Source organism: Alnus glutinosa, chromosome 3 (assembly GCF_958979055.1).
Source record: "Alnus glutinosa chromosome 3, dhAlnGlut1.1, whole genome shotgun sequence".
Classification (NCBI taxonomy): domain Eukaryota; kingdom Viridiplantae; phylum Streptophyta; class Magnoliopsida; order Fagales; family Betulaceae; genus Alnus; species Alnus glutinosa.
Window position 1 is genome coordinate 1,653,222 of NC_084888.1, and position 70,815 is coordinate 1,724,036.

General features: G+C 37.2%; 7 protein-coding genes and 1 non-coding gene across 9 annotated transcripts; 4 read left to right on the forward strand and 4 right to left on the reverse strand.

The window, feature by feature from the left end:
• Positions 1-563: 563 nt before the first annotated feature.
• Positions 564-3,093, reverse strand: LOC133863661 (BES1/BZR1 homolog protein 2). The gene is made up of 2 exons (XM_062299699.1): positions 2,704-3,093; positions 564-1,861 (listed from the first exon to the last, which is right to left on the reverse strand). The coding sequence occupies exons 1-2, from the start codon at positions 2,926-2,928 to the stop codon at positions 1,133-1,135; spliced, it is 954 nt and encodes a 317-aa protein (XP_062155683.1). The 5' UTR covers positions 2,929-3,093; the 3' UTR covers positions 564-1,132.
• Positions 3,094-16,707: 13,614 nt separating this feature from the next.
• On the forward strand, positions 16,708-20,442 carry LOC133864802 (uncharacterized). Its single transcript, XM_062301218.1, has 4 exons — positions 16,708-16,941; positions 18,354-18,977; positions 19,163-19,341; positions 19,683-20,442. Exons 1-4 carry the CDS (start codon positions 16,859-16,861, stop codon positions 20,279-20,281), a joined length of 1,485 nt encoding a protein of 494 aa, XP_062157202.1. The 5' UTR covers positions 16,708-16,858; the 3' UTR covers positions 20,282-20,442.
• A 2,302-nt stretch (positions 20,443-22,744) lies between these two features.
• LOC133864693 (NEDD8-conjugating enzyme Ubc12) lies at positions 22,745-27,368 on the reverse strand. Of its 2 annotated transcripts, none has more exons than XM_062301096.1 (6): positions 27,152-27,368; positions 25,904-26,016; positions 23,539-23,647; positions 23,314-23,392; positions 23,078-23,194; positions 22,745-22,988 (listed from the first exon to the last, which is right to left on the reverse strand). In XM_062301096.1, coding segments are annotated over exons 1-6 (558 nt in total). In that variant the 5' UTR covers positions 27,154-27,368; the 3' UTR covers positions 22,745-22,850. The 2 variants fall into 2 exon arrangements, with proteins under 2 accessions (XP_062157080.1, XP_062157081.1); XM_062301097.1 differs by having other exon boundaries at positions 27,163-27,364.
• Positions 27,369-28,550: 1,182 nt separating this feature from the next.
• LOC133862913 (uncharacterized) lies at positions 28,551-33,912 on the reverse strand. Its single transcript, XM_062298834.1, has 5 exons — positions 33,760-33,912; positions 31,711-32,564; positions 30,554-30,709; positions 29,020-29,289; positions 28,551-28,813 (listed from the first exon to the last, which is right to left on the reverse strand). Exons 2-5 carry the CDS (start codon positions 32,557-32,559, stop codon positions 28,796-28,798), a joined length of 1,293 nt encoding a protein of 430 aa, XP_062154818.1. The 5' UTR covers positions 32,560-32,564; positions 33,760-33,912; the 3' UTR covers positions 28,551-28,795.
• Positions 33,913-43,618: 9,706 nt separating this feature from the next.
• LOC133863450 (geranylgeranyl pyrophosphate synthase, chloroplastic) lies at positions 43,619-45,243 on the forward strand. The gene has a single exon (XM_062299380.1). The coding sequence runs from the start codon at positions 43,942-43,944 to the stop codon at positions 45,079-45,081; it is 1,140 nt and encodes a 379-aa protein (XP_062155364.1). The 5' UTR covers positions 43,619-43,941; the 3' UTR covers positions 45,082-45,243.
• A 9,012-nt stretch (positions 45,244-54,255) lies between these two features.
• Positions 54,256-61,040, forward strand: LOC133864015 (UPF0496 protein At2g18630-like). The gene is made up of 3 exons (XM_062300197.1): positions 54,256-54,399; positions 54,617-54,749; positions 59,844-61,040. The coding sequence occupies exon 3, from the start codon at positions 59,846-59,848 to the stop codon at positions 60,938-60,940; it is 1,095 nt and encodes a 364-aa protein (XP_062156181.1). The 5' UTR covers positions 54,256-54,399; positions 54,617-54,749; positions 59,844-59,845; the 3' UTR covers positions 60,941-61,040.
• A 6,426-nt stretch (positions 61,041-67,466) lies between these two features.
• On the forward strand, positions 67,467-67,538 carry TRNAD-GUC (transfer RNA aspartic acid (anticodon GUC)). The gene has a single exon. It is a non-coding gene; the product is annotated as a tRNA-Asp (tRNA).
• Positions 67,539-67,735: 197 nt separating this feature from the next.
• On the reverse strand, positions 67,736-70,071 carry LOC133865015 (UPF0496 protein At2g18630-like). Its single transcript, XM_062301479.1, has 2 exons — positions 69,786-70,071; positions 67,736-69,381 (listed from the first exon to the last, which is right to left on the reverse strand). The coding sequence occupies exon 2, from the start codon at positions 69,377-69,379 to the stop codon at positions 68,285-68,287; it is 1,095 nt and encodes a 364-aa protein (XP_062157463.1). The 5' UTR covers positions 69,380-69,381; positions 69,786-70,071; the 3' UTR covers positions 67,736-68,284.
• Positions 70,072-70,815: the final 744 nt, after the last annotated feature.

Consider the following 70,815-nt stretch of genomic DNA (forward strand, 5'->3'; position numbering starts at 1 on the left):
GCGGTAACCGAACCGAACACTCATAACCGAACCGATCGAACCAATACCCACCCCTATTTAAGAGAGAAGAATTGCAGGCCCACCTACTCTCACCTCCTAAACTGCTCGGGGCAAGTTGGATTGGTTGGTGAACTACAATGCCAGGCATGAAATTGGTCACGACTCACATGCTCCCAGTAAAACACATACCACATGGGAAAGGCCGAAGGGGCCCTCTACTTCTATTTTCGTTGTTAAGATGCTTATTTTGACGCACAAAAAGGCAACAAACTGCAGAAAGCGCGACGTGACATGTCGCGAGTGGATGCAGAAATGACCATACCAGAGAAAATTACTTCCAGCTTTGTATCAGTTTTCTCCACTTTCCCATCTTTATGCTTCCAAGTCTAAAGACGAGCTATTGCCGGAGAAATCCAGTCGGAGATGCTGATGACCGTAATGATGTCCAAAAACCATCCAAACTAAAGTGCATGTAAGACGAATTATCTAGTGACTGGGATTGAGCTTGAGACATGCAAAGAAAGATCATATAATGAAAAGTGGAGTGAAGTTGCTCCCATGAATTGCTAGTAAATCAACATTATATAGATTCGTTTGCCAATAAGATAATAGCTATCTTCAAACGGTTTTGCCCTTTCGGGTCATGTATTTTACTGTTTTTTAATCCCAAAGAGGAAAAAAAGACACAACTGTCTGACAACCCCACTGACAATTCTAATAGGCTCCTACAACAAAAAGCTACTCCAAACATGATCGATCGGGAACAACACTTCCCGATTTCACCTGCTCCAGCCTTTCCCAACGCATCAAGAACTTATTAGGAAAGCTTTTCTTCAATGAAGCTCGTGAAAATTCGACCTTTTGATAAATGAATGCAATTGGTTTACGATCCTGTAATGCCTCCTGGCTCCTAGAGAAAGAGAACTGTACACATGAAGAAAAGACAGGATATGCGCCGCCATCAAATCAAAGCTTCCCAACAGTGGCAGAAGTCACAAGAGACCCCCAAGCAATGCCACAGCCGGCTAAGAAAACCAAATACCCATTGAGAATGCAAATCTAAATCCACATACAAGGTGATATCTTTCCCTCCTATTCTATACATTCTCAAGCACGATCATCAACCGGAAGCTTAACAACGGGTCTTCCCACTCCCTAGCGTAAGCTCCAAATCATCCACTCCTACCTCATGAATTCTCTCGCCCTCCCATGGCTTCACTATGCCACTCTCAAACTCAAACTCCGAGCCTCTCCCTTTCTCTGCCGCAGCACCCCAGTCTAGGGCTTCATGCCCATTGCCCCCATCTTGGAGAGAACCCTGTAGGGCCACCGGTTTCATTAAATTAAACGTAGGTGAAGGAGGAGCTGCTAGGTGTGCACCTGTCTGGAAACTGACCCAGCGACCTGAGTCAACCGTGGAAGCATCAGACTCATCACATTCTGGTATTGTGGCGGGCGTAATATGATGGCGCCGCGTAGGGCTTGCAGGGGCAGATGCAGCAAAGGGAGGGTGGCGGAAGGCGTTTAGGGAGGCATTGGATAAGGATTCCCAGTCAGGTTTTCTCTTTGAACCTCTAGAGGTTGGTGAAGAAAGAGGTGGCGTTACAGGAGCACTGTTAGATATTCTAAGGGGAGGGAGATTCGTAGGAATGGAGGCAATGTTGCGGAGGAACGGCAGGAGGTAACAGGAGGGGTTTGCATCGAAACGGGTAGGACTTGGGAAAGAGGACGAGGATGGGCTGGCATGATAGGATGGCACAGGACTTACAAAATTTGAGGATTGTGGGCTTGGTTGGAGAGAGGAACATGCACTGAGGTTCGCTGAAGTGCCTGCAATCTCTGTCTGGGGTGGCTTATATCCCTGTACGACAGGTATTAACAGAAATGTTAGAGAAAGGATGAGAAATATATGAAAAGACAATGTTAATTGATTGCGGAAGAAGCAAATATTGTTCAAGTTTCATGGGTTTTGTTCTTTTTTTCCCCCAATACCAGCTTGAGTTCAATAAATGAACCCCAGGACAATGACAATCTACACATACAAGAAAAATCAATGATCCGCCTACCAGTCTAAGCAGGAAATTAAGGACTATTGCAAAATAATAATTTATGGAAATATAACAGAGAATTAATGATTGAATTTCAACTTCTTCACTATAAGTTGCAAATATATGGAAAGGAACCTATGTATACTCTTAAACCAGGCTAATAAAGCAACCCCAGATCCTATCTCATCATTCATTTCTGATAGACAAACCAAACAATCAAATGAAGAACAAAGCCCCTTTACCTATTCTTATCCAGCGATTGACCAAAAACCCACAAAGGATATCAATCAAACATAACAAGCAAAACCACCACAACTCCGATAAATTATAATCAATATAACTTAAAAATTAAAATTCCAAAGCTCCGGATCTAAAAAAAATAAAGAACTAAAAACAAAACATATTCGAGCATCAATAAGATCCATTTCTTCTATGCGGATCGAACTAACGATCCAACCAGCGCATGCATGTGTATCTTTGAACACAAATGAAGAAACCCAGATAAAAACACCTCAATGTTTATTCCCCATAAATTGCAAAACCAATTTTACAAAACGAATAAACACAACGAACAATTGTGACTGATATCAAGAAACGAAACGCAAAGCAAAGCTTGGAGCGGTGAATAACACAAGAGAAACTGCGAAAGCCGAACCTTGCGATAGGTGGTGCCATCGTCTTCAACGACCCAACCGGCCTCGGTACAGAGGGCCTTCAAGACCTCGTTGTTGTCGCAGTGCTTGGGCAGCTTATAGTTCCCCTGAGCCCTGAGACCAGAGTATATCTTAGCGGCAATGGCTCTCCTCCTCCTCTCCCTCCTCTTGTTGTTCTCCCTCTCCTTCCACGTCGGCAGCCTCCCCGATGACCCCCCGCCCGTCATTACTCGCACACAAACAACCCTCTGTCTCTCTCTCTCTCTCTCTAGCTTCTTGCTTTCTCTCTCTAGACTTTTGCCTTTGTTACCGTGTGCTACTTGGGGGAGAGAAGGGGGTGTTTAGATTGGGCAGACTCTTCTGCCTCACGAGGATAGCGCTTACTTTAATCAAGTTTTTGTAGCAGAAAAAAAAGAAAGAAATACTGGTCCATTTCACACTGAAGTGGTTTTTCAACGGAGCATGAGAGAGAGAGAGGGGGGGACTAATTAATATTACTTATTACCCAACAAATAATCAATAAAGGGCCTCAACTTTTGGGAATTTTGCCTCTGTTTTCATGCATCTTAGGGTTATTTTTTCCTTCTAAAAAATATTTTGACTAAAAGTTTTTATTATTATATTTATTTGAAAGGCGAAAACAAAAGATATATATATATAAAAAAAAAAAAAAAAAAAATAGAGATGTAGTCAATTTAATATTTATCTGTGTTTTGGTTTATTGATTTCAAAACGAGGGTGGTTTAAATGGTAACAATTTCAAAATGTATTTGATTAAAATACAATTTGTTAAAACGCAGTTAAGCGTTAAATAAATTTATAATTCAATTTTTAAAATTATGTATTTTTTAAAAATGTACCCATACTTGCAATTTAAAAGCGTGATCTTTTATCGTTATATATTTGAATAAGGATAGGACATGCTAGATTCTATACAAATATTCCGCAAAGCTACGATGGCTAGAAGACATTGCAATATAGCTTTGTGAAATATTTGTAGTATGTTTGTATGATATGTACTAAATATCATTATTTTTTATATTTTGAAGAATAATATTAAAAATTATATGTTTATCTTAAAATTATCTATAATACAGAGATAATAATCTCAATCAATATGTATATATATATTTTTTACGATCACCGATTTAAAAAAAAAAAAAGGTTCTTTTAAAAAGGGATGCTTCTAATAATTTTATTTAAAAATGAGATTATAAGAGGACTCCGACTTCTGAGGATAGAAATGCCAATTTTAGAAGTTGGTCATGGCCTTTTGGGGAGTGGAATTAGGGAATAGTAAGGTAGGACCTACATGAGCCATTGATGAGTCCCCATTTACCAAAGGCACGTGGATCGGTTGGTTAGTCTGTGTACACAAAGTAGGCTTATCAGGGGTGGTGCAGTCCATATCTGGAGCAATGAGTGTGCCACATGGAGTTTTGTTCTTCTGTGCATACAAAATAAGCAAAGAAATAGGCCCCCCCATAACCCATAAAAATAGATGAATGCCAGTATCAGTACAAGTGAAAATCTTGTGAAATCATCTATTATAAAAAAAAAAAAAAAAATTAAAAAAAAAAACTATTTTTAGGTAAAAACATTATTTTTTTTATTTTAACTAATTACTTTAAAAAAAAAGTGCAACTCTTTATTTTAATTACTATATCTTTTATACATACTTTAACATGTTCTTTATTATATTCTCTACTTCCTTTTAAATATTATTTATCTTTTTTAATTATATTTTATTTCTCATATTTTTATTTGGAAGAGAGAGGTATGGTGAGATTTTATTTATTTATTATTTATTACGGTGAATATCAAGATGTACTTTATCTCACAATTAGCTAATCTGCTAGAAGCGAAAAGGGGATAATATTAGCTAAATTTAACTAATATTGACATTTTACCTAATCTGCTGGACATGCTCTCATCAAACTTTCTAAATCCTTATCTAATTTATTTAAATATTATTTTTTGTTATTTCTTTATTATTATGATAGTTAGAAGTTATTTATAAAGTAATGTTTCTTGCACAACTCTTACATAATTCTAACAATTTTTTTTTAAGATCAACTATTAAATATTTATGGCCCACATGTAAGGAAACAAATCTAATGATTAATAAATGAAAAATGTTATTTGCACTTCAGGTGCACAACAGGAGTACAACACCCCCTCACATGGGGGTGGGCCCCGCACATTGGGACCCACCCCCATGTGAGGGGGTGTTGTGCCCCTGTTGTGCACTTGAAGTGCAAATAACAAGCGAGAAATAATCTCTATACTCATTTGTCACAATAGCCTCACAACAAGCTGATGTGGTTAGTAATATTTTATTATTTTTTTACAAAAAAAAAAAAAACAAAAAAAAATAATAAAATATTACTAGCTACATCAGCTTGTTGTGGGGCTGTTGTGACAAATGAGTGTAGGGATCATTTCTCATAACAAGCCCCTTAATAAATTAAAAAAAAAAAAAAAAAAAGTAGTTAGAGTTGTGTAAAAGTTATGTAATAACCATCACTCATTAAAAATACATGTGAGAAGCACATACGATTAAAAAATATATATATATTTCTCACATGCAACTAATACATATCACTTTTAAAAATTAGTATGTAAAAATTTGTTTACGAACATGTAAGAAATTTATGTCCTTCATTCTAATGGTAATTCTTTTCTTCCTCATAGTAATTCGTTTTACTTTTAATTGGAGTGAATGTTAAATTTGAAATTATGATTGATTAAAATATTACTTGCGAATTATATAATTACATGATATGTTTCCATGAATTACATAATAATTCATCTTCTCTTCAAAAACAAGCAACTTTATACAAAAACACAATATTTTCACCGTTCATAACAAAGTCAATTCTTGAATCGCACCCGATAAATGTCTCAAAAAATGTATTATTATAAGGAATTCTTCAATCAGACTAATTGAGTAGCTCATCCAAAATATTTAAATATGCAAACAAATAGTTTCCTTTGTTTTCTCGACAACCAAACGTAAATGGAAACGAAAAAAAAAAAAAAAATCAAGCCAAAGAGATTTTTTACTCTGTGATGGGCCTGGTGGCAGAAAGACAAGACCCTCTAATGGCTTCATCACTATCGAATTTTCACTAAGGACCCTTTTAGTATACGAAATGGTTCTTCAATTAAGAAGAAAAAAATAAAAAAGTTATAATTGAGAAGAAGAGAATATATAATGAAATAGCTATTCTTTTTTTAACAAAAGAGAAAACTTGCCATCTTTTGATTCCTTTCAAATTAGCCGATCAAGGGGAAGTCGAAGACTAAGAGGAATATTAAGGATCGCATCAGCCTCTTCCTGAAAGAAATTCTCTCTAATAATGTCTTCCTTCCAGAAACTTTGATTATGGTCAATGAGCTCTCCTACCACATCAAGCTATTCTTATTATTTAGGTTTTTTGAAAAACACATACGCTTTCATTAGAATTGTATCAAAATTAATAAAATATCCAAGATATATATAAAAAAATAAACATCCCATTCCATTTTTCTATGTTTTCTCAAGATCCAAACAAAAAGTAAAAACATCAAACGTATATTCGTTTTACTTCGGCACTCACACTCTAACTCATTCCAAACCCAGATCGTTCAAACAATGAAGCTCGTGGAATTGAGCCAGACAACATCGTACATAGCCAAAGAATAATGAAAAAGATAAAAGATAAAAATTTAAATTTAATTTTTTTTTTTAAAAAAAAAAGACAGTAAATTGGGAAAAAATTGACGAGAGAGATATCTAAAAGAGAAATGAGAAATTCAATTTGTCCAAAAGCTCTTAATCATTTTTTCGACTTTTGTGAAATTTTGACAAACTCGTGCTTGAGTTCGATGTATTTGCATGTCGATGCTTAGTGTCGAATTTTATTTTGGTCTGTTTTGATATTGATTTTCAATAGCCAGGCTATTCGTTTTATTATTATTATTATTATTTTATAATTTTAGATTTGTAGAAAAAAATAAATAAATGATCTTTTTGGAAAACTTATTATATTCCTCTAGGAACAACTATTACTCTCTCTTTCTTTCTTTTTTTCTTTTTTTTTTTTTTAGAGAAATAGCTATTCATCTTCGCATAGAAAATAGTTCATAGGAATTGTGTACAACCAAACAAAATGATTATTTCAGTCATTTCATTTAATTCTAAAGATCTATTACGCAAACTAAACAGGCCTTAATGCTCAAAAAATCATAGAGCTTAAATAGATAGATGCAGGGGCATAACCGTGATTTTTTGTGTGGGTGTCAGACCCGTTCTAATAAATGAAGAGTAATGCTACATATCATCCATTTGTCATCCTTTTGTCCCTTCAAAATTGATGTGGCTCTTAAAATCATCATTGAATTTATGATAGATCATTATTGGATTTTGATCTAATGATGATTTTAAGAGCCACATCAATTTTGGGAGGACAAATGGATGATATGTAGTATAACTCATAATAAATACATAGATATAGTTCTTCTACGTGTGCTCGTGCACGTTATGTAAAATAAAAGTAAACAGGTTTTAAATTTAATTTTATATTAAGCCATTAGTCATAATTGTATACAAAAATTAAATGTCTAATCATCTTTAAAAATAACTTCACTTTTAAATACAAAAGTTCTATAGTTTTCTATAGATATGTACCAAAAAAAAAAAAAAAAACACCTTGACATTTCCTTCAAGTTATGCTCGACGACGATCTTTCATAGAATATAATTCGTCCATTATGCGGTTAGCTAAAATTTGTAGAGGGTATTCTATGCGATTAGCTAAAATTTGGCTTAGAACTATTTTACCTAGCTATTGTAAATGCTTTTACATAGGGAACTTAAAGAGTAGATCAACAAGTTCCCACTAGCATATTTAATTTGTACAAGTGTATATAATACTATATACTATACTCTTATTCTATTGGACTAATGTGACAATATCTATTAACCATTAAATTTTATTTATTTTTTAATAAATAAGGATTTATCAAAGAGTTGATAGGCACTGATACAACATAAAATATAGTATATTATATTACTCAATGTATATACCCCAATTCAAATCATATGCAATACCTATGATATTGCAATTACTCATTCTAAATAAACGATCCAAATTGTGTGTAAAGAATAAAAAATTAGAAAAAGAAAAGATACAAGAAGTGATTTTTGTTCGACCACCTCTAAAAAGGTGGTTCGGGGGTGGCTATCCAGTCGAATGTTGGATTAGTCGAACCACCTCATAGCCTTTAAGGTCGTTCAATCTCATTCTTTGGCCGAATTTGAAAGAGGGTCGAACCACCTCTAAAGTCGTGGGCGGCTCAAACATGCATTTTTAGGTGGCTGAACAACCTGAGTTAGATGGCTCCACTACTTCACACCTGCTAAAAAAAAATACCAACTAAAAAGATAAAAAGAAATTACAATCACTAGGTTGATTAATTATTTAAAATGAACAACCCACCAAAAAATAAAAATAAAAATAAATAAATAAATCCATAGAATCTATCCCTATTAATATACGCTAACGCTAGAGCATAACTCTGTGGGGGTGGGGGGGTGTTTTCACTCTTTTGGGAGTCCAATGTAGACAATTATTGGCTTATAGTTTCTACGATATTGGAAGCAAAAAAAAAAAGCTGTATTATTATATATTGGGCAGTAGGGTATGGTCCTAAAATATTAATGAAATACCCCTATCACCCGTCGTTCTGACATCTTTGTACCACACAGCCCTCACTGACATCTCCTTAATGAAATACCCCTATCGTTGAATACTTATATGCCGCAAGGAGGAGGGTCACTCTCAATCCACAACCGTTGGATCAGATTATTATTTGTAAACAAGAGATATGGGTTTGATCCAAGGATTGTGGTAAGGAAACTATGTTCTATGTAGATTGTAGTGTGAACACACACAAATTTCCATAGCGATGATTAAAAAGATGCCCTTCTCCGGTATTCGGGGTTCCTCTGACGTGATGTTCAGTTTGAACGGTCCAGATATGGACAAACCACGAGCTCGGAAACAGTGGGGCCCAAAGGCCCACCTTTCCCTCCCTCCACACCGCGCGTCCACATCATGTGACGCTTCAAGGTACTTTTGCAGGGTCAGTCGGCTCCACACGTGCGACACAGAAACCTATAACAATTAAGAAAAGCCCCGCCTGCCGGTGGGGACCACCTCCGACCTTGACGTGTTGAGCAGAGCGCACGGGACGTGAATGTGGTCCCTCAATCGCACGGCTCGGCTCGGCTCAGCCCCATCGATTCCTTCGTCTAGAATACAACGAGGGCTACACGCCACGGTTATTGGTTATTTGACCATTAACGCCACGTCGCCGCTGGTTTGTAATGTAAATGACAAGACTCTCCCCGTATGCTGATACTTTCCCTTTGACCACTGGCCTAATCAGCACAGCAGTCCACTTGTCTTAATATTTATTTATTTATTATATATTTTTTTTTAATTGATGAACTATTTGTCCCAACGAGTCTCTAGACAAATCACGTGGACTCTTTATCACAAACTCATCGAATAATAACCGTGATATACTGGAATTTAAAGATAATCCTATTATAAATGAAATTTACACCTCCAAACCTATATTATGTGATTGGGATTTTGTTCTTTATTCATTTACATAAACTTTATTATTTCATCATCCTTATTAACCTTATCAAAATAATTTTTAAATTATTTTAATAAGTTAATTTGATGAAATTGTCCAAAATGACTATTCAACAGCCTCACCAATTTAGTGAGTGAACAATGATCTCACTCACAAAATTTATACAAAACTATTAAAAATTTATCTCTCTTCTTTTTTTTTTAAAAAAATTATTATTATTATTTTATTTCTGTCTCATTTATCACTTACAATCTTTATTTTGAAAAATATTATTTAAATAGAATAGTGATAATAAATAGTTAAAAAAAGACTTGAGAGCATGGTTTTCGCCGGGAGGGGGTGGTTTTCTTGCCTCCCCCTCCCGGTGGTGATTTCCTCTGACCCCTCGTGAGTCAAAGAGTTTTTTTTGTTCCTCCTGAGTTGGTTCAGTGTGGTTAGTTTTTTTTCTAACCTTTAGGGTTGTAGAGCTTTTGTTCCTCCCGGCTAGATCCGGTGGAGGCTGGTCTTCCCCTAGCCTTTTTGGGCTATGGTGGCTTTTATGTGTCGTTATTTGTTTGTTTTCTCTTATTTTGGCAGGATTTCTCATCTCAAGTTGTCTTCCTTGGGAGATTGGCCGAGCGTTCGTGTCATCGGTGGGATGTTTTTTGGCCCGTTCTTTCACCATTTTTTCAGATTTTGGAAGCCAGATCTGCTCTTCCTCACCCACTTTTGACTGACACGCGCCCCCCAGCCGCATTCTCCGTCGCCTTCCGCCCCTGCCGCCGCTAGATCCGGCCCTGTCGGTCTCCTGTGACCGGCGCGTGGTGCCCACACGCCAGTGGGCTCTCTGCTGTTTGGTGCGCGTGTGGGCCACGCGCCGCTTTTTTCTGGCCGATCTCGGCGGTTTTCGGTCGTCCGGCGTCGGTTCTCTGTCTGGGTGGCGCCGGTGTCAGCGCGTGTCCCTCACGCGCCGCCGTCCTGCTTTTTGGCCCTTTTCCTCCACTGCCGGCAGCCTGTTTTTGGGGGGTCTCTGCTTCAGTGTCGTGTGTTTTTTTTCTCTTCTCTTGGGTCACAATTTGCTTGTGTTGGGTTCAATTTTTACGGGAATATTTGGTGGCTAATTGCTAGATCTGGTCTCTTTTCTTTAGAAAGTGAACATTAATGTAAAAGAGGCTCAATTGACTTTCTTGTAAAAGTTGTATTTCTGCTTAGGCAGCTGTTTTTTAAGCCAGATCCTTCTGGTTTAGAGAATGGAGGGTTTGTCTCTTATTTTCAAGTTGTAAGCCTTGGGCTATTCATCAATGAAAGATTCCGTTTCTGTTAAAAAAAATAAATAAATAAATAAATAAATAAATAGTTAAAATGGTGAAGATGCAACGAGTGGTTTAAAAAAGTAAACGGCTAAAATAAAGAAAAGTGATTTTAATTATTTTGACTAGTAAAATTTAATAAGACTATTAAAAATGCTCTTATCACATTAGATTAAATAAGGAAAAAGTACTTCATAGACATAAAAAATCTAAATTCAATTCCTCGAGGGAGTCACATTATATATCAATGTATCCTCTTTGCTTTGGCTATCAACTTTTCTTATTGTTTCCCTAGGCGTTTCTTCGATAGCCCATTCAATAGTTTGCAAAAACTGTAATTTTTATGGCTCATTTAATGGACGTTATGCTAACAAATTAGAGTAATGCTATTTGTACATCAATTTGGTGTACACTAAATGCATATGATGTGTGTCTCATGCATGCATGTAATGTGGCTCTTATGCATTCAAAATACACTGAATGTACTCCCAGTATGCATCTAGTTGATGTACAAATAGCTTTACTCAGCAAATTAATATGTTTGGACCATTTATTCAGCTTATTTTAAGATGTTATTAGTTTTTTTTTTTTTTTTGTCAATTTCACTTTGAAAAAGACTAAATATATATGAGTTGATTTAATGTCATATATATTCCATCTTTAATATTGGTTTCAAGAGTACCATGTCACCGAAGGATCCTTTGATCCTAGTCGGCAACGACCTTAATTTTGACTATCCGACTCCCGGCAACACATTCAACCCCAATAAAGGTCACGATTGCAGTACACAGCATGCATGTGGCCGAATGATTATAATCATATAAAAAGAAAAATGATATTTGTACACATATAATTTGTACATATATTATATACACAATCAAAATGAATGTGTAAATAATACAACTCTATAAGAAAACGTGATCCATCTTTTATTATTCTGCCAATTTAAGACTAGCTCAACAAGAATGGCGGGGCATGCACCTCACTAAAGGAAACCAACTTATGGTATAATCGCTGCCTTCCATATTAATCTCATATCCTCCACGAATCAAGCTCATATATTAGTCTTTTGCGTTCAATGATTGCCCAATTGTTCTCGCTTGCCTATCATAGAGAAGGACGGTAAAAACCTATAAAAGACAACATCTCCATCACAATTACGCTAATGAAACTCTGTACCTTATTTTTAATTAAAAATGATATTTGTATGCATATATCTTATATATACATTATATACACACTTTCAATAAATGTGTGTACAATATGAATGAAAACAAATAATATAACTATTTCCTTACGGCATTGTGTTCAATACATTATCTTCATCGCCCCCCTAAGTTTATTGTCTTATTGATACTCATTTATTGATGTATGAATAATTTTTTTTTTTTTTTTTTTTGTTGAAACACTATCCTAGAGTCATTGAAAAATGGAAATTATTCTCTTTTGCAACATTTAACGGTAACCGGCGTGACTCGGCTCTCTTAAAGCTCGGACGAATTTTCATTTAATGTTTTTTTTTTTTTTTAAAAAAATTTAAAAAAAGGGTCTTAGTCCAAAGACGGTTATATTCGTGCATTGGGCACGTGGGGATCCAGCTAAGCCAGAGAGGGACGAGACAGCTAGCTGGTGAAGCCATGAAGGCAACTAGACTTGACACACGTGCGGTGCCGCGTGGAGGGAAGACAGTGGTGCGTGCCCCCTCGTGCGGGGACCACTGGCCGTCTCCTCTTTTTCCAAGAAGGGACGCAGCTGTTCCTATTTGGTCGTCATCGGTCGAAGAGAGCACGTGGGTTCCATTATTCGAAAACATTACCTAATAATTTGCGTTTTATAGGTTTTTTTTTTTTTAGTGAATTTATGCACCGTCCTCCTTTGCAGGTGATGAGTCCCACCGTACAAGATAAGGACGTCAAAACAGAGCACTTTTTCACGTTGAAACAGGCGACTTCTAAGTTCTAAGTTACCAACAAGCATTTATAGGTGATGGAGAGAACTGACATTTCAATTTATTAATTTTTTTAATAGATTTTTAATTGACCTAATAAGTAACATATCAGTTTATATAGATAAATAAGTATTATGTAAATTATTACTTTAAGATTTATATTTTAGTGGCTAATAACACTAGTAGTAGTTTTTCTTAATTTTTTTTTTTTTAAAAAAATATATATATATTTAGAGAACCAAATTATTCTTTACTTATCTATTAAATAAATTTCTCAACAACTTTTTATATTCATTTTCTATACTATTTAAATTAAGTGCTATGAAAGAGAGGTAAAATATAAAACTTGTTTATAATAATCTTTTGTTCATTATAAGGACGAGTTATGAGATTAGCACCCATAAAATAAATTTAAAAAAAAAAGAAAAGAAAAAATTTAAGAGATTATTATTATTTTATAATGGCAAAAACCATCAAGCTATATTAATAATTAATATATTTAATGAAAAATATTCTGATGAAAGTACAAGAAACGCCAGATAACATTTGTTGAACAAGCAGTGTCATGATCCAACTTGCCATGATGGCGAGGATCTGTTTTAGGAATTGATAAATAAAATGCCATTTTCTTCCTACAATCCTAATCTTGGGGCCCATACACGACCTTGCGCGTGCATTAAGGAAAGTTAAACAATATATAATTCGCTTCCACTGTATAAAACGTGGATTACTTTTGTAACTAGAATCACTATTCCGACAACGACCTTGACCTAATTAGCCTCACGTGGATCCGACTTCTTTAATCCAAAATTCTATATATTATATGTTGAGATGCTATGACCATTTATCTCAATTTGCCTCATTGTTTATTTCCTGGTCACGGCCTGCCACAATCAGCCCCCAACCCTTGACATTATATATATATATATATATATCAACTTTTTTTAATTTTTTCTTTATGATCGAAGTCTACAATATCAAAGGAAAAATAAATGACTGGGTTAGCTTGTTTTCTATGATACGCAACATCTGAATTGAGATCCACTGCAACGACTCTCGCATCGAGACGGTCTGAATTTTACCAATATTCAAACAAGTATTCAAGCAATCGAGTCTTATCTGCTCGAGCTGTTTGGACAGCTGCCCGAACAAGATGAAGCTGTCCATTGCATAACGTGCAGATTATATTAGTGTGTACAGTGTACTGATGATGAAACGTGCTAATAGGGTTACGAACTACGCTTTGCAATTTGCATGATGTCCTAGGCTAAATTTTTGTCAATTAGGCTAGGCCTTGTTTTCTTGGGGCAGCCCAATGCTGAAGCTGATTCTGGTAAATCTAAGGACTAAAGAGAGGGCCTGCAAGAATTTATGGGCCGGTCATGCAACCATGTTCACCGTTTAAGGCCCACATGAGTCCCGATGATTGTCCTAGTGTCCTTTTTCCTGTGCTAAAGGGCTTGAAGTAGGAACTACTAGGAAGGTGATAACTACTTGAATTGGTAAAATCAACCAAAAAAAAAAAAAAAAAAAAAAGAAGATCAAATTATACGTTGACTTAAGTTGAAGGATCTATTGTGTAGGACCAGGGTTATTTCATTTTTGTAATCCAACACTTAGAAAATAAATAAATAAAAATACATTTTTCGAAGGGAATTGAGACCCAAAAAAAAAAAAAAAAAACAATTCTTGAGCTTTTAGTATATTCTTTTAAGATAAATGATTTTTTTATATCTCTTGTACGTTTCATATATTTCTTATTTAAATTAACCATTAGATTTATATGACCCACAAAAACTCACATGGGATCCTACAGATCCAATTATTGATTTAAAAAAATATATATATGAGAGATCTACAAAAAAATATACATGTAACATGTCTTATTAGTTAAATACTCAACAGCCAATTGAATTGTTTTTAATTGAGTTAGATTTCTCAATCATGTTCATCTGTCAAAAGGTTATCAATGTAAGATGCTTGTATTTGTGATTTGTTGTAGCATGTTTTATCGAACTAATGTTTTTTGTCTTCTTTCTTCTTTTTCCCCTAAAATTTGAAAAATGTTAGACTTACACCCACTTTTTACACCATAACATGGCAACACACATATCACACACACACACACATACACACACATTTTTAGAAATGAGGCACGGGCTTTAACGGAAGAAGGAAGAAAAAACCGAAAAAAGAAGAAGAAGGAGAAAACAAGAGGAGATCACCGGCGCTCGAGACAGTCGGAGAAGAGAGAGTCGGACGCTCAGGACAGTCGGAGAGATCTGCTCGGGTTGGTTTCGACTGGGCGGCGACGGGGAAGCTCGGGTTTTGGCCTCTCCTCCCACGGGACGCTTGAGTTCCGGTCGGACGCGTAGTTTTCAGTCTATCCTCCCACAGCTGGTTGCTTGGTTTCCGGCTGGTGTGTATGGTTTTTTTTTTTATTTTCGCCTTTTTCTTCGTCCGTGCCTCCTTTTCTAAAAAAAAAAAAATATGATGTAGATGTTGCCACGTAGAGTGTAAAAAGTGAGCGTAAGTATAGCAATCTTCCTAAAATTTTAATCGCCTAGGACACGAAGAACAAGAAAATCAATTACTTGTATTGAATATGACAAACTTGACTATAGGTACCATCTAACTAGTGTTTTTTTGTCTTCTTTTTCTTTTTCCTCTAAAATTTTAATCACCTAGAACACAAATAACAAGAAAATCAAGTACTTGTATTTAATATGACAAACTTGACTATAGATACCCAAAAAAAAAAAGAAAGTGTTAAATGTGACACGAGAGCAGCAAAAATTATTTAGGACTCACTCCCTTTCTATTAGTTTCTATTAGTTCCCTTTTTTTTTTAAAAAAAAAAAATGGATATAAGACATGTTAAAAAAAAATTAAAGATCAATCACTTTTAAATAGTGGTATTTTAATCTAAAAAAAAAAAAAAAAAACTTATATTGTTTTAGGATCGAGTGATCTAAAGATCCTCCCCAACAATCAACCACTACCATAAGAACAAGGTGCAGCCAATCATCCTTCATTTTTCTTTGAATTATAAAAGGTACAATTTTTTTTTTTTTTTGAACAAATTTGAAATTCTTCATTGATAAAGAAAGACCCAATAGGTCAACATTAAGGGACAATATATTCCCTATAAACAACGCTATAGATAATGGGTGGAATTTCTTCCGCCATATACTATTTATGGCATGAGTAATTGTCGTTTGAGCTAGAAAATGACATGTTGAATTTGCTTCTCTCTACACATCAACAACATTAGAGGACCCCAAAGAGCATAATTCAGATCGAATGCCCTCTATGAAGTGCCCAAATCTATTGAGATTTGAATTGATGTCATTAATAACTTATTATATATTTCCTTCAAGAATAATGTCATACATCCCTATTTTCTTTGACATGAAGAGCTACCTACACTTTGGTCATTGCGGGGTCCATACTAATAAAAATGATAGTGCTCTGAGGAAAGTTTGAACATACCTCCACGAATGGTAGTATTCCTGCGAAGCCAAATGTTGCGTTCTAGAATTGCCTTCAGCTCTAACTCTTCTTTGGTGCACCGCTCACCTAGTTCGGCAAATAAGTTCTAAAATCATTTACCCATGCCACAAGTTTTTTGGAATAATTTGATGGAAAAATTCTTTAAATTATAATCATTTTTTTTTTTATTTTAACAATTATGATCTTGCTTTCTCAGCACCTAATAAAAGAATTATTATTATTTTTTTTTTTAAAAAAATATGATATAGCAAAATTTGAATTCATTAATTTAAAATAATGATTATAATCTACAAAATTTCACCACAAAAATACTCTTAAAAAATTTAAGTATCTAAATCTAGATACGATTAAATAAGAAAATTAAAAAAAAATACAAATAAGCGCAATTATAAATACAAGCACCACGTGGACTGGATCCGCTGATCATGACGTTGATCATGAATGATATTCAAGATCGGTGGCGCGCACGTTGTGAAAGCGACCTCCAAAGCCAACGGGATTACCGTCCGATCCCTCACAGTTAGACACCAATACAGAATTTGAATTTTTTTTTTTAATTTTATTTATTTTCTCTGCTCGGTTTTGTCTTGTTTTTTGGGATTAATATCCATCGTATATAATTGCATACGTATTATCGAATTTGAATATTCTCCCTGGGGGCACAGAGCTGTGAACAGCGCAAGTGAGCGTCCCAGATCCGCCATAGATGCGAGGAACATGTCCTTGCGGTTTTGCAGGTTCCGAGGATTCTTGATTGATGGGCCTCTTTCGAGCTTCCCTTAGATTTGGTTCGCCTGTTCGCTCCAAACCTCTGTTTCCCAGACATTCGGAAGCCATGAAGTGAGTTTGATTTCTCTTATGTTTCTTTCTGGTTTCAGTTTGAGCAGTTACGTTCGTTTGTGTATATGTTTTCGTTTTCATGTTGGATTAAATGCTTTATTCCTTCTTTTTTTCTGAGTTTTTGGCAAGGTAATTAAGTGCTTCATGTTACTGTTTAAACGGTATTCATTAAGGATTTGATTGGTTTTTGCTAGAAAGGAATATCTATTAGTTCTTCTTTTCCTGTTGATGTCATTGTCCCTTCAATTAAGCATTTGTAAATTTCCGATCTGGGTTCGAAATTATGGTTCTCTCCACATTGTATGACTAATAAAGTTTGCTTCTTTTTTTTTTAGTCAATTTTCTTTTACATAATACAATACTAAGATTCATATAATGCAGAGTTTTCGCTTTAATGATGCTGCCGAAATGGTATTAATATTATTGATTCAACAGCTATTCAATGCTGCTGATTGCACATCTTCACCTGAAGTTCTATTGGAGCAACCAAACGTCTCTGGCATAAACCCCTTCTTCATTATGTAACAGGATAATTCTACAAAGTCTTGCTATTGTTGTACTGTGGAAGTAGTTGTTGATGGTTTCCTTCTTGGAAAGAAAAAGGAGTTGATTATGGTTTCTTTTACATAGGATTTATTTGGCTTGTTATAGGACTCTCAAACATTCTAGACCATGATTAAGAAGTGATAAGTTGATATTATACGCTCTCTCCAATCATATTGCACATTATTTCCGATCCGTGTGTAGGGGCATTTTACATGGGTCTGAGGTTTACCTGACAGGGGTGGGTACACGAAATGGCCCAGCCTTGAAAGGGTTCCTTGTCATAAAAAAAAAAAAGGAAAAAAAAAAAAAAAGACTTCTTTACGAATGTCTGTTCCTACCTATTGTGACCATTTAGCTCTTCTGTAGCTATCTGCAACATTCAACTTTTCTGATGAATGATGACCATTACAGCTACTCAAGTCTCAAAAATCAGGAGACTTTTGGGGTCAAGAGATATATGGAAAATAGAAAGGACAGCTTAGAGAAGGACCAAATCATAGCAACCATTATGTAGAAGTTTTTTTGTTGATGAAAATGAATAGCAATTTAACAGTCAAAGTTGAGAGTCAAGAGGGAGCGTTGGTAATGAATCAGCTAAGATATTCAAAGTTCTTTCTAGTATTGAGACACCGTCCATATGTCTTGCTGTATAAATGTTTACTTCTACAAGTACTAATATATGAGCTTCATGATCGCAAATGCTTATGCTGTTCTAAATGCTTTTAGTATCTTTCGATGCCTGATGCAAAACAATTTTATGCCACAAAGAATGTGTGATTCATGCCTTCCATTTTGCTTCTCTGTTAGAGGAGTTTCATGCAGTGCATTGACTCTGTTGTATCTTTCTAATTGTTCACTTTTCACAGAAGAAGAAAACTTTTTGGTGCTTCTCTCTCTCTCATTCTTATCAACATGGTTTCCATAATGGAGCGTGCTGATGAGAATCTCCTCCCATCTGTTTACAAAGAAGTTAGTGAAGCTTTCAATGCTGGGCCTTCTGACCTGGGGTATCTTACATTTATAAGGAACGTTGTGCAGGGACTTGCATCACCCTTGGCAGGGGTACTAGTTATAAATTATGATCGTCCCACAGTTCTTGCAATGGGCACTTTCTGTTGGGCCCTATCAACTGCTGCAGTGGGTGCGAGCCAACATTTTCGTCAAGTTGCTTTTTGGAGAGCAATAAATGGCTTTGGTTTGGCAATTGTAATTCCAGCACTCCAGTCCTTCATTGCTGATAGCTATACAGATGGTGTGAGGGGAACAGGATTTGGGCTGCTAAACCTTATTGGTACCATAGGCGGCATAGGAGGTGGCGTTCTGGCAACAATTATGGCCGGTCAGCAATACTGGGGTGTGCCTGGATGGCGTTGTGCCTTTATTATGATGGCAACATTGAGCTCACTAATTGGGTTCCTTGTTTTCTTGTTTGTGGTAGACCCTAGCAAAACAATTAGCATCACTCATGATACAGGCAAGGATGAAGAAAAGTAATGTCGCTTTTCCTTTCTCCCCGAAGTTTCTTGTCCATTTCAGTGTCTTTCTCCGTCTACATACAGTAATCATATCATCACACCAACCATAGCTTTGGTTTTAATGAACTTGAAGTAATTTTCAACCAAATGCATTTTCTCCACTTCTGTCAGCTTGCTAACTTGGTTGCTTTGTGTTGCAGGAATGTTTTGATAGATAAGGGCAATGCTAGTAGTGTAGCATCAATTTGGCTGGAGTCTTGGACGGCCATGAAAACTGTTACCAAAGTGAAAACATTTCAAATCATTGTCTTGCAGGGCATTGTTGGGTCACTACCATGGACTGCCATGGTGTTCTTCACTATGTGGTTTGAACTAATTGGTGAGTGTGAAAGCAAACTCCAATACTTTCCTCAGTGTATTATGAGCAAAATATGTTGGAATTGAAGATGATATTCTAGAATTTGCACCAGCAGGCCCACACCATCATGGTAGATAGAGATTGCTCATGTTGAATTAACGTGACAAAGAAATCAAATTTATTTGCTTATGTTGGTAACCTTTCCCTTCCTTTCATTTCATTTCCCGACATAGTTGAAATTGGTAAGCCAGCATAGGAATTGTACTGCTAATATGGGCATTAGATGTGTAGGGGTTTGACTGTTCCGTTTCTCCATTTTACTTGGATGATGTATGACTGATGCCATCTGGTTCGTTTTGCAGGTTTTGATCATAATAGTACAGCAACCCTCATTAGTCTTTTTGCTATTGGATGTGCTATGGGGTCCCTCCTTGGTGGACTAATAGCTGATCAAATATCAAAAATCTACCCTCACTCTGGCCGTATTATGTGTGCACAGTTCAGCGCTTTCATGGGCATCCCGTTCTCATGGTTCCTCCTTAAAGGGATCCCCCAGTTAGTAAGCAGCTATTTCACCTTTGGTGCTACTCTCTTTCTAATGGGCCTAACCATCAGCTGGAACGCCACTGCTGCAAATGGCCCCATGTTTGCTGAAGTTGTCCCTGCCGAGCACCGGACCATGATTTATGCCTTTGATCGTGCTTTTGAAGGATCGTTCTCTTCTTTTGCTGCTCCATTGGTTGGAATTCTTTCAGAGAAGATATATGGCTATGATTCAAAATCTGTGGATCCAGTTTCAGGGTCTGCAAGGGAGGCTTTGGCATTGTCTAAGGGACTTCTCTCGATGATGGCTGTTCCATTTGGTCTGTGTTGCTTGTTTTACACACCTTTGTATCATTTTTTTAGGCGGGACCGTGAACATGCTAGATTGGCCACTTTGAAAGAGGGAGGGAGGACGTGAGAAGCCTTGTTTTGGCTGCGAAGTACTAATTCACGTGAATGGTACTGTCATTTTCCTAAGATCAGGACTCTTCAGTTTTTCAAGATTGGGAAATTTTCCCAAGATTGAATTGATCAACAGTATATGCTGACCAATTTTTAAGGAAATTCTGAGGAATGTTCCTTCTTTGCTTTGACGGTTGAAAATGCATGTGACATGTGAGATGAGAATCACATGCATTTAAAACACGTGTTAGTTTAATAGACTAGGTTAAAAGAATTTCTTCCAACCCCATTTGGAGGAAAATATTGTTGGGGAATAACAAAACTGAAATGCACATACCTGGAGGCTTTCTGCGCTGATAATGTCTGCATTTTTAGCTTACTCTGATAATGCAGGTGCATGTAATGATGGTTTGACCAAGGTGAACATGGTGGTTAGATTTTTGTTTTTAATAGATACATGAAAAAACTTACAGACAGCATAAAAACAAATTACAACAGTACAGGGTTGAGCAACCCAACAAAAAAAAAAAAAAATCTAAGAAAGCAAGTACGCGGAGGCAATATATGATGACACGGGCCTATTGATTTTTGGCATGGATGCCAAAAAACTGGGCCACTAGTAAAGGTGGTTAAAATTGTATTAAAAGTCCAAATGACTCAAACACAGCAATTACAAAAATAAACATGGGTAAGTGAAACATAGAGGAATATTAGAGAAGCCAAAAAACACAGAAAAAGGAAAACAACACAGCTCTAGCAGAGAGGCAGAACAGGGTATGGAAGCCGCCAGTGGCAGCGCGTGAAGGCCATGCGCCACCACTGGAAGGCCTCTCTCTTGTGGGGAACATCGGAATTTGCCGAAGATCACCGAAAACTAAGGCGGGGAAAGCGTGGCCATGCTCTGGAAAGGGAGACAAACTCCCTGGCATGTGCAGGCCACACTCCGATACGTGGACGTTGGCTAATGTCGCGATGGCCATCGGTGGAAGCGGAAGATATTGCTGAACCCACCGGAGAGGCACATGTCGAACAATAGTTGATGGAAGATCGTAGATCTAGAACCAAAGATTTTGACCCAAAAACCTAGCCAAAAATCACAAACAACACGATGGATGAAGGAGATGGAAATTGGAGCTTGCTGTGTGGTATTGGAGGAAAGCACGAAAGGTATACACCTCAGAGGAGGTGGATAAATCTAAAGCAAACTCTAGCATGATAAAAGCCTCAGAAGAGGCGTAAGCAGAGGGAGGAAAAGGGACAAGATAAGGGGAAGAGGGAGGTGATGAGGGAAGCGTATGTGTTTTGTGATAGGAAGCTTTTTTCAGGGGAAGGCTAGAGAGAAGGTAGGGCTTCTCTCACTTGATTAATTAATGACGATAAATTTTTCAGCAGTTCATATAGTGGTTAGATTTAGAATGGGTCAAATATGACTTTTTTTTTTTTTTGAATTATGTATCGGATTTTAATTTATTCTTAAATTATAAATTGTTTCAATTCACTTTTTAGAATTTTAAAAGTCTTAATATTATCCTTTTATGTCTTATTATTATATGTGAGCAATTATTGCTAATGTAGTATAAAATAAAATTAAGGGCAGATGAACACTACCACATCTACCTAATGAAATGAAAATAGATGAGAGTTAAGTATTTGAGAAGGGTTAAAACATGCATTTCTTTAATGAAAAAGGTCAAAAGGGTCTGGTTCATATGAGCTAAACAGTATTTTCACGTAAACACATTGTCATCATATAGATATGTGACAGAAAGATCTCTCGTTTATAAAGGCAGCAAAAACAAACTGCCAACAATATGTTAGCTAGGCCATGGTTTAAACTTCCTCACCTATACAATTTCGACCTTCTGTTTTCTATCTATCAAGGCCAGCTGATGCTATTAGTTAGGGCTACCAACTTTTACATGATTAGAGAATCTGAGACAAAATTAGTAGATTATAATCTAATCAGTTTAATTAAATGGATCGAGTTAATGTTGATCTATATAGCCTTATATACCCATGCTTTAACACGACCTGACCCAAACCCGACACGCAATATTTAAGGTCGGCACTTTTTTACATGACCTGCAAATCTGACATAAATCCAATACGAAATTAGCGGGTTAAGATTGAGAGGTCTGACCTGTGTAATTAAATAGGTCAAGTTAAGATTGCCTATATAACCTTATAGTCATGCCTCGACATGACCCGAGCCCGACAAGTGAACACAAATTATTACTTTTAGTAGAAATTACATTATACTAACAAATGATATATCTGAGTATGAACTAATTGCTAGTGATGCCAAAGAGTGGCACCTTGATGAATAATGAGTATCGTGCTATCACTTTTCCCCCCATTAATGTCTGGCATATCATCATACAAACAGCATCACAAAAGCTACAGTAACACACCACTTTGGGTTTTAGTTGCTTGGTCTTTCAGGTATTAAATTATTAATGCCCTTGCTCCACCCAGAAAATTAAAAAAGACAACAGAATATGTGATTTGCAAGCAAATTTTTCAATCCAATCCGAGGGCATTCAATCATTGATGAATGTTGAACATGGCATTCAGTTGTACCAAATCTACAAACAACGTTGAAAAAAGGTTTGCCCCACGTACCCACCGGCCATAGCCCTTCTCACGTTAGCTTCAAACATCTTTGGGTTATCTCTCAACACTGCAGCTGCATCATGATTTAGGGGATCCTCATAATTTGGTTCCTGCACACAGAATTGAAAGAAAAACAACATTCAGATATTAGATGGCAACAAAATAATATAGATCTATACACCAAAGCATCAAGTAATACCGTGAACAGATGATACAGTCCATAGATGATAGTGTTTATATTAAGGACAGGTTTCCAATCTTCCCGTAAGATGTTGAGGCAGACATTGCCTTCCAAGTCAATGTTTGGATGATAAAGCTGCAAGTAGGACATTTTATCAATGAAGCAACCAGACCGTATGAATCAATAAAAATACCGTAATAGAAATCAACAACAGAACACAGGACAAATAAACTACATAGAATGAGCAGGTCTACCTTGGTTTTGCACTTGACTTTTGGTGCCTCGTGTGGATAGATGGGAGAAACTTGGAAGGTGAACACAAATGTGCCACCTCTGTAACAACAGATGGAAGAGAATACAGCTCAATTGTTATTTCTTTCAATATTAAAGGAACATAACAAGGAAAATATTTGTCATAAATCAAATTTTGCTTCAAAATAAACGCTCTTGTTTTCACAGAAGTTAGAAAAACTCCTTACAAATAATATCCTTCATCAGGTCGAATGGAAACCTCAAAGTTCATCAAGTCATCCTTGCCATTGGGAAATGACATGACACATGATTTTGGTAGATTCAGCTCAGAGATATCTGCAAGAGGTGAAATACCTAATGCGTTAGAAGAAACCCCTACGTTGAATAAGATGGCGAGGAAGACAAAAGTAATTCCCCATGAGAAGGATTTTGTAGAAACCTAAGCCTCTACAAGAAAAGAAAAATAGAAAGGGCCCATAAATTTATTGTGCCATACTTTCTAGTTTCTGAAACCTAAGGTTCTAAAAGAAAGCCAGTCGTGGAAATTTAGGAAGCAACACCTTGTGGTGAATTCAAAGCAAGATGATGAAAATGTTGCCACCAACAATAGAGTAAATATTCCTGTTGGCCAACTATCAACCAAGGGCCGTGCTTCAAACATGATTATATTTGTCCTCTGACCCTATAACCCACCTAATTAAACCATAATAGCACCAAGCAGCAACTTTTGCAATCAACAAGGTTAAGAAGTTCAATTGTCATTCCATCTCCCAAGACTCTATCTTCAATCTCAAACTACCCTAACCTGATCTCCCCTTTATTCAATCTGGAGCTAACTTGAAAAATGATGACCTCATCAAGAAATCAGGAGTTGATCTACCCTGGAAGGATGTCAGTCATAAATTTCAGCATTGCCACAAAACAATTGTTGATTTAAACACCACAAACATGAGAACCCTCAATGGGCATAAATTGTGAGGTATCTTATTTGAAGACTTCAGCCAACTACATACATCCAACCATGACACAATCCTAACCATTCTCAATGCCTTATCAATCTAGATGGTACTCCCTACTCAAGATTTTCACACGAAATAACATGAACAGATGCTTCAAAACCCTTTCCTAGAAGCTTAAAATGATTCTGAGATAGTCTTGACTATTTAATATAACTGCCAATCAGGACAAACAAGTAAATGGACTTTGGTTAAAAGTAATGATGTAAATTCTATTTGCAATCCAAAGCCTTTAAATAATTCCTTATTGCAACATGATCATCATTTGCAAAATCAGCTGTAGTATTAAAGAACAAAATGAAATATAAAGGTCCTTAAATCTACTAATTTCTTAACTCACAGTTCGAGAATCAGCAATTCTTAAGTTAGAGAGGATGCACAATGCAAAATGTACCATGATCACATATTATGATAGTGTAACATGACCTTCAAGTAGGGTTGGCAATTTTTGACACAACTCGCAAACCCGATACAAACCCAATACGAAATTAGCGTGTTAGGAATTAGTAAAATAGAATTCAAATTAAACTGGGTCGACCCGATTAATAAACAGGTCAATTTCGAATCAACCCACGGGTGACCCGCATAACCTGTGGGTTATTAAAATATATATATTTGTTACCATTAAAAAATTAAAACCCTAAAGTGTAAATCCAAATAGACAGCCATCTTATTTTCTTTTATTGCTATGTGTTTGTTTATGTAAATGAACTTTAATGGATTGTGATATTCTGATGAGATATTACGCAAAGAAGTTGAGTTGTGTTTATTAATTATGGTTATAGTTAATTAGATATTGATTGTCATAAATCTAGTTATGAATGTGTATAATTGATATAATTTGTTTATAAGATATGAAATTCTGTTAATCAAGTTATACCAAATCTTTAGGTTAATTTAACTCATTTATATTAAACAGGTCAAAACGGGTTGAATTAGTCATGTTCGGGTCAACCCAACATATTTGTTTATTAACCGAGTTGTGGAGGCCGGGTCGAGTCAGGTCGCCCATTTATTTAAATGGCTTGTGTCAGGGTTGATGAGTTTTACCCGTTTAATTAAAGGGGTTAGGTTCAGTTAACTTATATAGTAGTATACCTATGGCTTGACATGACACAAACCCGACCCATGAACCTGAATTGCCACCCTGCCTTCAAGTCTTGAACAAATTATATCAGTTAGAAAACCCAAATTTTGGGTTGACAAAATAGACTTTTAACTCATAAAAATGGATGAACTTGTATGTGACTTGTTATAACCAATTCTCAATGGCTATAAACTTCCCAGTGAATCCTGACACAACTCAAGCTTCTTTCACCCAAAAGAATAGCCGAAGTTACTGAAGAAATTGTCTAAGTAATGCAATCCATCTTACTCCATTTCTTCCTCCGCTACCTGCATCTTAAAATCACTATATCTCCTCTTACCAAAATGATTTATGTTGTTTCAAAACCTCTCCAAAAACCAAAGAAGCTGATACACTAACAGTAGTTACAACAGAGTAAGAAATAGATTGACAGAAGAAAACTGAGATTTAACAAAAAAAAAAGTGCATCACTAAATAGAAGAGAGAAACCTTTATGAAGACGCAATTCTCCAGCAGATTGCTTCTTTATAGGTGCCCCACCATTGGCATTTCCAGCAAGTTCTCTCTGCTTTTCCTTTACTTTAAATAGCCTAATCATATTCCTACAAAAAAGTATTAAGATTAGCCTGCAATATGTGTTACTGTACTTCACAAAAGGATTAGTTGATGACAATTGCATCCATCACAAAACAACGCAACAGCAGTTAAGTCTCAAAATGCAAACATCAGTCCATATAAGATCCTTCTTATTTCTTAACCAACCAGTAAACAAAACCCTTCTCTAAATTTTCTGATGCAGCAATTTTTTCTCCAGTTTAACCAAGAAGTGGACCATCATCCATCAATTCGGCTGAAGAAGATTACATTGCTATAACGCTATGGCAGATTTCATACCAAACCCTTGTGCAACAAAAACATAAGATCACATGTGATAATAAAATGGTACCAATTTAAGTGTGCAACAAGCAGCATTTGACATCAAGCTCGAGTACAGAAAAATCTAATTTCCATGCTTTCAACTGTACATAAATAATTCTTTTTCCTTTCCAGTTTAGAAATTTACTCTCTTAATTCCCTTGTTCTAACTTCTAAATATAAAAATAAATTCCTTAACCTTTTAGAACATCATAAACTTGTGGCAGGAACTATCTTTCTTTTTTTTTCATTAGCAGCCTACATGCACCCATGTCAGATTAGTACAAGAAACTTCGAAAAAGAATTGTCTTTGTTTAGTAGATATAAGCTCTTTAAAGAGGTTTTAGAATTTTCGTTTTGCAGGTCCTGATGAAGTAGAAAACGGGTTTATAATGATGCGATCCACTGGTAAAATTGCACAATTTAAAATATAATCGGAGGCTAAACCAATAAATTTCTCTAATTGCTTATACTGGGATGCTAAGGACCAACTAATTCTAATACATGTAATGCCAAAAATCAACGATGAACGAAGATTACGTGTTCCGACTAATCATGAATTCAAAAAGAATTTAGCAAGAAACCCCAGAAATGGTCCCGATAACACAAATTAGTTAAGCCCAATTCCCAATCAAGTAAACCTCGCATTTGCATAACTAGAAATATGAAGTCACACGCCAAACCCCAGGTTTTTCTTGTCCCAAATAAGGTGAATAACCTGAAAATTCTGAATCGGGTTTGGTGGGAAATCTATTGAGAAATCGGATACCAAAAAGGAAAGGGTTATTGTAAAATAACACAATACCAAGGAAAGGGTTTTACATGAAGCAAACCTGCTCGATGAAAAGCCGCAGAGAGAAAACACGGGGAGTTATTTGATTGAGGCGCGAGAAAGGTCCAGATGGGTTGGCAACAGAGGACACCAGGTGGACCTTGCAATCAGTTCCTGCCTGGTTTACTTGGATAGAGTAGAACGTATATACTATGCCCGCAATGTTGCTTCTTTTTCACGCCGAGGAGGATTGGCATGTGGAAACTAGTGTTGATAGGAAGGACATGGGGTCTGAACCGAGTGGGCCTTTTGGGCTATGCAGCGCTCAGTCAAGATTCGTGCTGATCGTGGCCATAGAGGTAGCACTGTACAGCGGGCCGGTTCACTATCCGCTATCGGCCCCCATGGGTTACTTGCGGGTATTTGTCCTAATCCTGGACAGGTAAATAACAGCTCCGCTATGGACGAATAGCATAGTTTGGGTAGCGATATTTCACAATGTTGAAGTGACAGTCTTAATTAACTATTAGATAAATTATTGTTAAAAATTAAAAATATATATTTTTAATAATTAGTTGAGACTGTCACGTCAATATTGTAATAAGAATATAATATATAGCATTACTTTTATAGAAAATATGATTTGGTTATTTTTGTTTCTTGATTGCGCTAGAAACCAAGAAATGATGTACTTTGTGGTTAGTCAAAAATATAATTGTCCAACCGTGGGTGGTTAAAGGAGAAATCCGCTGATCTTGAATGGACAGACAACTATTCAAATTTGCCCTCCACTAAAGACGGTTCTAATGACAGAATACGCATGTACTTCGTCCTTAGGCGGAGTACACTCTAGCATAGAGTTATATTGATATTTACGCAGAGGAGAATTGATAAAATTAAAAATTCTTTTTTTTATATAATAAGTAAATTCACAAGATTTGATTTTGATACTTTTCCTTAAATGCAAGCAAAATCATTGCCAAAATAAGCATTTTTTTTCAAGAAATGAATTACTTACGAGGAAGAATGCCTTTTTTACAATTTACTGATACACGTCAGCATGTGACTCTAGCATGTGATTAGAGTAATGTCAACCACTAAAAAAAATTTGACACCCACCAATCACATACTAATACATGTTAACAAGTTGTTAAAACTTTACTGCAGGTGAATACTCAGTTAGAAGAAAACAGCTTAGATTCTCTTTCAATTTCAGAGAAAAGGGAATAGAGATAAATATTGAAATTTTTTTACAAATCCATATAATATTTACTATAATCAGATTCCATTTTTTCTTACATACTTTCAAACAAGGTGTAATAGTTTTCCTTTCCTTCCATCTTACAAACATCCAAAGAAAACAATCCTTTCCATCCCTCTTCATATTGATTTCCCATCTATTGTCATTCTTTTATGAAATCCTAAATACATAGTGAGACATTCAAGCCATTGCTTAAAAAGGTACAGTATTTATTGCTGTCACTGATAATCATACAAAAGTTCATAGGGTTGCATGTATATACAGCATAAAACCATCTCAAAGGCAGTAGATTCTACATGGATTACATAACCAGTAATCTCTCTCTCTCTCTCGTGCCAGACCCATAACTAATGCTCGAAGAACAACTTAACAAGTAATTGGTAAATATTTTCTTTCTCTGTCCAAAGCTGATGGCAGACACCAGCAGCAACAGCTACTGCCGCTCCCAAACCTGCAAGAACCAAGCAACTTTAGATGTCTGATCTCAACTCATTGACAATCCAGAAGACTTATTTCTATTGATATAATATTGCTAAACATTGTTGAAGAAATTCCACTCTAGCAGAGCAGTGATTGATCAACCCATCTATCATTGTCAATCAGACCGCCTCTTTACCCATCATTGTTCAAGTTCTACATCTTTGTAAATGCTTATACCTGATTAATTGACTTTGCAAATGGAGTGCGTAGTGAAACCATGGGCTTTGGCAATTCTTCTGCAACCAAAATATAGAAGAGCCCCATGACTCCTGTGTGCTTTTGGGTGCTACTGTAATTAGACTCCAGAACCAGAGTCTCCCCGTCATTTATTTTGACAGAGCCTGGTCGAGGATAACAACTGGACATTCCTACAATATAACCAGCCTCATTTCCTGCTTCCTTTCCTTCTCCATAGGTTGGTATCGAAGAACATATAACTCGTCCATCCTGTAACACCGCACACAAACACATAAGCAAGAGAAGCTGTTACATATTAAACTCCTCATTATATGATATTCGACATGAAGATATCCACATAATTTCAACAAATGTGTGGAGGTAAAAAATTTCCGAAAGGGAGCATAGAATGGTCTAAATAAGCCAGGGAAACCATAAAAAATTGACAAAGACCGGGAGAAAATACAGACCATGATGCAGTCCTTAGCCTAGATTGATAGAGTCTACGTAGGACCACAAGTCCAAGATCCCCAACATGCAATAGAAGACCTCCAACGTACAGTATAAGTCCTAGAAGCAATGGAAGTCCTAGTCCAACCTGTCTACTTATTTATCTTGTTGTAGTCCAATTCTATCTTTTACGTTATTATCTAGTTGTAGTAGTACTTTCTGTTATTTGGTTGTCTAATTATAGTAGTATTACTTTACGTGTTGCATTAGTATTACTATTCATATAGCAGTAGTATAAATAAGGGGTCAGTATAAGTAACGATTAAAAAATAATTATTAAGCTTGTGGTTTTTCTCCATCCCCAATTGGATATTGTGGTCTCTCCTACCCGAAAAGAGCTATTATGGCCTCTCCCACCTGAAAAGAGTTCATACTATCAATATATTTCTGTTATTGGTTGTGGGGTTTCATCATAGACACAAAACGAACATTCTGTCATCATGGATATATATATATTACAATTGGTTTTCACTGCAATTGAATTAAAAGGAATGTATCTGTGATGGACATACAACTAATTAGTTGATGCTTTGACAATAAACGAGGACTCAAAAGTAATACTAGAGACAAATAAAATGTCTAAACTGTAAACCGGTTTTGCTTGTGAGAGTTGACAACTCCTGATACATCTTTGTAGAAGATTCATCATGTCAGGTTGGTAAAAATGTAACGTCGCTTAAGTTTTTGAGACAAATAGTGATTTAACATGGTATCGGAGTAAAAAGTCATGAGTTTGAATCTTGTCTCAGTTATTCACCTCCAGTTTCAATTAAATATTTTACGTGTTGGGTCTCACTTATTAAGGGGGAGTTTGACCTCACGCATGAGGAAGAGTATTAAAATATTAATTAAATGATTAAATTTACAAGTTCCTATCAGCTTAATCTTTTGGGACAAACGGTGATTTAACATGTAAGTTTTACAATATGCTACAACAGATTGTGATTGACATAGCAGATAACAGAGGAAATAATCAATGTTGAACTCGAAATACTACAAACAGAAGAAGTAATGTGAAAATCACCTCTCCATAAAGAGCTATACCAATACCCCCTGAATGTTGATGGGCAACGCCATAGATGACAGAACCACCAGTTGGCATAGCGAGGCTTGTCCTTTTTGTGTCAGTGCATCCATTATCAGCCATACCAGATGCACAAGATTCAATGTTATATTCAACCTGAACCAAAGAAATTCTATTGACTGGATTAAAAACGAGGACTGGATTAACAAAAAAATGCCAACAATGCAAAAAAGAATATGGCTCTTTGGAATTTAAATTTCAATTTTGTAACACCTTTTGTTTTTTGGAACTTATGACACTCTAAGATTTACCAATTGTTACTACATAAATGACTGAGCATCTAAAACATTACCTGGCTCCAAAAAAATAAAACCCAAAGTTTCTAGGAACAAGCAAATCAGCCTTTGCATAGAATCATTAGTACGAAATTTTCAAAAACAGAAGACCTGTGGACATGCAGCTATAAGTAAAATCTTTTCATAAGCACACAAGTTAACCCCACCCAGAAAAAAAGGAAAGGTAAAAGAAAAGAGGACAACATTTGTTGGGGGCTGCTTCAGGGGGGGAGGAAGAAAGAGAGCAAAAACAAATTAACCTTGTGATTGTATCAAGTACATTAGTCTGATTGTATCAAAAGTTGCCCTTGTGAAATCAATTTCATAAGCAAGATCCAAAAAATACACTAAATGGGTTCTTAACATGAATGGAAATTAAACAACTCATGTGCGTTTTGCAACCTCGTTCTATATTAAATAACCTCCTACTGCGTCTTTGAAGGTCAGAAAAGACTTGACACCATTGGTTCCTACTGGCCGTTCAGGCCTAGGTTATATATAAGTTATAAGCATCACTTATACAAGTCTATAAGCTTCTCTTGCTCCCATCACTCAGAATATTGTTCTTGACACAGAAATCTAAGAACATATACAGGAAATAAGTTTCGTCCAATAGGGCTTAGACCTATTCCAGGGGTTTAAAAACCTCATCACAACCCATCAGACAAGCATACTTTTAATTTTAAGTTTTTTAATCTCATTTCCAATTTTATATCTCTTGTTGGAAATGTGTGTGTGTGTGCATCTGAGATCAGTAAATAAGAGTCAATTTTATATTGATGAATTAGGAGAATATAATATAATCCTAGAAACTTCACTTACATGGCATTCATGTTCTGAATTTTGTCCTGTTGAATTCTCCAATCTTTTCCAAGTATCAGTGACATCAAGTATATATATCTTAACAGGCACTATAAAATCATCCCAATCAAGCCACTTCACTGTGTATCTCATGTAAAGGCTTCTCTTGGCACCCTCAAAGCCTTCTCTCACTCTGCATTGCGTATGATCATAGCAGCATGACAAACCTCCTATATAGTCTGGCCTCAATGGCTGGCCACGCTGATCCTTTGTAACATTATATAGATCACACCTGCATTCAGTGCATCCCAACCTATCTTCCACACCCCTTGTATCAATTGCATGGACATTAAGCAACCACCTCTCCTCATACCCAGCAGGAATATCTGCGGGATTGCCAACCTCTATTCCATAAGGATCCGGAACATCTGTTGCTGTTCCTCGTGTTTCAGATCCAAGGCCATAATACTGTCCAACAGCATTCTTCTGACATATTCCGCTGTTCCTCACCAAAATATGATCAGATTGGTGGAGCTCCTTATGACCATCATGCTCTGGATTTGTTGCATCTGTACGTTGGTAATACCTTGCAAGGACCCAGTGATGGAGATAAGTTTCATGAAGAGGGACAGAGCGGCCTGCTTCATCAACCACTTCAGCATTGAAACCCTTGAGGGCAATATGACCACTTGGCCAGTCAATATTGTAGTAATATGTGTCCACCACTGATCCTGGCCCCAGCACAAATTTAGGGGATAGAAAAACAGCAGATTTTATCTTAGGAGATCCATTTTTCCGGATAGCTTGCGAACAAGGTATGCTTAATGCCACCAGTAGTATTACAAATGGAACTCGAACAGAGTGTAGCATTTTTTCTGCCAAAACCATAGATTCTCAGACAAGCTCAATAATAATTTCTATAAAGGAGTGAAACCCACAATGTGAAACAAAAACTAGACACGAGCTTAGCGATTTGAAAGAGAGAGCATAAAGGACTAAAACAACTTGCTTGCGTTTGACTTGGCAATAAACGTGTCCTTATTGCAGTGTTTCAAGACATGTTAGGTGCAATTTTGTTAGGATTTGCAGCACAAGCACAAGAAAAATATGAACAAAGAAGAAGAAGAGGAAGCAAGAATCAAAACACAAGAATTTAACATGGTTTGGCAAGATTGCCTAAATCCACAGGCAGCAGCAACGTATCAGGAAAAAATTACAATGAACCTCCTCCCTCTCTCTTATGAAATCTCATACTACCTCTAAGATACAATGCATAGATGATACGAAAAAATAAAAAAATAAAAATAAGACTCAGAATTCTAGGAGGATACACAATCCTACCAAAAAGGTATTAGAATTTCTAATCCTGAAACTAATAGGATTCTAACAAATTTAAACATAAATTTTGGGGAAACTCCCTAACAGAAGGAAATTATAAAGATATAAGCCAGGGTAAGGGAAGAAACTGTCAATATTAGAAGAGAGTACAAAGAAATGAACACGAAATTGCTTGGTCAGCTCACAAGGCCATAGAGAGGACACTAAATTAATAAATTGAAATGGGCTCGTAAATGAATGTTATCATGCTAAGAAAAGTGAAATCTTGATGCCAAAGTTACACATGGGTAATTTTGAAATCCATCAAAAAAAAAAAAAAAAAAACACCCAGAAAAGGGGAATCAAGAAGCGAAGTCTTTCCTCTCTTTCTCTATTGATTTTTGTTTTGAAATTGACAAAACCACAAACTGGATTCGTTCACAGGAAAAAAAAACAATACCAAAAGAACACTAGATATAAAGCACAAGAAAAGGCTATCCCTTTTGTGTAAACTAATTCTCACTCTTAAAAAAACAAAATAAAATAAAACCAACACTTGAACCGGATATGATAGGCGTACCATCCCATCTGATGCTGGCAGCAAACTCATCAAATAATAGAACATTATATATAATTAACAGTGTCTACTTTTACATGAAAAAACAAAGAGAAACAGTTTTCATCTTGAAAAAGAGAACATACAATTAACAGATTAAAAAAAAAAAGGGGCAAAAGAGAAAAGAGAGAGAATACCAAAGTGGACGAGGGACTGCCGGCCACCCACAGCAGGACGAGGACTTTGATGAGTACGGAGAAAGATGGAGCTGCGAAGTTCAAGTTTTGAAGACTATTATACAGTATGGTTTTATGGCTATGTATTGTATAATAATACACATGCGTGTCTGACAAAGTACTCCCTTTGGATTTTGTAATTGATGAGGGCACTGCTTACGTCCGATTCAGCAATTGCGTAAGCTATGACGTATAACATATGTGAAAGTCTTACTATCGAGGAAGAAAGCTTCAACACATCCTCCCCTCATCTTCCCTTTATCACCATTTTATAATAAAAAAATTAATTTTTATTAAAAATTTGTCTATAATGTCACATCAGAGACAACTTTTTAATAAAAATTAATTTTTTTTAAAGAAAATGGGGTGACAAGGGGATGAGAGTCTTCTCTTTAGCATTTCCCATCGAGGAATAACTCTTCTAGTCCCTGAGTTTTGAAAACTTTATTTTTTAATTATTGAGTTTCAATTTGCATCATAAATGATACCTCAATTTTAGAAAATGACCGAATAAATACCTCGGTTAACTTCTCCGTCCAAAAACTAACGGACCGCCACGTGTCAACCTCTGAGGTTGACACGTGGCACTATATAAAAAAAAATAAAAATCTTTAAAAATGAATTAAAAAATAATAATATTAAAAAATTTAAAAAAAATTGAAAACAAAAAAAACAAAAAACAAGGGGTGGCTGAGTCATCCCCTTGGTCGGTCTGGGGTCGGCCACCCCTTGACAAAAAAAAATAAAAATAGAAATAAAATTGTGAAGGGCCACCCCAGACCGGATAAGGGGGTGGCTGGCCACCACCATGGTTGCTAAGGGGGTGGCAGCCACACCTTTTTTTTTAAAAAATATTTTTTTTAATTCATTTTTAAAGATTTTTAATTTTTAATTTTTTTATATAGTGCCACGTGTCAACCTCTGAGGTTGACACGTGGTGATCCATTAGTTTTTGGACGGAGAAGTTAACCGAGGTACTTATTCGGTCATTTCCCAAAATTGAGGTATCATCTGTGATGCAAATTGAAATTCAGGAACTAAAAAATAAAGTTTTCAAAACTCATGAACTAAAAAAGTGTTTAACCAAAAAAAAAATAGAAATTGATCGTTACACTTCACCTGCACAACTTGTGCACTCACATCAGACACAAGGAAGTGTGGCTCAGTGTGAGCCACACTTCCTTGTGTTTGGTGTGAGTGCACAAGTTGTGCAGCATGTGTAACAATCACTCCTCAAAAAAATTATGATATAAAAGAGGTAAATTTGGCATTGTTGAAGATCTGGCTTACATACGGTAGTAGGTACCGTTTTCCACTACGGCATTCCTTTTTAATAATAAAAAATTTATTAAAATTTAAAAATTATTAAAAATTAAAAAAACAAAAAACAAAACAAGAAAGGTGGCCGGTCAGGCAGTCACCTCATTTTTGGCCAAGGAGCCACCCCTTGGCCGATTTGGGATGGACGAACCCCCAGGCCCTTGGGGGTGGCCGAACTACCCCCAAGGGCCTGGGGGTTGTTTCGACCACCCTCTACGACCGATATGGAGGTGGCTGGCCTTTGGGGTTGGTTTTGGAGGGTGGTCGAAACCACCTTAAAAGGCCTTGTGAATGGCCGAAACCACCCTCAAAGGCCTTGGAGCCAGCTCCATATCGACCGTTCGGGGAGGTATGACCACTCCCAAAACCCAAACTTTTTTTTTTGGCCTTTTGGGGGTGTGGCTCCCCCCGCCCCCGGCGGGGGCCAAAAATGGGGTGGCTGGCCATCCATTTTGTTTTGTACTTTTTTTTTTTTTTTTAGTTTTTAATACTTTTTGCTTTTTAATAACTATTATTTTTATAATTTTTAAGTTTTAATAAATTTTTTATAAGCGAAAACAGTACCGTTTAGTGGAAAACGGTTTCCACTACAACATGCATGACTACCGTATGCAAGTCAGATCCCATTTAAAGCCATAAATGCATGGATGGGCATAGAACTTTAGATAGGATGCCATGAATAGGATTTTTTTTTTTTTAAAAAATAAATATTGTTTTTGAAGTTTTATTTCTTTTATATTTTTATATATTTTATTATGATTGGAAAATAGTGAATAATTTTTTATTTTAATTTTTAGTTTTCTACTTTTCTCACCATTAACTTTTATATTGACAACAATATCTCAAACAAATAAAATCTGATCGTAAATAAATGTATATATTTCTCTATGTTCTATTGACTTGGGTCTTTATTTATTTTCTTAATTAAAAAAAGAAAAATGGATAACATACAAACAAAATCTGTGGTAGTATATAAATTTTAATTTTTTCTATATTTTTATCTCTAACAGAATTTGTTAAATTTTTTAATGAAATTGAACTCTGGATAGCGATTTGGAAATTTAGTCAATCACAATAATTTCTAAATTAATTTTGATCCTAAAAAAATAATTTATAATTTAGACTAAGCACATCGACTAATAGTGAATTTTTCTTAAATTATAATGATAACAAGTCGTTGAAGGAGTAAAACATGAAAAGCATGGGAGCGCATTTTCCTCGAAATGACAAATAAAATTAGAAAACCCCATAAAGATTAGGTTGCCACGTGCATCACTCATCTAAATCGACTACGCAACTTGGACGATAGTAAATTAAATGTTGGGTGACCTGGGTCCATAGTAGATATATAAAAATAATAATTATAAAGGAATACTAATGAATATTACTAAAAATATAATAAATTAGAATGAACTAATTGTTTTTATTCATTTGTTTAATGACAACATATGAATATATAATTTTTGTAAACAAATGCTTGAAGAATATGTCCCCATAGGGATAGCTCAATCGGCTGGAGACCATGTCTCATAAAGCATAAGTCACTATTTCAAATCCCCTTTTTGTGTAGACATATTAAAAAAAAAAAAAAAAAAAAGGCTTGAAGAATGTATACATTTAAAAAAAAATAAAAAAATCAGCCCAACAAGCACCCACAGTAATCCAATCAAGAAACCCAGAGGGCGACCCATATCCATAGATCACGTCCTCTTTGCATTGGGGGAGACCAAGTACAAGAATGTTATATGGTCCGTTTGGGTATTGAATATTTCAAATATGAATAATATTCTAAATCTGTTTGCGGATTTCAAAGCAATGAAAATATGTTTGGATGTATAACATAATTCAGATCTTTTTGAATATGTGTTTGGGTGTTGAATTTTTGAGATTGGAAAAAAGTATTTTATAATGGTAGAAAATGATTGGATTGTATGAAAAGTTGTGTATAATGATTGGAGTTATGAAAATAAGTGTTAATTTGTTGAGATTGAAAAATAATAAAACTAATAATAAAAAAACTAAAAAATTAAAAACTAAATTTTTATTTTTGAAAAAAAAAAATAGTGTTTTGGGGTGGTTGCCACCCTTGGGGAGGGGGGTAGCCTGCGAGCCACCCTCGACCCCCTAGGGGATGACTTTTGGGCCACCCAGAAATCCATTTTGGGTGGCCCAAAAGCCACCCCCGGTCCCAAGGGTGGCTTTTGGGCCACCCCGAAATCCATTTGGGGTGGCTTTCGAGCCACCCCTAGGGCTCAGGGGGTGGCTCGCAGGCCACCCCATTTTCCTATTTTCCTTAAAAAAATAATAATAATAATTAATTAATTAATTAATTTTTTTTAGTTTACTTTTTTTTTTTAAAAAAAAATGCTACAAAACTCAAAATATGCTACTGAACAGCTGGTTTCAGAGTAGCATTTAATGCTACAAAACTCAAAAGTCACGCCTCTGTTAACTGCTAGCATATGAAGAACAAAATTCACACCTCTATCATTTCACCTTGAAATTCAAACTACATTCAAACAGCTGGTGGGTTTTATTCAACATTGTTGCGGGTTGTGGGTTTTCGAATAAAAACCCGGTTCGAATATTAAATAATATTCAAACCAAACAGACCATAGATCGCTGCCAATTAGGGATGCTTGGAGTATGCGCAAATCTATCGGACTGTCCGCGCTCCATGTACCTGCCCACTACAACTACGTCAAGGATTTGTTCAAGGTTTGCTATGCCGACAAGGACACCGGGCGGGTTGATTGCCCCGATCGAGTTCCGTCTCTACATGGATATGAAAAGGAGCTCAACCTCTATCGAATCTTTCAGGCCATAAGTGTCAAACACAACGACTACATTCTTCATGAGGAGCTCTAGGATGCGCTTGTTAAGGTTGTAGTCGTTGGGACGGAGCGAAGACAGTGAGATATTTGCCGGTGGAGCAAGGCTACACATTTTAATTTTTTTTTCTAAAATTTGGTTTTCAATGATGTGTCACAAGCTCATATGAACCATTATTTTGGAAAATGTGTTGTCATTTCATGAGATTGTGACATATCATTTGAGAACCAATTTTTTTAAAAAAAAATTTGGAAGTCTAACAAAAAAGATTTTTATTTTTAAAATTTCATATTGTTAAATAACTACTTGTCTAAAAAGCTTAAGCTAATTGGAAGAGGCAAATTTAATTATTTAATCAAATACTTTAACACTCCCGTCACTTGTGGGCTCAAATAATATTTTAATAAGTGACACCCAATATGCGAAATATTTAATTAAAATATGATGAAATGATGAAGATATGGCTTGAACTCATGACTTTTGGTTTTGATATTATATATGTTAAATCACTACTTAACCCCAAAACTTAAACTTAAGCTTATAATTAAGAAATGATAAATTTAGTTATTTAATCAATACTTCAACACATACATATTATCTTGGAATAATACATTTTTGAAAGAAGTTGCTTGATTACTCATAACAATGGTGACACGATCAAACATAGTTATTCCATTACGGAGTGTATTCTTGCATTCAAAGAGCATTCCCGTTTGGCATTGCAAATTAACCAGGCTTTTTGCAAAAATGTTACAGTACTCAACAAAAGCCAATAAACAGTTTTTTTTTTTGTAATCCCTCTCTCTCTCTCTCTCTCTCTCTCTCTCACATATGCAACACGACAGACTTGAATCTTAGGGGTGGGCATCGAGTAAGTAAGTCGATATCGGAAATGGTATTTCCAACTCCCGATCGTACTTGTCGATAAGGTCGAGTAATTACCCGACTTTCTTCCGATCATAAATATTTTTGAAAAAGTCGGTGATTTTCGATCAGGTAAATTGGTAAACCAATAACAAAGAGTGACAAAAAACAACAACAAGAAAGCCTCTGTTGCTTCTCGAAATCACTCAAATCAGCAAGATAATCAAATAAGATAAAGTTTCAGCAACATAAGCAAGATAATCAACAAGATAACTAGGTTTCTATTCCCCAAAGCAAGAAGAAAAAACCAGATAAGATAACTAGGTTTTGGTGGTGGCATTCAATCGAATTTTCGAGATGTTGATTTGCCGGTTTTTGGATGGCGGGCGTCGCCGATCATTTTGGGGGGTGGAGGTTGGCCAGCTCCACGGCTGGGCATCACAGCATGGGGTGGGGAGGAACCTAGGGCTCGGGAGAGGGGAGATGCCGTGAGTGATTCTAGATTTCTAGGGTTTGAAATGTCAAATGTTTGAGAAAAAATTGTATATATAACCTTGCTAAACGATGTCTTTTAGTTGTTATTCTAGGTTTTTTTGATAACGCGTCAAATGAAGCCGTTTTGCACAATGTCGGTCGGGTCGGGTCGAAATTTAACAGAAATTCCTTTTACCTGGTTACCGACTGACTATTAATTCGGTTAATTTTTTTCTTCCGAATTTTGATTTTTATTTTATTTTACGGTAGGTGGTAGGTGGTAGGTGGTCAAAGACGATTCGGTGGGACAAGAACAACATGCAATGGTGGAGAGAACAGTAGGATAGTGGCAAAGCTTCATGACGAGCGAGATCCAGATGGTGGTGGCGAGGACTGAGGAGTACGTAAAAGAGAGAGGGAGAGAAAGAGATGAGATGAAATAAAAATGGATATGATATTGTTAAAAATATTATTTTATTTAAGTAAAGAGACGTTTAGAGAGAGACGTATGAGCTAGGTTTTTGAAAAATTTGTAACAAAATAATAATAAAAAATTAGATTTTTAGCTAAACTTTTGACTAACTTTGCCTAGTGGGATGTGAATGCCTTCATGGATACATTTGAATGATTCTTCAACAAGAATTTGGGGAATTTTTACGGTTATGGAGAAACTTCACTTTAACTCGGCTGAACTTCTATTACTTTTGTGATTATTTCATCTCAATTCAAAATTCTCTATTTAATGTATTGAATTTAAAAAAAATTCATTCAATTACACTCATTTATTAAGATTTTCTGTTAAATCCTAACAGCTTTTAAATTTTCTAAAATACATTTACTTAATGTTATGGCATAATAGTAATACCATGCATATATTATAAAGTAACGCAATTATCCAGGTTGGGCATTACAAGAGAGTTATGATTCTTGCATAACTTTTACACAACTCTTGTACAACTCTAACTAATTTCTTTTTATAATCAACTATTGGATTTGTTTTCCAACATGTAGGTCATAAATATTCAATGGTTGATCTTAAAAAAGAAGAAGTTATAATTGTGTAAAAATTGTGCAAAAGTTGTGAAAGAACCATTACTCTTACATATGGTATCAAAGCAAATCGGCTATGCATATCCATATATCTGATTTTTCTAGGATTAGAATATAGGAGTAAATCCACACCAAATCTTAGGTTTTGACTTGTGAGGAAATTAGGAAAATGAAAAGTTTGGTAGAAGAGTTTAGCAAAAAGGTATAGGTCAAATGTGAGAATTAAATAAGTTCCTCAGTTCGAGACTACCAATCGTTGTATTGTAGAGGATGTTGACAGTTGACACACCCAAGGCAAGGCAACGAGGGAATTGAGGCATCAAACGGCCTTCTGTCCGATTCTCTAACGCTTAAGCCAGTAATAACCATTACTAAAAAATAAAAAAAATTAATAAATTAAGCTTGATCATAAAAGAGAGTAAGAGTGTATATGTGGGTGTGGTAATGCATGCACAGAGTGTGAGAGAATGGGTGTGAGTGCCCGAGAGGGTGAGTGGATCGGATTTTCTTGGTGTCATTGCCTGGTTGATAAAGGGGTCTCACCCTTTTTTTTTTTTTTTTTTGCCTAAGGTTCTATGGCTTCTAGATGGCCTTCTTGTTAATGGAATTTAGGGCCGTTTTGGGTGTGGCTTCTAGCGTGTGAGGTTGTTGACTAACCTGGCTAGAGAGAGGGTTGGCTATGGAAGTGTGCCATTGAAACGAAGATGCATTTTGTTGTTAATCTCAAACCTGGTGTGAACTTGGCCATCGAACTTTTTTAGCAATTGGATCTCAAAGGTTCATCGGTATGTAGTTTAATCCTCCAATTAATACTCATGAAGAGGAACACGTTCACATTTTTATTGAGAAATTTTCTTTTCTCATAATTGAATCGTGGGCTTGATTGTTATGAAAGTATAATTATACAACAATTAGAAGAAGTTGGCATAATTCACAAACACATATTCTATGAAGAGAAATGATCCCTACACTCATTTCTCACAACAGCCCCACAACAAGCTGACGTGTCGGGTAATATATTTTTTTTTTCTTTTTTCAGTATGGATCATTTCTCAAAAGGTCTAAGTTCTGATACACTGAATTAATTTGGAGGTCTACGTGCATGGAAATGATGGAATTGGACAGCCGCAGCAGCTGCTGCTGCTCTAGCCTCTATGGCGCATCACTGGAACCATAATTGACAAGTTTGACGACAGATCGATTTCATCTGTGTTCTCAAGGCTGTCTAATTGCTTTGAAGACAAATCAAAGTTTTCATTCCCTTTCAGTTTTCATTGATTGTGCCGTCTTCCTTTTTATTTTTGCTTCTTCTTCTTCTTCTTCTTCTTGTTTTGGTCGCTGACTTTTGTTGAAGTTGTCGACTGCCGTTACTCGGCTTAACAGTATTTGAAATTACAAATAACTGGATTTATACGACAACAATATCAATCCAATATATGAATAAATATATAATAACATTTTCTTTTTGAGATAATAAGCTCAGAATTAAGTCCCGCATCCACCCGTTATTGCTCTTAAATGAACTAGTTAGCAAAGATTAAGCTGATGTCTGTACAAGCTTAATTAAGGGGCCATCCAGAGCCAACCAGTTGTGCTGAGCATGTCTTTAGAAGTTAGGAAAATATTTAGAGTAATGATTTATTGCCACCTTTTTATACAATTTTTTATCACATTGCCACATAAGCAATGTGATCCCCTACTACTTTTTGAGTTTTAAAAATAAAATAAGGTGAGGACCACCTTGCCACATAAACAAGGTGGTGAAAAATTGTATAAAAAAGTAGCAATTAATCATTACTCAAATATTTAGGGTACTACAACAAAGTCTTTTTTCTGTAATTTTCTTACATTTTAGTACAATATATGGGGAAAACAATTAAGTAACAAAATTTGATACGTAAATTTAATTGTTTAGTGGTTAATATGATAAATTAATATCCATAATTAACAACGCATTAGAAGTTAATTAAAACTCAAATTAAAGAACACCTCTTAGCTTGTCAAAACTGGAATTACACATAGGTCGACAGTTCAAAAGAATCAAAACTTTATTTACCCAATAGTCTCTTTAAGATCACCATAAATTATCTAATTTAGTCTAAAAAATTATCCAATATATGCGAAATTAGAACATCATGTGTGGAGAATTAATCCAACAAAATCCCAAACATCATTGTCATGGATTAAAAAAAAAAAAATGCAGTTTATAAACCTGCTATGTGTCTTTTGAGCATGTGAGAAATATATAATTTTTAAATAATTTTATTAAAAAATTTATTTACTTCTTACATAATAATTAAAAAAAAAAAAAAAAAACACATGTTTTTCATAGGTTAAAAGGCACATAACAAATTTATAGACTAGGTTTGAGGAAATTACTCTAATCTAATTCCGAGAAAATTTATGTTCCCATAAAAAAAAAAATAGTAATGCTAAACACTACACTTTTATTCTAAAATAAATTGACCTGGTTGTCCAAATCAATTCTTAAATAATCATTATTAGAAAAAATTATTAATTGGGACTTCATGAATCATGAGATAAATGTGGTTTATAGGATTACTAAAATAATATGTATTATTCCAGCCCACAACCTCACGAGTCACGAGCTGCCCAGCCTGCCCGCAAAAAGTTTCAAGTACTCCGCAATTGAACGTCGCATATAAATAGATTATATATTAAGATCCACGGTTATTGATTGGCCCCGATTCTCGGAATGGATGGACATCTACCGTCCGTTCTTGAGTAGCATTTTTTAACGAGCAGTGCTACGCACCAGTAAATGAAGGATGAAAGGTGAATGAGGGGTGCATGTGTAGCATCCTTCTACCCTTCGGGAAATGCTTGAAATTGTTCCCAAGAAATGCAACGTGTTGGGCAGCTCGGGCTCTTCATACAAGGTCGGGATTTGCCAGAAGGGTAAGGGATCAGGATCCCCTCAAATTCTTTGCCCGAATTTGACAAAATTCAGACAGGTAGTTGTGAGTGAGCATTTATAGAATCCACCTGACCGGATAAGCAGTTGGGCAGTCCAACTTTTATTTGGTCAGGTGGATCCTATAAATGCTTACTCACAACTATCTGCCCGAATTCTATCAAATTCGGACAAAGAATTTGAAGGGATCTTAATTCAGGATAAGTGGGGTGTGAGGCTGCAAAAAGTGCCAATCATCTCTAATCTTAATATCCTATCTTTTTTGTTTCTTTGTCCGCTGTTGGTTGGCTGGCTGGCTGGTTGGTCTAAAGTGCAGTCGTCCCTTTCCCACTCTCTTCCTTCTCAAATTGCATTTTTTCAATGCGCCTAGAAGAGTTGAATGGAAAATGGGCGACTGGATAATACAATAAGCGACTAGAGTCTTAGAAAACTGTTTAAGTCAGTCAGTCATCACCAGGAAACATCACTGAAGTTGTGTGTGTATAAGGTTGTCAATCCAAATATGGCAAGACATCAGTCGCATTAGCAAACCAAGAGATAGTGGGGGCTGGTCCAAAAATCAACTTCATCTTCCTTCTCTCTCTCTCTCTCTCTCATTGCAAAATTCTAAAACCTATCTCTCTCTCTCTCTCTCTCTGTCTTTTTTCTCTGTCAAGAGTTTGAGAAACATGAGCTGTGGGAATCTGAGTACATGGGTCCAAACCTGTTCGATGTTCAACCAAGCAGGCAGATCCAGATCCATGTCCACCCCATCTTTCCAAATCCTCCACCCTCTGAAAAGCTTACCCATTTCGTTCATACCCCCAAAACGACGACGACGACCCATCTCTTCCTCCTTCTCGTCTGTCTCCGTCTCTGCGGTGCTCACCAAGGAAGACACTCTCAGAGAAGAAGAAGAATCAGAGTCAGAGCCAAGACCTACTTTCAATTTTAAGACCTACATGCTCCAGAAGGCCAATTCCGTCAACCAAGCCCTCGACGCCGCCGTTTCGCTCAAGGACCCCCGTAAGATCCACGAGGCCATGCGCTACTCCCTCCTAGCCGGCGGCAAGCGTGTACGCCCCATGCTCTGCATCGCCGCCTGCGAGCTCGTCGGTGGAACCGAGTCCATTGCCATGCCCGCCGCTTGCTCCGTCGAGATGATCCACACCATGTCTCTGATCCATGACGATCTTCCTTGCATGGACAACGACGATCTCCGCAGAGGAAAGCCAACCAACCACAAGATATTCGGCGAGGACGTCGCGGTTCTCGCCGGCGACGCGCTCCTGGCCTTCGCTTTCGAGCACATCGCGGTGTCCACGGAGGGCGTGCCGCCGGCGAGGATTCTCCGCGCGATCGGGGAGCTAGCGAGGTCGATTGGGGCCGAAGGACTCGTTGCTGGCCAAGTGGTTGATATATGTTCTGAGGGACTTTCTGATGTTGGGTTGGAGCACCTTGAGTTCATTCATCTGCACAAAACGGCGGCGTTGCTGGAAGGGGCTGTGGTACTGGGAGCGATTATGGGAGGTGGGTCTAATGAGGAGGTTGAGAAGCTGAGGAATTTCGCGAGGTATATTGGGTTGCTGTTTCAGGTGGTGGACGATATTCTTGATGTGACAAAATCGTCGGAGGAATTGGGGAAGACCGCCGGGAAGGACCTGGTGGCTGATAAGGTTACGTATCCGAAGCTAATGGGTATTGAGAAATCGAGGGGATTTGCTGAAAAATTGAACAAGGATGCGCAGGACCAGCTCTCTGGGTTTGATGCGAAGAAGGCAGCGCCGTTGATTGCTTTGGCCAATTACATTGCTCACAGGCAAAACTAGTGTAACTTATGAGACTTGTTTCCTCGTGAAAAAAATTTAATCAAAGCTAGCTGCTTGTTATGTTTGAGGAAAGGCTGAGAGATTTGCAGGTGAGCTTGTATTAAATCTAGGAACATTCTTCTACAGACATGAATAAATTTTATACTTAATTTTAGGTTTTTACTTTTTCTTTGATAGTTATATAGAAAACTATAAAGATATGGCCCTTTAGATCTTCTCACCAAACCCCAAATTGACGGATTGGTCACTCTCTCAATTGCTTTGGCCCTTTAGATTTCTTATAATAAAGATATGGCGATCTCTTTTCAAGCGTTGTTGAATTCCCTTGACCAAATTGATCACGTGAAACCTGCAACCTTTTACCCTTGACATAAATTCATCATTATATGTGGTAAGTTGGAATCAATTCTGCATTGATGGATATTGGATTAGTTGCTCAGAAGATAGTCTGGTGATTATTCTGCATTCAAGCATGTAGTGCATCTCCTATGTTCTTGAAAGCTGATTCTTTGTTGCCCTGCCATTATTATTTTTTCCCTTTTCCCTTCAATTTTTTTTTGGGCTCCAGCTATAAGCCGTGAATCTCCGAGTGGCAGCCTAGATGGTTTGAACTTGACTGCTCTCCTAGTCTGCATCTTTTTGAACTTGACTGGTACCAAAAAGGGGTCTCCATATAATTTCATCCAGATCGATAGGACATGAATTTAGAAAAAAGCAGATGGGACTTCGAGAAATGTGATTTGCTGCTCTTTTTCCCCCCTCACTAAACGTCCATCACAAGAATCCTACGGTTTCATTGCGTTGTCCATTCATGGCTAGCAGGCAGATAAGAAAAAGGGTTCTTTGATCCATCTTGTTTCAACAAAAGATGAAAATAGAGGTTAGACGAATCTCCGAGACTTGAGCGAGTTGCCAAAAAAATATGGGAGCCGTAAAACATAAAACAAAAAACGCCGTTGTCAGGATCGAAACCGGGTCACCCGCGTGACAGGCGGGAATACTTATCACTATACTACAAAGGCTTTTTTTTTTTTTAAGTCATCATGTACTTTTATAAAATATCAGAATAGGATCCAAGATCCTTACAAACAGCGTCCAAGATAGAGTCCGGAAAGGACGCCATCAAGACCTTAGATAACCTTTGCTTTACAGCCATACGTGCTAGCAGATGAGCAACTGCATTGCCTTCACGTCGGGTGAAACTTGCCCGCCACTGGGGAAAAGTCCTCAGCAATTGTCGTGTGTCAGCAATAATACAATCTGTGGTATCAACTCCATCCCCTTCAGCCAATAAAGCTGAAACCACCACCTGTGCATCACCCTCAAAGATAACCCCACTAAAAGCCATAGACCGGCAAAGCTCCACTCCCCGACGGGCCACAAACGCTTCAGCAGTTGCTGGATCAGTAAGATAAGACATATAGTGGCACGAAGAGACCCGCACCCCAGATTGTCCCAAACAGTCAGGAGACTGGTCTGTTGCGGCATCCCAATTGAGTTTGAGCCACCCAGACGGCGGTTTAGTCCAGCTGGAGATCAAGAGCTGCAGAGCTCGCAGGGTCAAATGGTCTGGCACCCTGGCTTGCTGATATTCTTGCAGCTCTTCTTGTGCACAATCCACCAAACAGGTGGGGGACATCAGCTTTCCTCCAAAAATGATCCGCGCTGGAGCCACAGCTTATGGGCAATCAGCACTATTAGTTCCAGTTCTGTTTGATCCACCCGAGAAGCAAGATATTGGAAGATACTAAGAAAATCACCAGCTGCCACCACACATTTTTGAATTTTTCGTGGCCCTTTTGCCCAAACATCGTTCGCTGTCCAACATTGCCATAGGATATGGCCACTAGTTTCAACTTCAATCCCACAAAGTTGGCAATATGGATCTGAAACAATTTTCCTATGCTACAGTTTCTCTCGCGTTGGAAGGATATCGTTGCATCCTCGCCAAAGGAAGAGTTGGATGACTCGTGGCACTCGAAGATTCCAAATATTCTTCCACACCGGCTGAGAATCTGGGTTCATAGAACAGCTCTCATTGTCCCTCCTACGACGATCAACCTTGAGATAATAGGCACTCTTAACAGAAAAATAACCATTCTTCGTGCCCGCCCAGATGATCCTATCCATTTGCGATCGAGGGGATATCACTACGCTGCAAATTTGTTCAGCGACGTGCTTCGGGAAAACCACCAAAGGCATATTCCACCAATTCGTATCCTGATTAATCAATTCATTGACTGTAGATTCTCTGTTTAACAAACATATAGAGGATTGAACCATGTGAGTTTGAGTGTGGGGGATCCATCTGTCCCCCCAAATTCGTATATGTTCCCCATTCCCCACCTTCCAAACTAGTCCATCTTGTAAGAGGCACTTAGCATTCCATATGCTTCGCCAAGCAAAAGAAGGACGCAGCCCCATAGATGAATCCAGAAAACAACCCCTTGGAAAATATTTTTCTCTGTAGACATGTGCAACCAAAGTCTCGGGTTGAGTGAACAAACGCCACCCCTGTTTTGCCAACAGTGCTGAATTGAAAGCCTGCAAATCCCGATACCCTAATCCTCCATTATCTCTGTTTTTACCCAACTGATTCCAATTCATCCACGCAATCTTGGAGGTGTTCTCTTTGTGACCCCACCAAAATTTTGACATCATCGAGTTGATCTCTTTACAAAGGGTCTTGGGAAGTTGAAAGACACTAATGGTTATGTGGGAATGGCCTGAAGCACTGCCTGTAGGAGAATCTCTTTGCCCGCATGAGATAAAAACTTCTCCTTCCATCCATTCATTCGTGACCGGATTTTCCCCTTAATTCCATGGAAAACCCCAACCTTAGATCTTCCCACCAAAGCTGGAAGACCAAGATAAGTCGCATATTGTTGGTTAGAAGCAACCCCAACCTCTCTTTGGAGAATAGAACAGGTCTCCAGCTTAGTATTACAGCTGGAAAAAAAGAAAAAACAAAAAATGAGGTTTTCTCTCTATTAATTTTCTGTCCCGAAGCAGCCTCGTAGCAATCAAGAATCTCCCGAATTTTTCCCCATTCCCAAAGATTTGCACGACAAAAAAGGACACTATCATCCGCAAAAAAGAGATGATTGATATTGATGCCCCCTCTAGAAATAGGAATACCTGAAATAGTTTCCATTTCTGTGGACTGATGCAACATCGAACTCATAGCCTCCACGCATATAATGAAAAAATAGGGAGAAAGTAGATCACCTTGACGAACACCCCATGAGGGAAAAATCTTTCCATGGGGCTGCTCATTAATCAGAATAGAATAAGTGACTGTACGTACACAAGACAACAACAAATGAATCCAGTGTCCTGCAAACCCCATTTTAACAAGAACTGCCTCTAAGAAATCCTACTCGACTCGGTCATAAGCTTTACTCATATCTAGTTTAATAGCCATAAAACCTTCCTTGCTCTTTAGTCTTGTGTCCATTGTGTGCAAAGTCTCAAAGACAACTAAAATATTGTCTGTGATTAATCGCCCTGGATAAAAGCACTTTGCTCAACCGAAATAATATGTGGGAGTACCAGTTTAAGCCTGTTAGCCAACACCTTTGCAATGAGTTTGTAAATAACATTACAGAGGCTTATAGGTCTGAATTCTATTACCCTAGAAGGGGAATTAACCTTAGGAATCAGCACAATATAAGTCGAATTAACGCCCATATCCAACTCCCCCTTATTCAGAAAATGTAACACTGCATTACATACCTCCCTTCTCATTATATGCTAAGATTTTTGAAAAAAAAACCAGCATTGTAACCATCCGGTCCCGAAGATTTAAAAGGATGCATTTGAGATAGGGCTACACATACCTCTTCCTCCACAAAAGGCTGCAACAACCTGGGATTCATATCATCTGTTACCCGAACCTCTACACCTGCCAAGCACTCTTGCACTCTAGCCGGATTCTGACTTGTAAACAAGGTTGTAAAATAATCAATGAAAACCCGGCTAATATCATTCTTCTTCGTCCATAGAGTCCCCCTCTCACCACAAATCTGCCTGATACTGTTAATCTTCCGTCAATGATTTGCCCAATGGTGAAAATATTGGGTATTTCGGTCTCCACTGTGGTACCAATTTTGCTTAGCCCGCTGTTTCCATTTGAGGTCTTCCTTCTCCAGCAGATCACCAATTTCAGCTTGTAAAAGTTTAATAGCTGGAATAACAGCTGGTGATTCTCGAATTTGGAGGTCCTCCAATTCTTTAGTTTTGGCCAGAACCAACTTTTTCACATTGCCAAACTTCCGCATACTCCATCTAGACAGCGCAGTTTGACATGAAGATAACTTACTTTGAATAGCCCGCATAGGTGTACCTCCCAAGACCTCACTATCCCATGCTGTTTTGATAATTTCCATACATTCACCATCCGTAGTCCAAAAGTCTTCAAACTTAAAACTACGGTAGAAAGAAGGCATAACAGAATAATCATTAGAAAACCGAACCTGGACTGGACGGTGGTCTAAATCTCTGGCAGCGAGATTGTACACAGCAACCTCCTTGAAGAGGGAACACCAATCTGAAGTCACTACAGCACTTAGTTAAAATCTCCGACACATAGCCAGGGCATAATAGGGTGATTTTTCAACTGCCTAAGGAGTTCCCAAGAAGCCACCCTTTTTGAACTCACTGGATGGCCATAAAAACCAGTAAACTTCCAGCACCCAGTACCATCTCCACACTTGATTATAGCATGAATATGCCTACAAGAAAAATTATAGATCTCCAAATCACACTCTTCCTTCCAAAGTAAAGCCAAACCCCCCTTCTCCCTATCGGCTCCACCACAAAACATCCAGCAAAACCAAACTTCACCCTTATCCATTCCATCTGTTTTTTCCTGCATAGAGTTTCGATTAAAAACACGAAACTGAGATTTTTCTCCTTCACCGTCTCCAAGGGTTCCCAAGACCCCGGCAGTTCCAGCTAATCATATTCATTGCGGCGGGCGGGGCTGTGCACAGCCACCACCATCGCCTTCACAGAACAATCACTGCCCACGAGCTTGATTTTCTTAGCCTTACCCCCTTGGACAACGGAACTCGGCTGGATAATTCTTGGGGACGTTTCCCGGAAAAGGAGGTAGCCACCATTGAAACAGGATTCTCCACAAGTGAATCCCGCGCCTGTTTCTTCCAGGCCCTGGAAGAAATCTTCTTCCTGGCCTGTTGTACCCTGCCCACATCGTTTTTCCCCTGCTGAGCCTGATGTCCCTGAAAGGATGCACCAGTCAAAACCCCTAAACAGTCCAGAGAGTCCCCCTGGTCTGAAAGACCTGAATACCCACAAGGAGCCCCCTGCAGAGTAGTGGGTACATCTGGGCTCACGCCCACAGCCGATGAGAAGCCCTGTGTGGAAACTTCCCCTCCCTGGTCAGTACGTGCCTCTCCCGGAGAAACATGGGAACCTGCATGCAGTTTAGGACTAGACACGTCTGCCATGTGGTCCTCAACGACCTTCTGAATAACTGGTGTGTCCAACACATCCCTAGTCTAATTCGTCATATTTCCGAAACAACTTTCCTTTCTGTAGCAGTTTTTTTTCCAGAGAAAAGAGCGAAGGGGAAAATCGTGCTTTGTTGCGGAGGGGGGAAGCATTCTGCTTCCCTCCTCCCGTGGTGCTGTGTGTTTTTTGCTTTCAATAAATTAGTTTCCTCTCTTCGAGCGTCGTTGGCGCCTCCGAGGATGGAGGAGTAGTTTTTTCTCATCTTGATATGGGATGGAGAAGTTGTTTTAATGTTTTGTCTGAGGTTTTTCTTCATGTTCGGTGAAATCAGATGTTGGATTTGTGAAATCAGATATTGTATCAGAGCCGATTGGTGAATCTGAGGATGTGGTTGTTGAATCCGAGTGGGTGTTTCATCAATTCCTCATGCTTTGATTCGTGGGTTTCTTGGCTGTTATGCTTGGGTTTTTTGGATTTGCAGGTATTATATGATGTGGCTGTCCAGGTCCTTTCCATGGTTGCCGGGTTCACCCACACCGAACCCAATTGAGCGAGGTTTCCAAGGGATCCGGCGGCTAGCTTGGGTGATCTTGGGTCTACAGGAATTCCAGGGATCTTGTAGCGACGATGGCAACGGCGCTCTGATGGGCCGGTGGTTTGGTTGATAAGCGGTTTCTTCCTTCAGTAACTGCTCTTTTGCACAATGAGGTGCTCAAACCGCCCGACATATATGGTAACGGGTCTATTATGGGTGCTCCGAAAACGCCGAGATATACGGGGATGTGGGGGAATGATTTTTGGCCCCTTCCATGGTTTTCGCCGGCCAATGAAGTTAAATTTGTTTCTGTTTCTTTGTTTTTGTTTGTTGTATTTGTCTACTTTGGCAGTCTGCTTGCTTTATTTTTTAAGATCAAAACTTGGACTGTAAAAGCTAGTGTATAGCACAGAATGTGACCTCTCCTCGATCTTGTAGAGGCTTATGTATTCGTAGAGGCATCTTCTGTTGGCTAGGTTATTTTGTAGCAGTTGTGGTCTGTTATGGTGGTCTAAGTCTAACCTTGCATGGGTGGAGAATACTCTAACCCTGTGCCTCTAACTTAGTTTATTAGGAATTTTTTGTAACCCTGGACGTTAGACCGATTTGGTCTCGATTCAATCTATTGAAAGAGATCTCTAACTTCAAAAAAAAAAAAACAAAAAAACACATCCCTAGTCACTCTAGATTGATGCCACATCCCCACCGTATCATAGGCCATCCTATGCTGAGAATCAATCTGGTCATCCGGCCTTCAAAAACCCATGGCCTACCTTCAAGCACGTGTGCTCTATCCCAACTGTGCTCAAAATCTTTTAGGAATAGATTATCCCCCAATACCTTAAACCAAGCCATCCCAGATGGTTTCCACCCCTTTATAAGAGTAGACTTGATAGCATCTTTGCCAATAATCCGGTCAGCCATCAGCTTGCCAACCAAACAGGACCGGCCCAATCAGCTAGATCAGACACACAATTATCTATCGCTTCAACACCCAAACTCTCCTCTTCTGAGAGAGAAATTCTGCCACAGCTTGGAAAGATCCTCCGCCATAATTCCAACACAACTAAAAATCTGTATGCAACAGATACACCAATGCACCAGACACAGAACAAACTCCCAATCCAAACAAGGACGAGAGACAAACTCTTTCACCTCTAGAGAAAACCAGCGTTACTTCAGAGAGAAAAAAATGGTTACCCAGAGAGAATATTTGTTGAAGGCATAATAAAAGGTTATCCACTCGCCTTTACCCCACATATACTACAACGACTTGATGAGAAGACAACGTTCAAATATTATATTTTTCGTTATTTTGCCTATTGTTGCAGCGCCACTTCTATCGAGTTTTCTGCCTGCATTTAAAATTTGATCGGAACTAAATGGCCATTTGTGTTCGTGAGTTATGATGGTATTAAAATATGAATATAAGATTATAAAGGTTAATATTAATTTGATTTATTTAATTAAATGGATCAGACTCATTAACATTAACCAACTAATTTCGTTTTCAATTCATATCGAATTCACAAGTCCTATAAAAAATTATTAGCTCTAATTGAAACCAGTCATTTCAATCCACGTATAAGTTGCAAATAGAGAAAAAATTTATCAGATTAAACTGCTTAATAAGATTAGTTTATTCTACTATAATATTAATTAAATAATTAAATAGATTATTATTTTATACATTTAAAATTTTAAAATAATTATTTATTTAATACAATAACAAAGAAAAATTTTCAAGTTCGATTCTGCCTTCGTTTAAGTTCATGGGTAAAGAAGAAGGTAAACAAATTAATTAAATGATTAATTTTTTTTTTAATTAATTTAAACTTTAAAGACAACGGTGATTTACCTTGATTTTCCTTCCTATAACCCTTCTAAAGATACTTCAGAATTAATAATGGACAAACTCATTTGACATTTAAGATAATTGAACTTAGATATTTTAATTTTTGGCAAGTTAGATTAACACTTAAATATTTAGGTAATTAAAGACTAAGCTCATTCAGCACTTTTAATGACTTCTGTATATCTCAATTTAAAATAGCTAACCAAAATTCACTTTATCTAGTTAGTTAATGAGTTTTAAAAGGCATCATACATTCAATTATCTATTCTTATCCCTATATTTATTTTTTTTATTACTTTTTACGTTAGAGTATTTTTTTACTCTTTTTTTAAAAAAAAACGTCATATTTGTCATGGCCACTCCTGAGAGTCTTCATGACCGAGTCGAGGTCCTGAAGGTCCTTGCACAGAAGTACAGTCACAGCTTTCCTCTCAAAATGCGCCATTTTTGGTACCCCGCTGAACCTTATCCTGTTCCAAGGCCCGCTTCGATATTCTACTTCTTGTTTGTTCCACAAGAAAATTTCTGGGAATCCACGGAAATCTAGCTTGAATGAGTAGTCTCCGGTTGAAGGGTCCATCGAGCTCCTCCAGGACGTTAAGTGCCCGTCGAAGCCGGTGTCTAATTCCCATCCTAGCTTCATATCTGGTAACAAAGTGTCGGTGATGGTGAAGAGAGAGATGCAGAAAAAGTTAACTATGGAGACAAAAAGGGCGGCTTGGACTTGCAGATCATGAAAAAAAATAGTGTGGATAAGTAAATAGTAGCAATTTCAGGCTTGGAAGATTCTTGGATCAATGCAAGGCAGCCCCTCCAACCCGATAATCCAATGGACTCGGCGTGAATGGGAGAGAGAGAGAGAGAGTAGAGTCCTTGTGTGAAGAGAATATGCAAAGAAAGCTGGATGGTGGTGTTGCTTTTTGAAAAGTCAGGAAAAGAGAGAGAACAAGGAGAAGCTCCGTGTCGTCGAGGACAAAGAAAAAAAAGACAGATAAAGGAAGAACGTGGAGGGAAATGAAAAAAAAAAATAAAAAAAAAAAAGCGCAAAAGGTATGGAAATAAAGAATAAAAAAATAAAATAAAATGTAGAGTTGCATTATTTACAGAATTAAGTAAAATCTTTTTTAAAGATAAAATGATAGAATTTTTTTTTAATACATTTGTTATCTATTTTAGTTTAGAGTCGTAAATAAATAATCTATTAAAAGTGCTCTTACTAAATAGTAACTTACTCAGTACGAAAGAGTGATTAGGGCAAATGAGTCATTAGCAGAAACATCGACGTTTCCTGCTCTCCCGCGTCCGGTGCTTTATAAATCCCTCTGACATTTTTTTCCTCAGTTCCAGATACAGCCTTGTCTTGGTGAGACACCAGAAAAGTTCAACCTGAGGCGGCGTTTCAAACGCGAAACTGTGTATTCTGAGCGCTGTTGACTACATTGCTTAGTCCTCGGTACCATTTCCCTTCGCCTTCTCACTTTTTCTCTACTTTCCTTTCTGCTTGGAAAGCGCCTCTATAAAGCTCTTCATTTTCCTGCTCTTCCCACCCATCAATGTTATTTTATTGCTTATAAAAACCTGTCCTTTGCTCGACATTTTTATCTTTATTCAAATCATTAATTTAATTTATGGGTACCTTTCTGTAATTCTCATTTCTCGTTTTCTTCAAGATTACTGCACTACCCAGGTTCACGAAGAGCTCGCCTTTTGGAGAGGATCGGTGGGGGTTGGCTGCGCACTCTCTGTGGAGGGTTGAAGTGAGAGAAAAACCATCTAGTTCTTGTCATTTCAGCTGAATTTCAGGTATCCAACACTATTCAGATAGAGGGCTAGCATGATTTACCCGAAAACTTGACATTTTGATTTTTGGGTTTTGCATTTATTTTCTTCCTTTGGATCTAGCTTGTGTCGCTAGGTGAAGAATAAGCTTTTGGGTTCTCAAATCTTAGCCAAAGTATAGACATTTGGGTCTTTTATTGTTCCTCAGGCTCCTAAATAGACCCGATTTAGCTGAATTTTGTTAAATTTTCGAGTATCTTTTGGTTGGATTACTTGTGTTTTGCTTAGGTTTTGGAGAAAAATAGAATAGAATATAATTGTGAAATAAACTTGTATTTCTGAGATATGTACTTTGTACAATGAAGTTACCTATTTAGTTGAATGAGGCTAAATAAATAAGGAAAATATCGTAATTACATTATACAATAATATCAAATAATACTTTAATTGATGAGAGAATATTTTCGTGATATGCTAATGATATTAGGAAAATATTCTACCTGGCTAACCAAGTGAACCACACAGGAAATGTCTGGTCGGGTAACAATGAGATAGATGAGACTACCGACTAGTTGTCTGTACAGAGTAGCATCTGGAAGAGATTTATCATTAGTAGCAAGAAGCCGAATATTAGGTTCAAGTGGAGAAGTGCATGTTTTGATGTCCGTCAAGCCTGCTTTGAAAAGCAAGTCAGACGCATACTTAGCTTGAAAGAGATAATATCCATCTGAACCTGAAGTAACCTCAAGACCAAGAAAGTAGTTAAACTGCCCTAAGTCCTTCATCTCAAAATTCTAACTTAAAAGTGTTGAAGATCTCGAATACCAGAGAGATCATCTCCTGTAATGATCATGTCATTAACATAAAGAAGGATAAGAATAATACCAGCATTAGTAGTCCGAAGAAAAAGTACAGAGTCATATGCACTAGGGACAAAGCCCTGTTGAGCAACAACGCAACTAAATTTAGCAAACCAGGCTCGAGGAGCTTGTTTGAGACCGTAGAGAGCACGGCGAAGACGGCAAACTGTGTGAGGAGGATGGTCATAGCCAGGTGGAGGATGCATATAAACTTCCTCAGCAAGATCACCATTCAAGAATGTATTTTTGACATCCATCTTAAACAGTTGCCAATGACGCACATCAGCTACTGCAAGTAAAGATCGAACAGAGGTAAGACGAGCAACAGGAGCAAAAGTCTCCTCATAGTCAATACCATACTCCTAAGAGAAGCCCTTTGCAACAAGTCGAGTTTTGTATCGTTCCATTGAACCATTTGACCGAATCTTGATTTTGTAGAGCCACTTACATCCAACTGCAAACTTCCCAGAAGGCAATTCCACCAGGTCCCAATTATGAGTTTTAGTGAGAGCATCTAGTTCATTAGACATAACTTTTTGCCAAAGAGGGTCAGTACTAGCCTCACGGTAATTGTGAGGTTCGTGAAGAGTAGCAAGGGCATAATAACAATGATAATCTTGAAGATGAGAAGGAGGGGCTCTTACTCTAGTGGATTGATGGAGTGCAGATACCTGGACGGGCTCGGGTGCAGTTGATGGAACAAGAGTATCAGCAGACGTGTCAGGTGACTCAGGAACAGTTGAAGAAGGAGCGTCTGAGGAGCATAGCATCTTTGCAGAGGAGTTAGGGACTAAAGCAATAGATGGGTCAGTAAAAACATGAGCATAATTGGAAGAGGACTGCGGAAAAGGGGAAATACCTGTAAATATCTTATGTTCCCAAAACTCTACATGACGAGAAATACGAAGACGCTTGGCTATGGGATCATAACAACGATAACCTTTTTGAGTGAGACCATAACCAAGAAGACAACAGAGTTTGGATCGTGGTTCAAGTTTGGTGCGTTCGTGTGTAGGAAGAGTGACAAAACAAACACAACCAAAAACTCGAAGTAATGAATAGTTAGGGACCTTACCATGGAGAAGCTCAAACGGAGTTTTATTGTGTATAGTGGGTGAGAGAACACGATTGATGGGGTAGACAGCAGTAAGAACAGCTTCAACTTAAAAGCGTTCGGGAAGAGAGGCAGAAATGAGAAGTGCTCTTACCGTATTCAGAATGTGACGATGTTTATGTTCTGCCCAACCATTTTGTTGTGAGGTGTAGGGACAAGAGTGATGAGAGACTGTCCCATTTTGCTGTAAGATAGTAAGAAACAACTTGTCCTTGTATTCCATTGCATTATCTGAACGAAAATTTTAAATGGTACAAGAAAATTGAGTTTGCACCATTTTTTTGGAAATTCTGGTAAATATTAGTGAGTTCAAATCGATGTTGTAAAAGATAAATCCAAGTATAACGATTGTAATCGTCCACAAAGATAACAAAATAACGAGATTCTCCCTCAGTCGGAATCGGTGCGGGACTCCAAATATCAGAATGGACTAAGTCGAAAGGTGCAAATGAAAATGATTCACTTTTATTAAAGGATAAATGTGTCTGTTTTCCAAGATGACATGAAACACAATCAAAAGACTAAAAATTAACTAAACCTAAATGACTTTGAGAGGCTAAGAGCTGAACATGTGGAAGTGAGGCATGACCCAACCGAGAGTGCCACAAACTGGAAGTGACTGTGATAGCAGCCATGAAAGTTATTGTTGAAGAAGGAATCTGCAGAAATGAGAGCTTGAAAAGACGTCCAATTTTACAGCCTGTCCCAAGCAACTAACCCGTCTGTGAATCCTGTACATCAACACCTTTGTTAGAGAATTTCAATTCAAGACCTAGCTCACAAAGTTGTCCAACAGAAAAAAGGTTTAAGGATAACTTAGACACAAGGTAAATATCACTAACAAATAAATTCGAGGTAGAAATAGACCCTATGTGACTAACAGGCGTATGGGAACCATCGACAGTGTATATGGCAGGATTGGGAGAGAGAGCAATTTTATGAGAGAAGATGGTGGAATCAGATGTCATATGATTATAGCAGATAGAGTCTATAAACCACTGAGATTTACCTGGGGCGATAAACAAGGCAGTGGAGGATTGGGACAAAATCTGGTGAATTAAGTCCTTCACGTCAGCTGCAGTGAGAGAAGTGGACTGAGATGGAGTCTCGGGTACAGAGGAAGCGACCGCAACTATCTGTTGAGAAGCTTGTTTCTGCTTATAATGCTAAAACTCGCGGCATTCATTGATGGTATGACCATTGCGTTTACACCACTTGCAAAAACCAGTCTTGGAGGTGGATTGGGATGATGAATGCCCGGTAGAAGACTGTGAAGTACCATGAGAAGCAGTGGCAAGAACCATATCAGATGATTGCATCTTCATAGTGGAACGACGAGTTTCTTTAGAGATGAGTTTAGAAACTGCAGTATCTAAAGTACCATGAGAAGCAATGGCAAGTACCATATCAGATGATTGCATCTTCATAGTGGAACGACGCGTTTCTTTAGAGATGAGTTTAGAAACTGCAGTATCTAAAGTTGGAAGTGGTTAACGATGAAGAAGAGAGGCTCGAGTAGATTCAAAATCATCCCAAAGAGCCATCATAAAGTGCATAAGCTTCCGTCGATCAAGCCAAGTAGCAAACGTTTGAATGTCTTTAGAACATTCTAACTTCGGATTTGCTACAGATAATTGTTCCCAAAGATGATAAGTCTGAGAATAAAAATCAGAAATAGACTGACCTGGTTCTTGACGCATCTAATAAAGTTTAGCTTCAAGTTGAAACTCCAAGGAAGCATCATAGGTGCAGTTGTATTTTTTGGCCAAAAAATCCCAAGCAACTGTAGCATTCCCAAGTCTCGAGAGAAGACTATTGATGGATGGAATGAAAGTGTTGATGAACCAAGACAGAATCTTGTAATGAATACTGTCCCATTCTTCCATACGGGATGCAATTCTGCTTTCTCATTGTCCTTCTGCACTGGTTTAGGAACTGCTCCAGTCACATAACGCCATAATCGACATCATTTCAAGAAAACCTCCATATTCTAAGCCGACATGCTATAATTGGATCCATCCAATATCACATTAATAGGACGGACAATCGAATCAAGATTCGATGCAGATTGAGACATATTGAAGCCTTTTTCTTTTATTTTTTGAGGAAGACATATTGAAGCTTCAAATGCAAAAACATATTGCAAAAATGAAACCAGGACAAAAAATTAAGTAGAGAACACCTGAATCCCAAAAAGTCAAAGATCAACAGCTAACGTGGTTGAGCTAGCAGCTAGGGCTGAGGTGTCGATGATCTGGTGCTAGGGCTGACGTGTTGCGTGCGGAATGAGACACATGGCAGAGAGGAAGAACTGATGGTGCATGCAACAGCTGGTCGGCGAGTGAGGCGCTTTGGCGGTGCACTAGAATCTTCAAGCGGCGCGTGGGGGTGCATGCAGTGTCTGATGGCTTCGATTTTGACGGCGTTGAATTGCTCTCGAAATGGTTTTTCCAATTGTGGTGGCACCTCGGTGTAGTAGTGACTAGAATAGTGCGAAGTTGGAAAAGGCAGAAAGAAGTAGCAGCGCGTGGCGACGCGTGAGGTAGGAAACGGCGGAGTTCCTTTCATGGGAGGGAAGTCCCATACCTTGCAAATCTGTTTCTGGACTTTTTGTTCCAGATTGGATTGCAAAAAGGCTGAAAGGAACTCCAAACAGCAACTACCATCACAAGAAAGAGCGCCGGATGATCGCCGAAAATTCGTCAGAAGGACATCGGAAAAATCTTACAGGCCACAAGTTTGTAGCTTTGATACCATGAAGAAAAAGAGAATAGAATATAATTGTGAAATAAGCTTGTATTTATGAGATATGTTCTTTGTACCATGAAGTGACCTATTTATAGTTGAATGAGGCCAAAGAAATAAGGAAAATATCGTAATTACACTATATAATAATATCAAATAATACCATAATTGATGAGAGAATATTTTCGTGATATGCTGATGATATTACGGAAATATTCTACCACAAACATAACAAGTATCGTATTATTCTAACAGATTTGAAATTGATTCAATCAAATTGAAGTGAAAAAATAATTCATGTATTTGATAATTTAACTTATAACAAAATAACCGTTTTGGATAGTGAAGATGTACATATAAAGCTTAGGTTTGTCTCATTATTGGCTTCAAATTCTGCAGGGATGGGAGGAAAATCTAGCAAGAACCAATTCACGGCCGATATGAACTGCTATGAGGTGGCGTGTGCCCTCGATCCGGACTTACAGTCCTTTGATGCCACCCTCCAAGAGCGCACCAATCGCGTCATCAGATCGTTTGCTGCAGAGGTCAATGAGCCTGGGTCCATTTCTTTTGATGGAATCAGAGAGATCATCCAATGTCTGCTTGAAATGCACCAGGACGTAGCCAATTTCAATCTGAGTAGTAAGGAAGATATATGGAATAACAAAGAATTGTTCTCATTTGTGGAGAATTATTTTGCCAATAGTCTCAAGACATTGGACTTCTGTATAGCCCTTCAGAACTGCCTGAAGCGCACACGTGATAAACAGTTGATAATTCAACTTGCAGTACAGCATTTTGAGCAAGAAGTAGAAGATGGGATCGATGGGGTAAAGCACGTGAAGACATTGGAAGAATTAAGGAAATATAAGGCTGCCGGAGACCCTTTTACAGAGGAGTTTTTTGAACTGTTTAAATCGGTTTATGAACAGCAAGTATTGATGTGGGAAAAATTGCAGGCTAGGAAGAGAAAGCTAGATAAGAGATTGAAATCTATCAAGACATGGAACAGAGTGTCGAATGTCATTTTTGCTGCTGCTTTAGTTTCTGTGTTGGTTCTCTCGGTGGTGGCAGCCGCCATTGCAACTCCACCCCTTGTAGCAGCTTTGCTTGGTGCATTGACGGTTCCATTGGGTTCTGCGGGAACATGGTGTAGCTCACTTTGGACACGCTATGAGGATGATCTGAAAAGACAAAGGGTGGTAATCAGCGCAATGCAGGCCGGCACTCGAATTAAAATAACGGAATTGCGTAACATTGAGGCACTTGCCAACAAATTGGAAATTGAAATTAAGTCGATTCTGCACATTGCTGATTTTGCTCTTGGTGAAGAGGGGGATGCAGTGAAGCTTGTGATAGATGAGATGAAGAAGAAGCTGGATGTGTTTATGAAAATTATTCAGCAGTTAAGCGAGGAGGCTGATAAGTGTAGCCGGGATATAAGGTGTGCGAGGACGACGGTTTTGGGAACGATGTTTGGCCGTGAAAACAACTGAAAAAACCCTTTGGTATATTGTTCTGAAAACTCTTGTCATGTTGGTGTTTATGTGAATCTACACCTTGGGTTAATTAAGTTTCGTGGATCATTCTCAAACATATAGGAGTTCTGAAGTTACACTATATAACTACATTTCTCTGTTTATTAGCTGCTAAAACGCATCTGTAAAACATGATTATGCGGTCCTGAAATTTACTGTTGCTTTATCAATTTGAGTTGGTGATACTTCAAAGGATTGTATTACTATTAGGAGAAAAGTCCATAGATCACTGTAACTCCAATTGGAGTTACAATCTTGGACTAAGAAACTACAAGATTTAGATAGCAGCAAGGTCAATGAGCACACTTTGTGATTTGCTGAACAGGGTAAAGCAGAAGCAATCAGATTGTCATAGTAGTTCTTTTTGTCATATAATTGTATCCAGATCATTAGATATGGATTTAACTAACTCCTCAGCCTCCTTGAGCAAACAAGAACGTCCAAGTAGACCAACCATGCAACTTATTCTTTGAGTTACCCATTCATGGCTATCTGGCAGATAAGAAATTCTGTTTTTTTTTTCTTTTTTTTTTTGGTAACTTTTTTGCAGTCAGATTGTGTAAATTGTTTCTTTGATCCATTTTGTATTAACAAAAAGAAAAATAGAAGTTAAAGAAACTCTGAAACTTGAGAGATAAAGGGGTTCTTTGATCCATTTTCTATCAACAAAAAGAAAAATAGAAGTTATAGACTTGAGAGTTGAGAGTTGAGAGTACCAAAAAAATCTGTATCAAGTTAGATTAACACTTAAATATTTAGGTAATTAAAGATTAAACTCCTTAGTAACTTACTCAGTACGAAAGAGTGACTAGGGCAAATGAGTCATTAGCAGAAACATCGACGTTTCCTCCTCTCCCGCGTCCGGTGCTTTATATGTATCCCTCAGACATTTTCCTCAGTTTTTTAAATAGCATGTTAAATGTTAAATGTAAGTTTTGTGAAAGCTAATCCCAAAGAAGAGATGAAGACCCAGTCAAGTAATTTATACTTATCACTAGGATAAAGGGAACAAAAGAACAAAAGTCACCTTAGAATCAGAATTCCCAAAGAAGAGATGAAGATCCAGCCTGTGAAAGTGAAGATTACAAAAGGGATTAAAGTATCATTGAAAACGTTTATGATGCCCAGCATTAATAAGACAGTTTTCCCTCAAAAAAAATAAAAATAAAAAAATAAGACAGTTTCTGTTCTTGGCAGAGGGGGAGTAACGTGCTAAGGTTCTATCCCCCACAAAAACCCACCTCGTGATAGATTGAACTTCAAACCTCCTTTCTTCACAATTCAATGGAAAATACTACTTGCCAACACAATCTGGTTTTAATCTTTGAACAAAACAAGCCACTGGGTTTCTTATGGTTGTGTTAAAAAAGCAAATAACATTTAAATAAATGTTGCACCATTGCGATTAAATTGCCCAAAATAAATCTTAAAGAGAGAGACAGAGAGAGATACTTATCTCCTCAGAAATTCGACAAATGCCAAACAACAACACATTCAAACAGAACCCCAGACGAAGAAATGGCATTAAGATCAAAATGAGAGTGGGAAAGAAGAGAGGAAGAGGGGGGAATGAACCTGCAGCGGGGATCAAATGGGGAGACAATGAAGGGGCCGGAGCTTTACGCGGCGAGTGGTGGAAGCGGTGATGCCAAGTGGCGGAAGAATGCCACCTGTGAGGCTGTAATGGCTACCATCGTCTCTTGGCGGTTGTTGATCCTCTGCTCCTCCTCCTCCTCCTCCATCCCCTCGTTGCCCGCGCATCGACGCCCTCAACACCCCTCCTAATTAAGTTCTTCCTCTGCGTCAGCCTCGACATGTTAGAGATATTCAAGTTCTCTCTCTCTCTCTCTCTCTCTCTCTCTCGCTATATCTGTCCCTTCTCGATCCGTGCCATTTGTTGCACCAAACCGAGCAACCAAAAATCTGACAGTCACTCTCTCTCCCTCTCTCGCCCGGTTAAATTCTCTCAATTCAAATGGCTTTTGGTTCGTTCCATTTTCTCTCCGCCTTTCGAAAAAGCTCTCACACTGTTTCAACCGTTAATTACTCCATTTTCCTTCTCCGTAGCACTGCTCTTTTTCCTCATAACATTTTCTGAAGCTTCGAACAACAACAGTGAGAGGAAGTCAAAAACATTAATGGTGCAATCAGAAATAATTAAATTATTGAATTTGAGATACTAAAATAAATATTGTAAATTTAAATAATTTCAAAATAACCGCTCCAAAAATATAGTGGATAGAAACAATTACATGGGAGGAAAAAGTACATTTTTCATGTTTACTTTCATTTTTCTTTGACTGGTCTAATTAAAGCACTCTTCAGTACTGCTTTCCTTCAGTTGTCATATCTGCACTTTTGGATGAGATGGAGGCCAAGGATGCAAGGAATCTAGAGTTTCCCCAATTATTATATACTAGCATATAATCCGCGCGATGGGCGGTAAATTTTTTTTCATTCTAATTTACTCGAAGGTCTTAAGACTCTTAACTAATTGATTACCAAAATCTAAATAAAAATTGAGATTTGATTGTTGCATTATAAGTCCACAATATAGGTATAACAACCCCTAATATGAGGATAGGGTTCAATGTGTGGAACCTACCCTCATGTGAGAGGGGGTTGTGCCCATGTTGTGGACTTGTAGTACAAGTAACATTTTCCATAAAAATTATAAAGAAAAAAATTATAATCCATCTAAAAAAAACCTTTTAAAAAAAATGTTGTCCATTAATTAAGTATGTAGCAAATAATGAACATTACAGAAAAAGAAAAAGAAAGAAAGAGCTACTTAATAAATAACTGCGTAGACTAAAAGATTGTCGTACCTAGTATCAAAAATAATGATAGGAAACTCTCCTATCTCACCATCGTTTCCACGAATTGAGTGAAAAATTTTCAATAAAAAAAAAAAAAAAATCAATTTGAATACAAAATAACATTTAAGTTAGAACAGAAAATAAAAATAAAAAACAAAAAATGTATACAAATGGGTAAGAGATAGTTAGAGGATAAATGTTTAACGTACATGTCCCTATATTTTTACTCAACAGCATAAACAAAACCCAACCAACAAAACAATCCATCATATCCCAACCATATATAATACCACTTCCTCTCCACTAAAAAATATTTTGTTCTATCGAAAATTAATAATAATATTAATATGGTTAATACTTTGTATCAAAAACAATGTAGCTCTCTCGCTCACCATTATTTCCTTGAATTTATTGTCAAATTTACAAAAGAACAAAACCACAAACAATAAAAAGCTAAAATAAAAATTAAAAAAAAAAAAAAATACTAATATATATATATATATATATATATATATATATATATATATATATATATATATATATATATAGAAAAGAAGTTCATTTTCCGTATACTTTTTCCAGTTCCAATAAAATTCATAAGTGCAGGAAAAAGTCCTATCAAATAGAGATTTTTTCAATGTAAAATAAACTACTTTTAGAACAGAAGTTGAAATGATTTTAAAATTAGAAGACAAAGGCAAAAAAAATGAAAAAGAAAAATAAAAGGGAATTTGAAGAACATAACCACATAAAATAAAGACAAACAACCATTCTCTTAGAACTCGACCCTGCAAACACATTTTCCAAAACTCAATCAAAATTAATACTAATCTAACAAACAATTAACTATCTTTTCCATACACTTATTTTTTTTTTTTCCAAATGAAATTTACAGGTAAAGAAATAATTCCTGTTAAATAGATATTTTTTCTTTCAATCATCATTCCTATATATAACATAAGAGAAAATACTTATAGTACATAAGTAGTAATTAATATAAAAATTAAAACAAAAAATAAGGACAAAAAATCTGAAACACAATCACAAAAAATAAAGACAAACAAACGAATTATTTACCATTCTCTTTTACGTTCCAATGAAATTTATAGGTATAAAAATAAGTTTTGTCACATAGATATGTTTTCTTTCGACCATCTTTCGCATATATAACGTAAAAGAAACTACTTTGAATATTTTCATCTGGGGAGGGAGGTTTCACGCCTCCCTCCTCCCAGTGGTGGTTACCTCATAGCCTTTTTAGGATTATGGAGTGTTTTTTGTTCCTTCCTGGTGTGGACCAATGGAGGTTAGTCTTTCTCAGCTATTAGGGCTGTGGAGTTTTGTTCTCTCCGATAGATCTGGTGGTGATTGATCTTCCCCTAACCCTCTCAGGGCTATGGTGGTTTATGTTTATTACTTTTCCTTTTCTTTTATTTTGTTCAAGCATGAAGTTTCAAGACGACCGGTTGGGGAGAGGTTGATATGATCTGTGTTGTCAGCGAAGTGCATGGTCGGACTTTCACCTTCATTTATATTTTTGATGCCAGATCTATGCATGTCCGTCGAATTCTGAGAGACACGTGCCGATTTCCGGCTAAGACAGTCCCTGTCGCCAGTTGGAGTTGAGTTTTTCTGTTTGTTTGTATTTTTCCCTTTGTTTCTCCGGTCACAGTCTGCTTTTGTATTGTTCAAATTTTATTGAAATATCTGTTGGCTTGTAACTAGATCAGCCCTCTTTTCATTTTAGAGTGTGCATTATTGTAAAGAGATGCTCAAATATTGTTTTTTGTAGGGTTTGTGTTTCTGTCTAAGCAGCTGTTTTTTAAATCAGATTATTCTGACTTAAAATGTAAGGGGTTTTGTCCCTCTAATCTCAAGATTTATGCTTTTGGGCATTTTCAACATTAATGATAACACATGCATCCTATTTGTTCTGAAAAAAAAAAAAAAAAAAAAAAAAAAAAAAAAAAAAACAGGCCCTTCGGTTTTGTTGGTCAATCCCAATCCCCCCATCCCATCTTCTTCCTCTCTCGGTCATTCCTCCTTCCAAGAAACTTCCTCGACCCAGCAAAGAAGAGAGAAACTTTCAACACAAATTCCAAGTATCCGCGTGGAATACATACAGACTTTCTTATATTCACATGTGAAGTCGAGGTTACAAGTTTGGCCAACTTGGAAGAGATCGAAGTGAAAGAAAAATGAGTTTTTTTTTCGGTGATTGACGTGCGAGAAAAGGTTATTGAAAGAAGAGAGGCGGGAGCAGCCAGCCCATATTGCGGAGGCCCGGTGCTGGCCTGGGACTGTGATGCCCATTTAGTCTTGTTGTTTCTTTCCAATTTCCCACAAAATCAAGAGGAAGTTCTACTGCACTATTTGCTCTCGACGCTTAGTTCCTGCCCATTAATTTTCTTCCCAAAGGAAATTCTTCAACACATGCATCTCGGGGACCCATTAAGGCATTTATTTATTTGTTTGCATGGAATCAGGCAGTGAGTGAGCTAGAGACAGAAACGGGACGTATAATAAATTATAAAGAAAATGCTATAATTACAACAAGTGCGCGCATTACAAATGCATAACTTTAAGGCACATTGGGGTGGGGTCTACATATGTGAACTCCACCCCATTGTGTCTCGGAGTTGTGCACTTTTAGTGCATGTATCAACTTCCAAATTATAAAAGCTAAAAGAGAGTTTAAGTGATGAGTAATGATTCACCACTACCTAAAGATACAATTTTTCACCATTTTATATATATCACAAGGTGGTCCCCCACTACTTTTTGAGTTTTTTATTTTTATTTTTAAGTTGGGGACCACCTTACCACATAGACAAAGTGGTGAAAAGTAGTATTTTTGAGTGATGATGAATCATTACTCAATGAGTTTGTCAATTTGATTCTACAACAATTTTGAAAGGGCGTGGAAGAGAATAGAAGTATTATTATTATTATTAATTAATTTTTTTTTGTAATGGAGAATAATGCTATATATCATTATTTTATCTTCTCAAAACTGATGTGACGTGGTTCTCCGTAGCATTTGGTGTATAAAAATGGATTTTTTTTAAAAAAAAATTATGCCACATTAGCTTCAAAGGAATAAAAAGTAAATAAAATAATAGTATATCGAATTACTCGCACAATGGGACATGACGAAGGAAGAGGTGGGAAAGGAGCTCGACAAAGATAAAAGGTGGTGAGAAGTAGAGGAAGATGCAACAATGAGTGGAGAGTGTTTAAAACAAATACAAAATATTTTTTGCATGATGAATTGTGTGACATATTTTGAGCAGTTCATTTAAAATAAATCGTTCAAATAAAAGTTATTTTTACATAATATATCTTACTTGGTACTTTTCCATTACTTAATTAACCAATCTAAATATGGATTCAAATCTTTAAGTAAGTTGCTATCCATCCAAACACCAAAATTGCTTGGAGCTCTATCCTCTCTCTAAATATGCCTCAATTTGCTAATGATTTGTCATTTCTATTTGACCCAATCCAAACCCTACAAAGCCCGACAATAGCGAAAAGGAAGGTTTCTACGTCTGATATCTTTTGAATCTATTTGATTTATCTATGGAACCGACGTATGAATAAACTAATTCGAATCATGCGGAATATTCTTTAAAATGCACAATTGTATGTCACCTTGACATCAAGTCGTTGTAGTATAGTGGTGAGTATTCCCGCCTGTCACGCGGGTGACCCGGGTTCGATCCCCGGCAACGGCGGATTTTTATGTTTTACGGCTCACATATTTTTTTGGTACTCTCTCAACTCTCTCGTCTATAACTTCTATTTTTCTTTTTGTTGATAGAAAATGGATCAAAGAACCCCTTTATCTCTCAAGTTTCAGAGATTCTTTAACTTCTATTTTTCTTTTTTGTTAATTCAAAATGGATCAAAGAAACAATTTACACAATCTGACTGGGAAAAAAAAGAGAAAGAATTTCTTGTCTGCCACATAGCCATGAATGGGCAACGCAAAGAATAAGTTGCATGGTTGGTCTACTTGGACGAGGAGTTAGTTAGATCCATATCTAATGATCTGGATACAATTATATGACAAAAAGAACTACTATGACAATCTGATTGCTTCTGCTTTACCCTGTTCAGCAAATCACAAAGTGTGTTCATTGACCTTGCTGCTATATAAATGTTGTAGTTTCTTAGTCCAAGATTGTAACTCCAATTGGAGTTATAGTGATCTATGGACTTTTCTCCTAACAGTAGTAATACAATCCTTTGAAGTATCACCAACTCAAATTGATAGAGCAACAATCAGCTTCAGGACCGCATAATCATGTTTTACAGATACGTCTTAGCAGCTAAGAAACAGAGAAATGTAGTTCTATAGTATAACTTCAGAACTCCTATATGTTTGAGAATCATCCACGAAACTTAATTAACTCAAGGTGTAGATTCACATAAACACCAACATGACAAGAGTTTTCAGAACAATATACCAAAGGGATTTTCAGTTGTTTCCACGGCTAAACATCGTTTCCAAAACCGTCGTCCTCGCACACCTTATATCCCGGCTACACTTATCAGCCTCCTCACTTAACTGCTGAATAGTTTTCATAAACACATCCAGCTTCTTCTTCATCTCATCTATCGCAAGCTTCACTGCATCCCCCTCTTCACCAAGAGCAAAATCAGCAATGTGCAGAATCGACTGAATTTCAATTTCCAATTTGTTGGCAAGTGCCTCAATGTTACGCAATTCCGTTATTTTAATTCGAGTGCCGGCCTGCATTGCGCTGATTACCACCCTTTGTCTTTTCAGATCATCCTCATAGCGTGTCCAAAGTGAGCTACACCATGTTCCCGCAGAACCCAATGGAACCGTCAATGCACCAAGCAAAGCTGCTACAAGGGGTGGAGTTGTAATGGCGGCTGCCACCACCGAGAGAACCAACACAGAAACTAAAGCAGCAGCAAAAATGACATTCGACACTCTGTTCCATGTCTTGATAGATTTCAATCTCTTATCTAGCTTTCTCTTCCTAGCCTGCAATTTTTCCCACATCAATACTTGCTGTTCATAAACCGATTTAAACAGTTCAAAAAACTCCTCTGTAAAAGGGTCTCCGGCAGCCTTATATTTCCTTAATTCTTCCAATGTCTTCACGTGCTTTACCCCATCGATCCCATCTTCTACTTCTTGCTCAAAATGCTGAACTGCAAGTTGAATTATCAACTGTTTATCACGTGTGCGCTTCAGGCAGTTCTGAAGGGCTATACAGAAGTCCAATGTCTTGAGACTATTGGCAAAATAATTCTCCACAAATGAGAACAATTCTTTGTTATTCCATATATCTTCCTTACTACTCAGATTGAAATTGGCTACCTCCTGGTGCATTTCAAGCAGACATTGGATGATCTCTCTGATTCCATCAAAAGAAATGGACCCAGGCTCATTGACCTCTGCAGCAAACGATCTGATGACGCGATTCGTGCGCTCTTGGAGGGTGGCATCAAAGGACCGTAAGTCCGGATCGAGGACACACGCCGCCTCATAGCAGTTCATATCGGCCGTGAATTGGTTCTTGCTAGATTTTCCTCCCATCCCTGCAGAATTTGACGCCAATAATGAGACAAACCTAAGCTTTATATGTACATCTTCACTATCCAAAACGGTTATTTTGTTATAAGTTAAATTATCAAATACATGAATTATTTTTTCACTTCAATTTGATTGAATCAATTTCAAATCTAAGCAAAACACAAGTAATCCAACCAAAAGATACTCGAAAATTTAACAAAATTCAGCTAAAACGGGTCGATTAGGAGCCTGAGGAACAATGAAAGGCCCATATGTCTAAACTTTGGCTAAGATTTGAGAACCCAAAAGCTTATTCTTCACCTTGCGACACAAGCTAGATCCAAAGGAAAATAAATGCAAAACCTAAAAATCAAAATGTCAAATTTTCGGGTAAATCATGCTAGCCCTCTATCTGAATAGTGTTGGATACCTGAAATTCAGCTGAAATGACAAGAACTAGACGGTTTTTCTCTCACTTCAACCCTGCACAGAGAGTGCGCAGCCAACCCCCACTGATCCTCTCCAAAAGGTGAGCTCTTCGTGAACCTGGGTAGTGCAGTAATCTTGAAGAAAACGAGAAATGATAATTACAGAAAGGTACCCATTAATTAAATTAATGAGTTGAATTAAGATAAAAGTGTGGAGCACAGGACAGGTTTTTATAAGCAATAAAATAACAATGAATCAATGATGGGTGGGAAGAGTAGGAAAATGAAGAGCTTTATAGAGGCGCTTTCCGAGCAAAAAGGAAATGGTACCGAGGACTACGCAATGTAGTCAACAGCGCTCAGACTACGCAGTTTCGTGTTTGAACGCCGCCTCAGGTTGAACTTTTCTTGTGTCTCACCAAGACAAGGCTGTACGTCCCAGGCCCTATGATTTTGAAGAATTTTGGGTTCAAAAAAATATCTGATTTTTTTTAGGATTTTACTCCAAAAAAGAAAAAAGAAAAAAAGGAAAGGAGTTTAGTACATATTCGTAGGAATTGAAAGCCTTGCAGTGAATAATTTGTGCCATGTTGAAAATTCTCCTTGCGTACGTCCCCAAACATGGGCGAACCGAACTGCTTCTCTTATGTTTGGCATTTATAACTTAAGCGTAATTATTCACCTTTATTATAACTTAAGCGTAATTATTCACCTTTCACCTAAAGATATTATTTTTTATCACCTTGTATATATAGTAAAATGGTCCACTATTGCCTTTTAAATTTTTTTATTTATTTTTAAATAAAGACCATCTTATCACGTAAACAAAATAGTAAAAAATAATATCTTTAAATGATAGTGAATTATTACTCAAAATATAATTTTTTACTAGCCCCTTATTAATTTATTACTGGTTATAACATAAATCAAACCGTATAATAAGTATTATAATTATTATTATAATATACAATCAAGAAAAATATTTGATTACGGTAGGTTTTAATATAATTTTTTTCTTTTGTAAATTTATTA

Coding starts and splice junctions, on each gene's coding strand:
- LOC133862913 (XM_062298834.1), bottom strand. CDS start 32,559: ATGCTACACTCTGTTCGAGTTCCATTTGTAATACTACTGGTGGCATTA. Junction 30,710..31,710: donor ATTCAGAACATGAATGCCAT/GTAAGTGAAGTT, acceptor TCTTTGGTTCAG/GTTGAATATAACATTGAATC. Junction 29,290..30,553: donor GTATAGCTCTTTATGGAGAG/GTGATTTTCACA, acceptor GCGGTGTTACAG/GATGGACGAGTTATATGTTC.
- LOC133864693 (XM_062301096.1), bottom strand. Junction 23,393..23,538: donor CCTGATGAAGGATATTATTT/GTAAGGAGTTTT, acceptor CTGTTGTTACAG/AGGTGGCACATTTGTGTTCA. Junction 22,989..23,077: donor GACTGTATCATCTGTTCACG/GTATTACTTGAT, acceptor TTCTGTGTGCAG/GAACCAAATTATGAGGATCC.
- LOC133863661 (XM_062299699.1), bottom strand. CDS start 2,928: ATGACGGGCGGGGGGTCATCGGGGAGGCTGCCGACGTGGAAGGAGAGG. Junction 1,862..2,703: donor ATGGCACCACCTATCGCAAG/GTTCGGCTTTCG, acceptor CCTGTCGTACAG/GGATATAAGCCACCCCAGAC.
- LOC133864015 (XM_062300197.1), top strand. CDS start 59,846: ATGGGAGGAAAATCTAGCAAGAACCAATTCACGGCCGATATGAACTGC.
- LOC133865015 (XM_062301479.1), bottom strand. CDS start 69,379: ATGGGAGGAAAATCTAGCAAGAACCAATTCACGGCCGATATGAACTGC.
- LOC133864802 (XM_062301218.1), top strand. CDS start 16,859: ATGGGCCTCTTTCGAGCTTCCCTTAGATTTGGTTCGCCTGTTCGCTCC. Junction 18,978..19,162: donor ACAGGCAAGGATGAAGAAAA/GTAATGTCGCTT, acceptor TTTGTGTTGCAG/GAATGTTTTGATAGATAAGG. Junction 19,342..19,682: donor TATGTGGTTTGAACTAATTG/GTGAGTGTGAAA, acceptor TTCGTTTTGCAG/GTTTTGATCATAATAGTACA.
- LOC133863450 (XM_062299380.1), top strand. CDS start 43,942: ATGAGCTGTGGGAATCTGAGTACATGGGTCCAAACCTGTTCGATGTTC.